At 50.9% G+C, this 71,444-nt stretch overlaps 1 protein-coding gene across 2 annotated transcripts; it reads left to right on the forward strand.

Moving 5' to 3' along the window:
- The first annotated feature begins 10,138 nt into the window (after nucleotides 1–10,138).
- Nucleotides 10,139–56,620, forward strand: LOC146076060 (phospholipid scramblase 1-like). 2 transcript variants are annotated; one of them, XM_083185878.1, is made up of 6 exons: nucleotides 10,139–10,279; nucleotides 27,603–27,649; nucleotides 28,833–29,086; nucleotides 38,008–38,050; nucleotides 52,243–52,463; nucleotides 56,196–56,620. In XM_083185878.1, exons 2-6 carry the CDS (start codon nucleotides 27,637–27,639, stop codon nucleotides 56,601–56,603), a joined length of 939 nt encoding a protein of 312 aa, XP_083042004.1. In that variant the 5' UTR covers nucleotides 10,139–10,279; nucleotides 27,603–27,636; the 3' UTR covers nucleotides 56,604–56,620. The 2 variants fall into 2 exon arrangements, with proteins under 2 accessions (XP_083042004.1, XP_083042005.1); XM_083185879.1 differs by lacking the exons at nucleotides 10,139–10,279; nucleotides 27,603–27,649 and adding an exon at nucleotides 28,076–28,171.
- The last annotated feature ends 14,824 nt before the right edge of the window (nucleotides 56,621–71,444 follow it).

The following is a 71,444-nucleotide window of genomic DNA, read 5'->3' on the forward strand; positions in this document are numbered from 1 at the left end:
GTTTTAAACTGTGGAACCACAAGTCCCAGCCTGAGGGGCATTAAAGGGCCCGCTGGGTCTTGTAGTTCCACAGTAAAGAAAATAGATCAATAAATACACACTGACACCTGAAAAATAAAAGTTTAATACATACATTACATACACACTGATACTTACCTTTCTTGATCCCGTAGGTAGGTCCCAGGGTCTTGATCCGGTGCCTTGTCCTGGTTCCGGATCCATGTCGGCATTCTTTTGCATGTCGATCTTCATGTCGGCGTCGGCGTCCGGTCCAGGGTCCGAAGAAATCCATGGTGGACCTGTGGAAGGAAATACAACTCACCCAGGTCCTCCATGGAAGTTCTTCTGGCTTGATCCGACGTAGTCCAGGGCTTCTTCCTTCTTCTTCAAGCTGCCGGCTTCCCTGGTAATGTAGGATTGCCATCACCTGTGGTGACACCTTTCTTATCAGTTATTGTGTCCTCCTGGAGAGGGGCATTTTGGGAGGTATGGATAATGTATGATTTCCAGCACCTGTGGGGAGCTAGGTAACTGATAAGAAAGGTGTCACCACAGGTGCTGGCAATCCTACATTACCAGGGAAGCCCAGGAACAGAGCATTGTGTCCTCCTGGAGAGGGGCATGCTGGGAGGTATGGATAATGTAGGATTGTCAGCACCTGTGGGGGGCTAGGTAACTGATAAGAAAGGTGTCACCACAGGTGCTGGCAATCCTACATTACCAGGGAAGCCCAGGAACAGAGCATTGTGTCCTCCTGGAGAGGGGCATTTTGGGAGGTATGGATAATGTATGATTTCCAGCACCTGTGGGGAGCTAGGTAACTGATAAGAAAGGTGTCACCACAGGTGCTGGCAATCATACATTACCAGGGAAGCCCAGGAACAGAGCATTGTGTCCTCCTGGAGAGGGGCATGCTGGGAGGTATGGATAATGTAGGATTGCCAGCACCTGTGGGGAGCTAGGTAACTGATAAGAAAGGTGTCACCACAGGTGCTGGCAATCATACATTACCAGGGAAGCCCAGGAACAGAGCATTGTGTCCTCCTGGAGAGGGGCATGCTGGGAGGTATGGATAATATATGATTGCCAGCACCTGTGGGGAGCCAGGTAACTGATAAGAAAGGTGTCACCACAGATGATGGCAATCATACATTACCAGGGAAGTCCAGGAACAGAGCATTGAGTCCTCCTGGAGAGGGGCATGCTGGGATGTATGGATAATGTATGATTGCCAGCACCTGTGGGGAGCTAGGTAACTGATAAGAAAGGTGTCACCACAGGTGCTGGCAATCATACATTACCAGGGAAGCCCAGGAGCAGAGCATTGTGTCCTCCTGGAGAGGGGCATGCTGGGAGGTATGTATAATGTAGGATTGCCAGCACCTGTGGGGAGCTGGGTAACTGATAAGAAAGGTGTCACCACAGGTGCTGACAATCATACATTACCAGGGAAGCCCAGGAGCAGAGCATTGTGTCCTCCTGGAGAGGGGCATGCTGGGAGGTATGTATAATGTAGGATTGCCAGCACCTGTGGGGAGCTAGGTAACTGATAAGAAAGGTGTCACCACAGGTGCTGGCAATCATACATTACCAGGGAAGCCCAGGAACAGAGCATTGTGTCCTCCTGGAGAGGGGCATGCTGGGAGGTATGGGTAATGTATGATTGCCAGCATCTGTGGGGAGCTAGGTAACTGATAAGAAAGGTGTCACCACAGGTGATGACAATCATACATTACCAGGGAAGCCCAGGAGCAGAGCATTGTGTCCTCCTGGAGAGGGGCATGCTGGGAGGTATGTTTAATGTAGGATTGCCAGCACCTGTGGGGAGCTGGGTAACTGATAAGAAAGGTGTCACCACAGGTGCTGGCAATCATACATTACCAGGAAAGCCCAGGAACAGAGCATTGTGTCCTCCTGGAGAGGGGCATGCTGGGAGGTATGGATAATGTAGGATTGCCAGCACCTGTGGTAACTGATAAGAAAGGTGTCACCACAGGTGCTGGCAATCATACATTTCCAGGGAAGCCCAGGAAGAGAGCATTGTGTCCTCCTGGAGAGGGGCATGCTGGGAGGTATGGATAATGTAGGATCGCCAGCACCTGTGGGGAGCCAGGTAACTGATAAGAAAGGCGTCACCACAGGTGCTGGCAATCATACATTACCAGGGAAGCCCAGGAGCAGAGCATTGTGTCCTCCTGGAGAGGGTCATGCTGGGAGGTATAAATACTGTAGGATTGCCAGCACCTGTGGGGAGCTAGGTAACTGATAAGAAAGGTGTCACCACAGGTGCTGGCAATCATACATTTCCAGGGAAGCCCAGGAAGAGAGCATTGTGTCCTCCTGGAGAGGGGCATGCTGGGAGGTATGGATAATGTAGGATTGCCATCACCTGTGGGGAGCTAGGTAACTGATAAGAAAGGTGTCACCACAGGTGCTGGCAATCATGCATTACCAGGGAAGCCCAGGAACAGAGCATTGTGTCCTCCTGGAGAGGGGCATGCTGGGAGGTATGGATAATGTATGATTGCCAGCACCTGTGGGGAGCTAGGTAACTGATAAGAAAGGTGTCACTACAGGTGCTGGCAATCATACATTACCAGGGAAGTCCAGTAACAGAGCATTGTGTCCTCCTGGAGAGGGGCATGCTGGGAGGTATGGATAATGTAGGATTGCCATCACCTTTGGGGAGCTAGGTAACTGATAAGAAAGGTGTCACCACAGGTGCTGGCAATCATGCATTACCAGGGAAGCCCAGGAACAGAGCATTGTGTCCTCCTGGAGAGGGGCATGGTGGGAGGTATGGATAATGTATGATTGCCAGCACCTGTGGGGAGCTAGGTAACTGATAAGAAAGGTGTCACCACAGGTGCTGGCAATCCTACATTACCAGGGAAGCCCAGGAACAGAGCATTGTGTCCTCCTGGAGAGGGGCATGCTGGGAGGTATGGATAATGTATGATTGCCAGCACCTTTGGGGAGCTAGGTAACTGATAAGAAAGGTGTCACCACAGGTGCTGGCAATCATACATTACCAGGGAAGACCAGGATCAGAGCATTGTGTCCTCCTGGAGAGGGGCATGCTGGGAGGTATGGATAATGTATGATTGCCAGCACCTGTGGGGAGCTAGGTAACTGATAAGAAAGGTGTCACCACAGGTGATGGCAATCATACATTACCAGGGAAGCCCAGGAACAGAGCATTGTGTCCTCCTGGAGAGTGGCATGCTGGGAGGTATGGATAATGTATGATTGCCAGCACCTGTGGGGAGCTAGGTAACTAATAAGAAAGGTGTCACCACAGGTGCTGGCAATCATACATTACCAGGGAAGCCCAGGAGCAGAGCATTGTGTCCTCCTGGAGAGGGTCATGCTGGGAGGTATGGATAATGTAGGATTGCCAGCACCTGTGGGGAGCCAGGTAACTGATAAGAAAGGTGTCACCACAGGTGCTGGCAATCCTACATTACCAGAAAGCCCAGGAACAGAGCACTGTGTCCTCCTGGAGAGGGGCATGCTGGGAGGTATGGATAATGTATGATTGCCAGCACCTGTGGGGAGCTAGGTAACTGGTAAGAAAGGTGTCACCACAGGTGCTAGCAATCATACATTACCAGGGAAGCCCAGGAACAGAGCATTGTGTCCTCCTGGAGAGGGGCATGCTGGGAGGTATGGATAATGTAGGATTGCCAGCACCTGTGGGGAGCTAGGTAACTGATAAGAGAGGTGTCACCATAGGTGCTGGCAATCATACATTACCAGGGAAGCCCAGGAACAGAGCATTGTGTCCCTCCTGGAGAGGGGCATGCTGGGAGGTATGGATAATGTAGGATTGCCAGCACCTGTGGGGAGCTAGGTAACTGATAAGAAAGGTGTCACCACAGGAGCTGGCAATCCTACATTACCAGGGAAGCCCAGGAACAGAGCACTGTGTCCTCCTGGAGAGGGGCATGCTGGGAGGTATGTATGTATGTATGATTGCCAGCACCTGTGGGGGGCTAGGTAACTGATAAGAAAGGTGTCACCACAGGTGCTGGCAATCCTACATTACCAGGGAAGCCCAGGAACAGAGCACTGTGTCCTCCTGGAGAGGGGCATGCTGGGAGGTATGGATAATGTATGATTGCCAGCACCTGTGGGGAGCTAGGTAACTGATAAGAAAGGTGTCACCACAGGTGCTGGCAATCATACATTACCAGGGAAGCCCAGGAACAGAGCACTGTGTCCTCCTGGAGAGGGGCATGCTGGGAGGTATGGATAATGTATGATTACCAGCACCTGTGGGGAGCAAGGTAACTGATAAGAAAGGTGTCACCACAGGTGCTGGCAATCATACATTACCAGGGAAGCCCAGGAACAGAGCACTGTGTCCTCCTGGAGAGGGGCATGCTGGGAGGTATGGATAATGTATGATTGCCAGTACCTGTGGGGAGCTAGGTAACTGATGAGAGAGGTGTCACCATAGGTGCTGGCAATCATACATTACCAGGGAAGCCCAGGAACAGAGCATTGTGTCCCTCCTGGAGAGGGGCATGCTGGGAGGTATGGATAATGTAGGATTGCCAGCACCTGTGGGGAGCTAGGTAACTGATAAGAAAGGTGTCACCACAGGTGCTGGCAATCCTACATTACCAGGGAAGCCCAGGAACAGAGCATTGTGTCCTCCTGGAGAGGGGCATGCTGGGAGGTATGGATAATGTAGGATTGCCAGCACCTGTGGGGAGCTAGGTAACTGATAAGAAAGGTGTCACCACAGGTGCTGGCAATCATACATTACCAGGGAAGCCCAGGAACAGAGCATTGTGTTCTCCTGGAGAGGGGCATGCTGGGAGGTATGTATAATGTATGATTGCCAGCATCTGTGGGGAGCTAGGTAACTGATAAGAAAGGTGTCACCACAGGTGCTGGCAATCCTACATTACCAGGGAAGCCCAGGAACAGAGCACTGTGTCCTCCTGGAGAGGGGCATGCTGGGAGGTATGTATGTATGTATGATTGCCAGCACCTGTGGGGAGCTAGGTAACTGATAAGAAAGGTGTCACCACAGGTGCTGGCAATCATACATTACCAGGGAAGCCCAGGAACAGAGCACTGTGTCCTCCTGGAGAGGGGCATGCTGGGAGGTATGGATAATGGGTACTTGTGAGTTATCCGGGCGTCCGATTTTGTACTTACGATTTGCATGCGATATCGCATACGATATCGCATACGATATCGGATACGATTTGCGATTTACATACGATTTACATGCGATTTAGCATGCGATTTGCATAAGATTTGCTATTCATTTCATTACCCCACTATCCCCAAAGTGTGTCTATCAACGTGAACCCGAAGCGTGGCGAGCGCAGCGAGCCCGCGAGGGGCGGCGGTACGCGTCCTCCGACCTTTTCATGCCCTACTATCCACTAGGGCGTGGAGTGAGAATAGAATAGTGTGGCGAGCGCAGCGAGCCCCGCGAGGGGACGCGGACACCTGTGAAGCCCGCAAGGGCACGCGGATACCTGTGAAGGTGTCCGCGTCCCCTCGCCACGCTTCGGGCTCGGTGGCTCGCTGCGCTCGCCACACTATTCTATTCTCACTCCACGCCCTAGTGGATAGTAGGGCATGAAAAGGTCGGAGGACGCGTACCGCCGCCCCTCGCGGGCTCGCTGCGCTCGCCACGCTTCGGGTTCACGTTGATAGACACACTTTGGGGATAGTGGGGTAATGAAATGAATAGCAAATCTTATGGAAATCGCATGCTAAATCGCATGCAAATCGCAAATCGCATGCGATATCGCATGCGATATCGCATGCGATCTACTAACAAAATCGGACGCCCAGATAACTCACAAGTACCGGATAATGTATGATTACCAGCACCTGTGGGGAGCTAGGTAACTGATAAGAGAGGTGTCACCATAGGTGCTGGCAATCATACATTACCAGGGAAGCCCAGGAACAGAGCACTGTGTCCTCCTGGAGAGGGGCATGCTGGGAGGTATGGATAATGTATGATTACCAGCACCTGTGGGGAGCTAGGTAACTGATAAGAAAGGTGTCACCACAGGTGCTGGCAATCATACATTACCAGGGAAGCCCAGGAACAGAGCATTGTGTCCTCCTGGAGAGGGGCATTTTGGGAGGTATGTATAATGTATGATTGTCAGCACCTGTGGGGAGCTAGGTAACTGATAAGAGAGGTGTCACCATAGGTGCTGGCAATCATACATTACCAGGGAAGCCCAGGAACAGAGCATTGTGTCCCTCCTGGAGAGGGGCATGCTGGGAGGTATGGATAATGTAGGATTGCCAGCACCTGTGGGGAGCCAGGTAACTGATAAGAAAGGTGTCACCACAGGTGCTGGCAATCCTACATTACCAGGAAGCCCAGGAACAGAGCACTGTGTCCTCCTGGAGAGGGGCAGGCTGGGAGGTATGGATAATGTATGATTGCCAGCACCTGTGGGGAGCTAGGTAACTGGTAAGAAAGGTGTCACCACAGGTGCTAGCAATCATACATTACCAGGGAAGCCCAGGAACAGAGCATTGTGTCCTCCTGGAGAGGGGCATTTTGGGAGGTATGTATAATGTATGATTGTCAGCACCTGTGGGGAGCTAGGTAACTGATAAGAGAGTTGTCACCATAGGTGCTGGCAATCATACATTACCAGGGAAGCCCAGGAACAGAGCATTGTGTCCCTCCTGGAGAGAGGCATGCTGGGAGGTATGGATAATGTAGGATTGCCAGCACCTGTGGGGAGCTAGGTAACTGATAAGAAAGGTGTCACCACAGGTGCTGGCAATCATACATTACCAGGGAAGCCCAGGAGCAGAGCATTGTGTCCTCCTGGAGAGGGGCATGCTGGGAGGTATGGATAATGTAGGATTGCCAGCACCTGTGGGGAGCTAGGTAACTGGTAAGAAAGGTGTCACCACAGGTGCTGGCAATCATACATTACCAGGGAAGCCCAGGAACAGAGCATTGTGTCCTCCTGGAGAGTGGCATGCTGGGAGGTATGGATAATGTATGATTGCCAGCACCTGTGGGGAGCTAGGTAACTGATAAGAAAGGTGTCACCACAGGTGCTGGCAATCATACATTACCAGGGAAGCCCAGGAGCAGAGCATTGTGTCCTCCTGGAGAGGGGCATGCTGGGAGGTATGGATAATGTAGGATTGCCAGCACCTGTGGGGAGCTAGGTAACTGATAAGAAAGGTGTCACCACAGGAGCTGGCAATCATACATTACCAGGGAAGCCCAGGAACAGAGCACTGTGTCCTCCTGGAGAGGGGCATGCTGGGAGTTATGGATAATGTATGATTGCCAGCACCTGTGGGGAGCTAGGTAACTGGTAAGAAAGGTGTCACCACAGGTGCTAGCAATCATACATTACCAGGGAAGCCCAGGAACAGAGCATTGTGTCCTCCTGGAGAGGGGCATTTTGGGAGGTATGTATAATGTATGATTGTCAGCACCTGTGGGGAGCTAGGTAACTGATAAGAGAGGTGTCACCATAGGTGCTGGCAATCATACATTACCAGGGAAGTCCAGGAGCAGAGCACTGTGTCCTCCTGGAGAGGGGCATGCTGGGAGGTATGGATAATGTAGGATTGCCAGCACCTGTGGGGAGCTAGGTAACTGATAAGAAAGGTGTCACCACAGGTGATGGCAATCATACATTACCAGGGAAGCCCAGGAACAGAGCATTGTGTCCCTCCTGGAGAGGGGCATGCTGGGAGGTATGGATAATGTAGGATTGCCAGCACCTGTGGGGAGCTAGGTAACTGATAAGAAAGGTGTCACCACAGGTGCTGGCAATCATACATTACCAGGGAAGCCCAGGAGCAGAGCATTGTGTCCTCCTGGAGAGGGGCATGCTGGGAGGTATGGATAATGTAGGATTGCCAGAACCTGTGGGGAGCTAGGTAACTGGTAAGAAAGGTGTCACCACAGGTGCTGGCAATCATATATTACCAGGGAAGCCCAGGAACAGAGCATTGTGTCCTCCTGGAGAGTGGCATGCTGGGAGGTATGGATAATGTATGATTGCCAGCACCTGTGGGGAGCTAGGTAACTGATAAGAAAGGTGTCACCACAGGTGCTGGCAATCATACATTACCAGGGAAGCCCAGGAGCAGAGCATTGTGTCCTCCTGGAGAGGGGCATGCTGGGAGGTATGGATAATGTAGGATTGCCAGCACCTGTGGGGAGCTAGGTAACTGATAAGAAAGGTGTCACCACAGGAGCTGGCAATCATACATTACCAGGGAAGCCCAGGAACAGAGCACTGTGTCCTCCTGGAGAGGGGCATGCTGGGAGTTATGGATAATGTATGATTGCCAGCACCTGTGGGGAGCTAGGTAAGTGGTAAGAAAGGTGTCACCACAGGTGCTGGCAATCATACATTACCAGGGAAGCCCAGGAACAGAGCATTGTGTCCTCCTGGAGAGGGGCATTTTGGGAGGTATGTATAATGTATGATTGTCAGCACCTGTGGGGAGCTAGGTAACTGATAAGAAAGGTGTCACCACAGGAGCTGGCAATCATACATTACCAGGGAAGTCCAGGAGCAGAGCACTGTGTCCTCCTGGAGAGGGGCATGCTGGGAGGTATGGATAATGTAGGATTGCCAGCACCTGTGGGGAGCTAGGTAACTGATAAGAAAGGTGTCACCACAGGTGCTGGCAATCATACATTACCAGGGAAGCCCAGGAACAGAGCACTGTGTCCTCCTGGAGAGGGGCATGCTGGGAGGTATGGATAATGTAGGATTGCCAGCACCTGTGGGGAGCCAAGTAACTGATAAGAAAGGTGTCACCACAGGTGATGGCAATCATACATTACCAGGGAAGTCCAGGAACAGAGCATTGTGTCCTCCTGGAGAGGGGCATGATGGGAGGTATGGATAGTGTATGATTGCCAGCACCTGTGGGGAGCTAGGTAACTGATAAGAAAGGTGTCACCACAGGTGCTGGCAATCATACATTACCAGGGAAGCCCAGGAGCAGAGCATTGTGTCCTCCTGGAGAGGGGCATGCTGGGAGGTATGGATAATGTATGATTGCCAGCACCTGTGGGGAGCTAGGTAACTGATAAGAAAGGTGTCACCACAGGTGCTGGCAATCATACATTACCAGGGAAGCCCAGGAACAGAGCATTGTGTCCTCCTGGAGAGGGGCATGCTGGGAGGTATGGATAATATAGGATTGCCAGCACCTGTGGGGAGCTAGGTAACTGATAAGAAAGGTGTCACCACAGGTGCTGGCAATCATACATTACCAGGGAAGCCCAGGAGCAGAGCATTGTGTCCTCCTGGAGAGGGTCATGCTGGGAGGTATGGATAATGTATGATTGCCAGCACCTGTGGGGAGCTAGGTAACTGATAAGAAAGGTGTCACCACAGGTGCTGGCAATCATACATTACCAGGGAAGCCCAGGAACAGAGCATTGTGTCCTCCTGGAGAGGGTCATGCTGGGAGGTATGGATAATGTATGATTGCCAGCACCTGTGGGGAGCTAGGTAACTGATAAGAAAGGTGTCACCACAGGTGCTGGCAATCATACATTAAGAGGGACATGCAGGAGCAGAGCATTGTGTTCTCCAGGAGAGGGGCATGCTGGGAGGTATGCTGGTATTATACCATAACCCAGGGGTTCCCAAAGTTTTTGAATGACGGCACCCCAATGCATCAGAAATGTTTTCGCGGCACCCTTAGGCTAAAAGTTTCTCATTTAGAAAGTCAGAAACAAATATTAGTTAAATAAATTGTGTTAATATCTCATCCTTAGGATCAGTTATGTGGTAATGGACAGGATTCCCTTGTGTTTTTCCACAATTTGACTATTATAACGGACATAAAAAAACTTGAGTTGGTCCTGGACCACCAATCCAGGGCACCCCTGCAAGTCTCCCAAGGCACACAGTTTGGGAACCACTGCCATAACCCTTCTGAGTGCCACAGACAGACAGACAGCACTGACTGAGAAGAGGAAGGAAATGGTGATGCCGCTCTGTGACCAGCAGAGGGCGCTCTGGTATAAGGAACCAGCAGCACTCACCTCCCCCATGTCTCTCTGAGTCAGCTGTCTCTCTCACCATACCTTGCAGTCTCTCCCCCAGGAGAGCCCCCGCCCTGCACTCTCTCCTCCTCCCCCTTCTCTCTGTCACCTCCTCCTAACAAGGGAAAAAATAGTCTGAGCCCAAGACAAGGAGTGAGAGAGAGAGAGAGAGAGAGAGAGAGAGACTGCCAGAGGGGGGGATCCCCAACTACTGCACTCTGGGGGGAGGGCAACAAGGTAGGAACTTGCCCCAGGGTGCACCCCCTGCTCTTTCCGCAGTATGGTCGCATATTGTGACCCCCAGCTTGTCACCCCCTAACTTTCCCTGCACCCCTTCTCTGTACTTTACACCCTAACTTGTTCTTTACCCCTCACTCCTGACGTACCTCTCCCCTGTCCCATAACTTACCCCACTGTACTGCCCCATTCCTGAAATATACACCTCTGCCCCCCACTGTCACCCAAATCACTATATATACCCAGGGCTAAAAGTGGTCATGCAGAGGTGGGGGGACTTATTTCTCTATGCCACCTAATTACCCCCCCCCCCCCCACATTAGGCAGACACTGGGCCAGTGGTAGGTTTTTGGAATCCCCCTGTAATCTAGAACGCTTTTCTGTGAGAATTACTGTGCAAGACGGAGGTTATAATGTTCCACCTCACCATCAGAGGTGGTGGAAGTCAGTCCCACCCCGTTCCCCCCCACTTTAACCCCTGTATCTCTATCTATCTATCTATCTATCTATCTATCTATCTAACCCAGCTCAGTCCTCCAAATCTGCTTCTTCCTGCTCCAAACACTCGCTCACCAGTTCACCCCAGTACCTCCCTCACCCCCCCTTACTTCCCACTCACCCCCCTCCTTACTACCCCCCCTCCTTCCTGTTCTCAGTTCTTCACTTTTGTTTCCACTTTTCAGACTTTTTCCACTCTCCCCATATTGTAATAATGTATCACAGAAAGTGTCCCCTTTGTTTCTCCGTCAGTCTGTGGATGTCTCATAGAGTGTCAGTGTGTCACATAGATTGTCAGTGTGTCTCATTACTTCTCATAGAGTGTCAGTGTGTCTCATAGAGTGTCAGTGTGTCTCATTACTGCTCAGAGTATAAGTGTGTCTCATAGAGTGTCAGTGTGTCTCATAGAGTGTCAGTATGTCTCATAGAGTGTCAGGGTGTCTCATTACTGCTCAGAGTATAAGTGTGTCTCATAGAGTGTCATTATGTCTCGTAGAGTGTCAGTGTGTCACATAGAGTGTCAGTGTGTCTCATAGAGTGTCAGTGTGTCTCATAGAGTTTCAGTGTGTCTCATAGAGTGTCAGTATGTCTCGTAGAGTGTCAGTATGTCTCGTAGAGTGTCAGTGTGTCTCTTTAGTGCTCATAGTATGTTAGTGTGTCTCTACTTCTCATAGTGTCACTCATTTTTCTCTGATTCCTGGTGGTGCCTCAGCATGTCTCTTTATTCCTGGTGGTGCCTCAGCATGTCTCTTTATTCCTGGTGGTGCCTCAGCATGTCTCTTTATTCCTAGTGGTGCCTCAGTATGTCTCTTTATTCCTGGTGGTGCATCAGCATGTCTCTTTATTCCTAGTGGTGCCTCAGCATGTCTCTTTATTCCTAGTGGTGCCTCAGCATGTCTCTTTATTCCTAGTGGTGCCTCAGCATGTCTCTTTGTTCCTGGTGGTGCCTCAGCATGTCTCTTTGTTGCTGGTGGTGCCTCAGCATGTCTATTTGTTGCTGGTGGTGCCTCAGCATGTCTCTTTGTTCCTGGTGGTGCCTCAGCATGTCTCTTTGTTGCTGGTAGTGCCTCAGCATGTCTCTTTGTTGCTGGTAGTGCCTCAGCATGTCTCTTTGTTGCTGGTAGTGCCTCAGCATGTCTCTCTGTTGCTGGTGGTGCCTCAGCATGTCTATTTGTTGCTGGTGGTGCCTCAGCATGTCTCTTTGTTCCTGGTGGTGCCTCAGCATGTCTCTTTGTTGCTGGTAGTGCCTCAGCATGTCTCTTTATTCCTGGTGGTGCCTCAGCATGTCTCTTTATTCCTGGTGGTGCCTCAGCATGTCTCTCTGTTGCTGGTGGTGCCTCAGCATGTCTCTCTGTTGCTGGTGGTGCCTCAGCATGTCTCTCTGTTGCTGGTGGTGCCTCAGCATGTCTCTCTGTTCCTGGTGGTGCCTCAGCATGTCTCTCTGTTCCTGGTGGTGCCTCAGCATGTCTCTTTGTTCCTGGTGGTGCCTCAGCATGTCTCTTTGTTCCTGGTGGTGCCTCAACATGTCTCTTTGTTCCTGGTGGTGCCTCAGCATGTCTCTCTGTTCCTGGTGGTGCCTCAGCATGTCTCTCTGTTCCTGGTGGTGCCTCAGCATGTCTCTCTGTTCATGGTGGTGCCTCAGAAATGTCTTTCTTCCTGATATATTAGTCAGACTTCTCATTGTTTCCATATCGCTTTTATTCTGCACCTCTCCTGAGTCCTGACCACCTCCGGGTCTCTCTCTCTGTATATGATGAATCAGACCTCAAATTCCTCAGATGGTTTTAAACAATAAGCTTTATGTAATATACAGACCACACCCGATCAGCGTCTCCACCAGCCCAACCCAGCATCCTCGCCTCCTCAGTCTTTCCATCTGTCCTGGTATCAGCACAGCCATTCATCCCCTGGGGTGGTCAGTAAGCTAGATCCAACCTACCTTCCCAGCATCCTCTCCTCCACAGTCTCTGTCCTGATATCACCATTCATCCCCTGGGGTGGTCAGTCAGCTAGACCCAACCTACCAACCCTGCATCCTCTCCTCCACAGTCTCTGTCCTGATATAACCATACATCCATTGGGGTGGTCAGTCAGCTAGATCCAACCTACCCTCCCAGCATCCTCTCCTCCACAGTCTCTGTCCTGATATCACTATCCATCCACCTGGGTGGTCAGTCAGCTAGACCCCACCTACCAACCCGGCATCCTCTCCTCCACAGTCTCTGTCCTGATATCACCATCCATCCACCTGGGTGATTAGTCAGCTAGACCCAACCTACCAACCCAGCATCCTCTCCTCCACAGTCTCTGTCCTGAGATCACCATCCATCCACCTGGGTGGTCAGTCAGCTAGACCCCACCTACCAACCCAGCATCCTCTCCTCCACAGTCTTTCCATCTGTCCTGGTATCAGCACAGCCATTCATCCCCTGGGGTGGTCAGTCAGCTAGACCCCACCTACCCTCCCAGCATCCTCTCCTCCACAGTCTCTGTCCTGATATCACCATTCATCCCCTGGGGTGGTCAGTCAGCTAGACCCCACCTACCTTCCCAGCATCCTCTCCTCCACAGCCTCTGTCCTGATATCACCATCCATCCACTGGGGTGGTCAGTCAGCTAGACCCAACCTACCCTCCCAGCATCCTCTCCTCCACAGTCTCTGTCCTGATATCACCATCCATCCACTGGGGTGGTCAGTCAGCTAGACCCAACCTACCCACCAAGCATCATCTCTTCCACAGTCTCTGTCCTGATATCACCATCCATCCACCTGGGGTGGTCAGTCAGCTAGACCCAACCTACCAACCCAGCATCCTCTCCTCCACAGTCTCTGTCCTGATATCACCATCCATCCCCTGGGGTGGTCAGTCAGCTAGACCCCACCTACCTTCCCAGCATCCTCTCCTCCACAGTCTCTGTCCTGATATCACCATCCTTCCACCTGGGTGGTTAGTCAGCTAGACCCAACCTACCAACCCAGCATCCTCTCCTCCACAGTCTCTGTCCTGATATCACCATCCATCCACCTGGGTGGTCTGTCAGCTAGACCCAACCTACCCTCCCAGCATCCTCTCCTCCACAGTCTCTGTCCTGATATCACCATCCATACACCTGGGTGGTCTGTCAGCTAGACCCAACCTACCAACCCAGCATCCTCTCCTCCACAGTCTCTGTCCTGATATCACCATCCATCCACTGCGGTGGTCAGTAAGCTAGACCCCACCTACCCTCCCAGCATCCTCTCCTCCACAGTCTCTGTCCTGATATCACCATCCATCCACTGCGATGGTCAGTCAGCTAGACCCCACCTACCCTCCCAGCATCCTCTCCTCCACAGTCTCTGTCCTGATATCACTATCCTTCCACTGGGGTGGTCAGTGAGCTAGACCCAACCTACCAACCCAGCATCCTCTCCTCCACAGCCTCTTCCTCTGTCCTGATATCACCATCCATCCACTGGGGTGGTCAGTCAGCTAGACCCAACCTACCAACCCAGCATCCTCTCCTCCACAGTCTCTGTCCTGATATCACCATCCATCCACCTGGGTGGTCAGTCAGCTAGACCCCACCTACCAACCCAGCATCCTCTCCTCCACAGTCTCTGTCCTGATATCACCATCCATCCACCTGGGTCGTCAGTCAGCTAGACCCCACCTACCAACCCAGCATCCTCTCCTCCACAGTCTCTGTCCTGATATCACTATCCATCCACTGGGGTGGTCAGTCAGCTAGACCCAACCTACCCTCCCAGCATCCTCTCCTCCACAGTCTCTGTCCTGATATCACCATCCTTCCCCTGGGGTGGTCAGTCAGCTAGACCCAACCTACCAACCCTGCATCCTCTCCTCCACAGTCTCTGTCCTGATATCACTATCCATCCACTGGGGTGGTCAGTCAGCTAGATCCAACCTACCAACCCAGCATCCTCTCCTCCACAGTCTCTGTCCTGATATCACCATCCATCCACCTGGGTGGTCAGTCAGCTAGACCCAACCTACCCTCCCAGCATCCTCTCCTCCACAGTCTCTGTCCTGATATCACCATTCATCCCCTGGGGTGGTCAGTCAGCTAGATCCAACCTACCAACCCAGCATCCTCTCCTCCACAGTCTCTGTCCTGATATCACTATCCATCCACTGGGGTGGTCAGTCAGCTAGACCCAACCTACCCTCCCAGCATCCTCTCCTCCACAATCTCTGTCCTGATATCACCATTCATCCCCTGGGGTGGTCAGTCAGCTAGACCCCACCTACCCTCCCAGCATCCTCTCCTCCACAGTCTCTGTCCTGATATCACTATCCATCCACTGGGGTGGTCAGTCAGCTAGACCCAACCTACCCTCCCAGCATCCTCTCCTCCACAGTCTCTGTCCTGATATCACCATCCATTCACCTGGGTGGTCAGTCAGCTAGACCCAACCTACCCTCCCAGCATCCTCTCCTCCACAGTCTTTCCCTCTGTCCTGGTATCAGCACAGCCACAAGTCATTCATCCACTGGGGTGGTCAGTCAGCTAGACCCCACCTACCAACCCAGCATCCTCTCCTCCACAGTCTCTGTCCTGATATCACCATCCACTGCGCTGGTCAGTCAGCTAGACCCAACCTACCCTCCCAACATCCTCTCCTCCACAGTCTCTGTCCTGATATCACTATCCATCCACCTGGGTGGTTAGTCAGCTAGACCCAACCTACCCTCCCAGCATCCTCTCCTCCACAGTCTCTGTCCTGATATCACCATCCTTCCACTGGGGTGGTCAGTCAGCTAGATCCAACCTACCCTCCCAGCATCCTCTCCTCCACAGTCTCTGTCCTGATATCACTATCCATCCACTGGGGTGGTCAGTCAGCTAGACCCCACCTACCCTCCCAGCATCCTCTCCTCCACAGTCTTTCCATCTGTCCTGGTATCAGCACAGCCATTCATCCCCTGGGGTGGTCAGTCAGCTAGACCACCCAACCTACCCTCCCAGCATTCTCTCCTCCACAGTCTTTCCCTCTGTCCTGGTATCAGCACAGCCACAAGTCATTCATCCACTGGGGTGGTCAGTCAGCTAGACCCAACCTACCCTCCCAGCATCCTCTCCTCCACAGTCTCTGTCCTGATATAACCATCCATCCATTGGGGTGGTCAGGCAGCTAGACCCAACCTACCAACCCAGCATCCTCTCCTCCACAGTCTCTGTCCTGATATCACCATCCATCCACTGGGGTGGTCAGTCATTTAGACCCCACCTCCCAACCCAGCATCCTCTCCTCCACAGCCTCTTCCTCTGTCCTGATATCACCATCCATCCACTGCGGTGGCAGCTAGACCCTACCTACCAACCCAGCATCCTCTCCTCCACAGTCTCTGTCCTGATATCACCATCCATCCACTAGGGTGGTCAGTCAGCTAGACCCAACCTACCCTCCCAGCATCCTCTCCTCCACAGTCTCTGTCCTGATATCACTATCCATCCACTGCGCTGGTCAGTCAGCTAGTCCCAACCTACCAACCCAGCATCCTCGCCTCCTCAGTCTTTCCATCTGTCCTGGTATCAGCACAGCCATTCATCCCCTTGGGTGGTCAGTCAGCTAGACCCCACCTACCTTCCCAGCATCCTCTCCTCCACAGTCTCTGTCCTGATATCACCATCCTTCCACTGGGGTGGTCAGTCAGCTAGATCCAACCTACCCTCCCAGCATCCTCTCCTCCACAATCTCTGTCCTGATATCACCATTCATCCCCTGGGGTGGTCAGTCAGCTAGACCCCACCTACCTTCCCAGCATCCTCTCCTCCACAGTCTCTGTCCTGATATCACCATCCTTCCACTGGGGTGGTCAGTCAGCTAGATCCAACCTACTCTCCCAGCATTCTCTCCTCCACAGTCTTTCCCTCTGTCCTGGTATCAGCACAGCCACAAGTCATTCATCCACTGGGGTGGTCAGTCAGCTAGACCACCCAACCTACCCTCCCAGCATCCTCTCCTCCACAGTCTCTGTCCTGATATCACCATCCATCCACCTGGGTGGTCAGTCAGCTAGACCCCACCTACCTTCCCAGCATCCTCTCCTCCACAGTCTCTGTCCTGATATCACCATCCATCCACTGGGGTGGTCAGTCAGCTAGACCCAACCTACCCTCCCAGCATCCTCTCCTCCACAGTCTCTGTCCTGATATCACTATCCATCCACTGGGGTGGTCAGTCAGCTAGACCCCACCTACCTTCCCAGCATCCTCTCCTCCACAGTCTCTGTCCTGATATCACCATCCATCCACTGGGGTGGTCAGTCAGCTAGACCCAACCTACCCTCCCAGCATCCTCTCCTCCACAGTCTCTGTCCTGATATCACTATCCATCCACTGGGGTGGTCAGTCAGCTAGACCCCACCTACCTTCCCAGCATCCTCTCCTCCACAGTCTCTGTCCTGATATCACCATCCTTCCACTGGGGTGGTCAGTCAGCTAGATCCAACCTACCAACCCAGCATCCTCTCCTCCACAGTCTCTGTCCTGATATCACCATCCATCCACCTGGGTGGTTAGTCAGCTAGACCCAACCTACCAACCCAGCATCCTCTCCTCCACAGTCTCTGTCCTGATATCACCATCCATCCACTGCGGTGGTCAGTCAGCTAGATCCAACCTACCCTCCCAGCATCCTCTCCTTCACAGTCTCTGTCCTGATATCACTATCCATCCACTGCGATGGTCAGTCAGCTAGACCCAACCTACCAACCCAGTATCCTCTCTTCCACAGTCTCTGTCCTGATATCACCATCCTTCCACTGGGGTGGTCAGTCAGCTAGATCCAACCTACCCTCCCAGCATTCTCTCCTCCACAGTCTTTCCCTCTGTCCTGGTATCAGCACAGCCACAAGTCATTCATCCACTGGGGTGGTCAGTCAGCTAGACCACCCAACCTACCCTCCCAGCATCCTCTCCTCCACAGTCTCTGTCCTGATATCACCATCCATCCACCTGGGTGGTCAGTCAGCTAGACCCCACCTACCAACCCAGCATCCTCTCCTCCACAGTCTCTGTCCTGATATCACCATCCATCCACTGCGGTGGTCAGTAAGCTAGACCCCACCTACCAACCCAGCATCCTCTCCTCCACAGTCTCTGTCCTGATATCACCATCCATCCACTGCGGTGATTAGTCAGCTAGACCCAACCTACCAACCCAGCATCCTCTCCTCCTCAGTCTTTCCATCTGTCCTGGTATCAGCACAGCCATTCATCCCCTGGGGTGGTCAGTCAGCTAGACCCCACCTACCTTCCCAGCATCCTCTCCTCCACAGTCTCTGTCCTGATATCACTATCCATCCACTGCGATGGTCAGTCAGCTAGACCCAACCTACCAACCCAGCATCCTCTCCTCCACAGTCTTTGTCCTGATATCACCATCCATCCACCTGGGGTGGTCAGTCAGCTAGACCCAACCTACCGTCCCAGCATCCTCTCCTCCACAGTCTCTGTCCTGATATCACCATCCATCCACCTGGGGTGGTCAGTCAGCTAGACCCAACCTACCGTCCCAGCATCCTCTCCTCCACAGCCTCTGTCCTGATATCACCATCCATCCACTGGGGTTGTCAGTCAGCTAGACCCAACCTACCAACCCAGCATCCTCTCCTCCACAGTCTATGTTCTGATATCACCATCCATCCACTGGGGTTGTCAGTCAGCTAGACCCAACCTACCAACCCAGCATCCTCTCCTCCACAGTCTCTGTCCTGATATCACCATCCATCCACCTGGGTGGTCAGTCAGCTAGACCCCACCTACCAACCCAGCATCCTCTCCTCCACAGTCTCTGTCCTGATATCACCATCTATCCACCTGGGTCGTCAGTCAGCTAGACCCAACCTACCAACCCAGCATCCTCGCCTCCTCAGTCTTTCCATCTGTCCTGGTATCAGCACAGCCACAAGTATTTCATCCACTGGGGTGGTCAGTAAGCTAGACCCCACCTACCAACCCAGCATCCTCTCCTCCACAGTCTCTGTCCTGATATCACCATCCATCCACTGGGGTGGTCAGTCAGCTAGACCCCACCTACCTTCCCAGCATCCTCTCCTCCACAGTCTCTGTCCTGATATCACCATCCTTCCACTGGGGTGGTCAGGCAGCTAGACCCAACCTACCCTCCCAGCATCCTCTCCTCCACAGTCTCTGTCCTGATATCACTATCCATCCACTGGGGTGGTCAGTCAGCTAGACCCAACCTACCCTCCCAGCATCCTCTCCTCCACAGTCTCTGTCCTGATATCACCATCCATTCACCTGGGTGGTCAGTCAGCTAGACCCTACCTACCCTCCCAGCATCCTCTCCTCCACAGTCTCTGTCCTGATATCACCATCCATCCACCTGGGTGGTCAGTCAGCTAGACCCTACCTACCCTCCCAGCATCCTCTCCTCCACAGTCTCTGTCCTGATATCACCATCCACTGCGCTGGTCAGTCAGCTAGACCCAACCTACCCTCCCAACATCCTCTCCTCCACAGTCTCTGTCCTGATATCACTATCCATCCACCTGGGTGGTTAGTCAGCTAGACCCAACCTACCCTCCCAGCATCCTCTCCTCCACAGTCTCTGTCCTGATATCACCATCCATCCACCTGGGTGATTAGTCAGCTAGACCCCACCTACCCTCCCAGCATCCTCTCCTCCACAGTCTCTGTCCTGATATCACTATCCATCCCCTGGGGTGGTCAGTCAGCTAGACCCCACCTACCTTCCCAGCATCCTCTCCTCCACAGTCTCTGTCCTGATATCACCATCCTTCCACTGGGGTGGTCAGTCAGCTAGATCCAACCTACCCTCCCAGCATTCTCTCCTCCACAGTCTTTCCCTCTGTCCTGGTATCAGCACAGCCACAAGTCATTCATCCACTGGGGTGGTCAGTCAGCTAGACCACCCAACCTACCCTCCCAGCATCCTCTCCTCCACAGTCTCTGTCCTGATATAACCATCCATCCATTGGGGTGGTCAGGCAGCTAGACCCAACCTACCAACCCAGCATCCTCTCCTCCACAGTCTCTGTCATGATATCACCATCCATCCACTGGGGTGGTCAGTCAGCTAGACCCCACCTACCCTCCCAGCATCCTCTCCTCCACAGTCTCTGTCCTGATATCACCATCCATCCACTGGGGTGGTCAGTCATCTAGACCCCACCTCCCAACCCAGCATCCTCTCCTCCACAGCCTCTTCCTCTGTCCTGATATCACCATCCATCCACTGCGGTGGCAGCTAGACCCTACCTACCAACCCAGCATCCTCTCCTCCACAGTCTCTGTCCTGATATCACCATCCATCCACTAGGGTGGTCAGTCAGCTAGACCCAACCTACCCTCCCAGCATCCTCTCCTCCACAGTCTCTGTCCTGATATCACTATCCATCCACTGCGCTGGTCAGTCAGCTAGTCCCAACCTACCAACCCAGCATCCTCGCCTCCTCAGTCTTTCCATCTGTCCTGGTATCAGCACAGCCATTCATCCCCTTGGGTGGTCAGTCAGCTAGACCCCACCTACCTTCCCAGCATCCTCTCCTCCACAGTCTCTGTCCTGATATCACCATCCATCCACTGGGGTTGTCAGTCAGCTAGATCCAACCTACCCTCCCAGCATCCTCTCCTCCACAATCTCTGTCCTGATATCACCATTCATCCCCTGGGGTGGTCAGTCAGCTAGACCCCACCTACCTTCCCAGCATCCTCTCCTCCACAGTCTCTGTCCTGATATCACCATCCTTCCACTGGGGTGGTCAGTCAGCTAGATCCAACCTACTCTCCCAGCATTCTCTCCTCCACAGTCTTTCCCTCTGTCCTGGTATCAGCACAGCCACAAGTCATTCATCCACTGGGGTGGTCAGTCAGCTAGACCACCCAACCTACCCTCCCAGCATCCTCTCCTCCACAGTCTCTGTCCTGATATCACCATCCATCCACCTGGGTGGTCAGTCAGCTAGACCCCACCTACCTTCCCAGCATCCTCTCCTCCACAGTCTCTGTCCTGATATCACCATCCATCCACTGGGGTGGTCAGTCAGCTAGACCCAACCTACCCTCCCAGCATCCTCTCCTCCACAGTCTCTGTCCTGATATCACTATCCATCCACTGGGGTGGTCAGTCAGCTAGACCCCACCTACCTTCCCAGCATCCTCTCCTCCACAGTCTCTGTCCTGATATCACCATCCATCCACTGGGGTGGTCAGTCAGCTAGACCCAACCTACCCTCCCAGCATCCTCTCCTCCACAGTCTCTGTCCTGATATCACTATCCATCCACTGGGGTGGTCAGTCAGCTAGACCCCACCTACCTTCCCAGCATCCTCTCCTCCACAGTCTCTGTCCTGATATCACCATCCATCCACTGGGGTGGTCAGTCAGCTAGACCCAACCTACCCTCCCAGCATCCTCTCCTCCACAATCTCTGTCCTGATATCACCATTCATCCCCTGGGGTGGTCAGTCAGCTAGACCCAACCTACCAACCCTGCATCCTCTCCTCCACAGTCTCTGTCCTGATATAACCATCCATCCACCTGGGTGGTCAGTCAGCTAGACCCAACCTACCAACCCAGCATCCTCTCCTCCACAGTCTCTGTCCTGATATCACCATCCATCCACCTGTGTGGTCAGTCAGCTAGACCCAACCTACCAACCCAGCATCCTCTCCTCCACAGTCTCTGTCCTGATATCACCATCCATCCACTGCGGTGGTCAGTCAGCTAGACCCAACCTACCAACCCAGTATCCTCTCTTCCACAGTCTCTGTCCTGATATCACCATCCATCCACTGGGGTGGTCAGTCAGCTAGACCCAACCTACCAACCCTGCATCCTCTCCTCCACAGTCTCTGTCCTGATATCACCATCCATCCACCTGGGTGGTCAGTCAGCTAGACCCAACCTACCCACCAAGCATCATCTCTTCCACAGTCTCTGTCCTGATATCACTATCCATCCACTGGGGTGGTCAGTCAGCTAGACCCAACCTACCCTCCCAGCATCCTATCCTCCACAGTCTCTGTCCTGATATCACTATCCATCCACTGGGGTGGTCAGGCAGCTAGACCCAACCTACCCTCCCAGCATCCTCTCCTCCACAATCTCTGTCCTGATATTACCATTCATCCCCTGGGGTGGTCAGTCAGCTACACCCAACCTACCAACCCTGCATCCTCTCCTCCACAGTCTCTGTCCTGATATCACTATCCATCCACTGGGGTGGTCAGTCAGCTAGACCCAACCTACCCTCCCAGCATCCTCTCCTCCACATTCTCTGTCCTGATATAACCATCCATCCATTGGGGTGGTCAGGCAGCTAGACCCAACCTACCAACCCAGCATCCTCTCCTCCACAGTCTCTGTCCTGATATCACCATTCATCCACTGGCGTGGTCAGTCAGCTAGACCCCACCTACCAACCCAGCATCCTCTCCTCCACTGCCTCTGTCCTGATATCACCATCCATCCACTGGGGTGGTCAGTCACCTAGACCCAACCTACCAACCCAGCATCCTCTCCTCCACAGTCTCTGTACTGATATCACCATCCATCCACCTGGGTGGTCTGTCAGCTAGACCCAACCTACCCTCCCAGCATCCTCTCCTCCACAGTCTCTGTCCTGATATCACCATCCATACACCTGGGTGGTCAGTCAGCTAGACCCAACCTACCAACCCAGCATCCTCTCCTCCACAGCCTCTTCTTCTGTCCTGATATCACCATCCATCCACTGGGGTGGTCAGTCAGCTAGATCCAACCTACCAACCCAGCATCCTCTCCTCCACAGTCTCTGTCCTGATATAACCATCCATCCATTGGGGTGGTCAGGCAGCTAGACCCAACCTATCCTCCCAGCATCCTCTCCTCCACAGTCTCTGTCCTGATATAACCATCCATCCATTGGGGTGGTCAGTCAGCTAGACCCAAGTTACCAACCCAGCATCCTCTCCTCAACAGTCTCTGTCCTGATATCACCATTCATCCACTGGGGTGGTCAGTCAGCTAGACCCAACCTACCAACCCAGCATCCTCTCTTCCACAGTCTCTGTCCTGATATCACTATCCATCCACTGGGGTGGTCAGTCAGCTAGACCCAACCGACCAACCCAGCATCCTTTCCTCCACAGTCTCTGTACTGATATCACCATCCATCCACTGGGGTGGTCAGTCAGCTAGACCCAACCTACCAACCCAGCATCCTCTCCTCCACACCTTCTTCATCTTCATTGATACGTGCATATATACACTGGGATGTGCAGTTAGTTAGACCCATCCTACCAACCAAGATTCCCTAGACCTCTATCTATCTCAATCAAAAGTATTTCAGAGCAATGGAGGGCAAACGTGCTGCAAGTCACCTACCCAGTCATAAAACTACTACTGAGCATAGCCATTCCTAGCAGTCCCAGTGTCTGACCACTTTCAGTAGTTGCCATCATGTCAGCCATTGACCATGCAACAGTGGCTTCTGGGACGTGGGAAATGAATGAGCCACTTCAGTCACAACATATACGGCATAGAATAGTCGTGTTGAATAAAAGTGCCCAATTCTGCATTGATGGGTCCGAGTAAGGATGGAACTTGTTTTAGGTTGTATTCCGTCCCAGTACCACTTTGTGGGTTAAGAAGATAAATTACCCTTTACATTGTAACCCTACAAAACACTAAGTTCATCATTATATTTCTTAACCAATAAAAGTAATCTGGCATCTATATCTAATTATTGTCCATTGTCTTACCCAACATCATGTCCATCATCTACCATTCTCCACCATCACAATGGCCCAACCACCAGCGGCCCATTGTCTCTTACCCCACACCATGTCCATCATTTACCATTCTCCACTATCACAATGGCCCAACCACCAGCGGCCCATTAACTCTTACCCACACCATGTCCATCATCTACCATTCTCCACTATCACAATGGCCCAACCACCAGCGGTCCTTTGTCTCTTACCCAACATCATGTCCATCATCTATCATTCTCCACTATCACAATGGCCCAACCACCAGCGGTCCATTGTCTCTTACCCCACACCGTGTCCATCATCTACCATTCTCCACTATCACAATGGCCCAACCACCAGCGGCCCATTGTCTCTTACCCAACATCGTGTCCATCATCTACCATTCTCCACTATCACAATGGCCCAACCACCAGCGGCCCATTGTCTCTTACCCAACATCATGTCCATCATCTACCATTCTCCACTATCACAATGGCCCAACCACCAGCGGCCCATTGTCTCTTACCCCACACCATGTCCATCATCTACCATTCTCCACCATCACAATGGCCCAACCACCAGCGGCCCATTATCTCTTACCCCACACCATGTCCATCATCTATCATTCTCCATTATCACAATGGCCCAACCACCAGCGGCCCATTGTCTCTTACCCACACCATGTCCATCATCTACTATTCTCCACTATCACAATGGCCCAACCACCAGCGGCCCATTGTCTCTTACCCAACATCATGTCCATCATCTACCATTCTCCACTATCACAATGGCCCAACCACCAGCGGTCCATTGACTCTTACCCCATACCATGTCCATCATCTACCATTCTCCACTATCACAATGGCCCAACCACCAGCGGCCCATTGTCTCTTACCCCACACCATGTCCATCATGTACCATTCTCCGCTATCACAATGGCCCAACCACCAGCGGTCCATTGTCTCTTACCCCACACCATGTCCATCATCTATCATTCTCAACTATCACAATGGCCCAACCCCCAGCGGCCCATTGTCTCTTACCCCATATCATGTCCATCATCTACCATTCTCCGCTATCACAATGGCCCAACCACCAGCGGCCCATTGTCTCTTACCCGACACCATGTCCATAATCTACATTCTCCACTATCACAATGGCCCAACCACCAGCGGTCCATTGTCTCTTACCCCGTACCATGTCCATCATCTTTCATTCTCCACTATCACAATGGCCCAACCACCAGTGGTCCATTGTCTCTTACCCCACACCATGTCCATCATCTATCATTCTCCACTATCACAATGGCCCAACCACCAGCGGTCCATTGACTCTTACCCCATACCATGTCCATCATCTACCATTCTCCACTATCACAATGGCCCAACCACCAGCGGCCCATTGTCTCTTACCCCACACCATGTCCATCATCTACCATTCTCCACTATCACAATGGATCAACCACCAGCGGTCCTTTGTCTCTTACCCCATACCATGTCCATCATCTATCATTCTCCGCTATCACAATGGCCCAACCACCAGCGGCCCATTGTCTCTTACCCCATACCATGTCCATCATCTACCATTCTCCGCTATCACAATGGCCCAACCACCAGCGGTCCATTGTCTCTTACCCCATACCACGTCCATCATCTACCATTCTCCGCTATCACAATGGCCCAACCACCAGTGGTCCATTGTCTCTTACCCCACACCATGTCCATCATCTACCATTCTCCACTATCACAATGGCCCAACCACCAGCGGCTCATTGTCTCTTACCCCACACCATGTCCATCATCTACCATTCTCCACTGTCACAATGGCCCAACCACCAGCGGTCCTTTGTCTCTTACCCCATACCATGTCCATCATGTACCATTCTCCGCTATCACAATGGCCCAACCACCAGCGGTCCATTGTCTCTTACCCCACACCATGTCCATCATCTATCATTCTCAACTATCACAATGACCCAACCCCCAGCAGCCCATTGTCTCTTACCCCATACCATGTCCATCATCTACCATTCTCCACTATCACAGTGGCCCAATCCCCAGCGGCCCAAACTTTTACAGGTCCTTCCCAGGGGGTATGTATTAAACCTTGGATAGATAAAGAACCAACCAATCAGTCCCTAAAATGACTGAAGCGATTGGTTAATCCTTCCTATCAGTCCTCTTTATTTATCTCCAACGTCTGATCCAAACCCCACCTGTTTTTTTTAACGCCATCAACTACCCCGTCTCCGGCCTCTTATTCATCGTCTATTACCCCGGCCTCTTATACATCGTCTGTTACCCCGGCCTCTTATACATCATCTATTACCCCGGGCCCTTATTCATCGTGTTACCTCGGCCTCTTATTCATCATCTGTTACCCCGGTCTCTTATTCATCATCTGTTACCCCGGCCTCTTATTCATCATCTATTACCCCGGCCTCTTATACATCATCTGTTACCCCGGGCCCTTATTCATCGTGTTACCTCGGCCTCTTATTCATCATCTGTTACCCCGGCCTCTTATACATCGTCTGTTACCCCGGGCCCTTATTCATCGTGTTACCTCGGCCTCTTATTCATCATCTATTACCCCGGCCTCTTATTCAACATCTGTTTCCCCGGCCTCTTATTCATCATCTATTACCCCAGCCTCTTATTCATTGTCTATTACCCCGGCCTCTTATTCATCATCTGTTACCCGGCCTCTCGTGTGTTACCCCGGCCTCTTATTCATCATCTATTACCCCGGCCTCTTATTCATCATCTGTTACCCGGCCTCTCGTGTGTTACCCCGGCCTCTCATCTGTTACCCCGGCCTCTTATTCATCATCTATTACCCCGGCCTCTTATTCATCGTCTGTTACCCCGGCCTCTTATTCATCATCTGTTACCCCGGCCTCTTATTCATCGTCTGTTACCCCGGCCTCTTATTCATCATCTGTTACCCCGGCCTCTTATTCATCATCTGTTACCCCGGCCTCTTATTCATCATCTGTTACCCCGGCCTCTTATTCATCATCTATTACCCCGGCCTCTTATTCATCATCTGTTACCCCGGCCTCATCATCTATTACCCCTGCCTCTTATTCATCATCTATTACCCCGGCCTCTTATTCATCATCTATTACCCCGGCCTCTCGTGTGTTACCTCGGCCTCTCGTCTGTTACCCCGACCTCTCGTGTGTTACCCCGACCTCTCGTGTGTTACCCCGGCCTCTCGTGTGTTACCCCGGCCTCTCGTGTGTTACCCCGGCCTCTCGTGTGTTACCTCGGCCTCTCGTGTGTTACCCCGGCCTCTCGTCTGTTACCCCGGCCTCTTATTCATCGTCTGTTACCCCGGCCTCTTATTCATCATCTGTTACCCCGGCCTCTCGTCTGTTACCCCGGCCTCTTATTCATCGTCTGTTACCCCGAGCCTCTTATTCATCGTCTGTTACCCCGGCCTCTTATTCATCGTCTGTTACCCCGGCCTCTTATTCATCGTCTGTTACCCCGGCCTCTTATTCATCGTCTGTTACCCCGGCCTCTGGTCTGTTACCCCGGCCTCTGGTCTGTTACCCCGGCCTCTGGTCTGTTACCCCGGCCTCTGGTCTGTTACCCCGGCCTCTGGTCTGTTACCCCGGCCTCTCGTCTGTTACCCCGGCCGCCATATTGCCCCCGGTAGCTGCAGTGTAACCCATGCTCCTTACCCTACATACGTCGCCCAACTGGTTTATCAGGGATTCCCACTGAGCATAACCAGCTGGACCAGTCACACGCGGACTGGGAGACGGACACCTCGCCGCTCCTGCAGGATGGGTCACGCCCATTCCCAATACTGAGGCTTTCCCTGCTGCATGGGGGGCCACAGATACCTTCCCATACGCTTTTGGGGTGTCGTTCTCTCGTTCATCCTGTACAATGATGGCGACAACGGGATTCATTAGCGGAAATTATGGTGCCGTATAAATACCCTCCGGCGTTTTCCACGCATATTCTGTCCCTCGGTCCCGTCCCCCCTGGTCCCCCCCCTCCCCCACACCTGTGCCCCCCCTCCCCCACACCTGTGCCCCCACCCGCCATGTCCCCTAACATTCTCCCCTTGTGTGTTCCAGGGCCGCAGATGTGTCACACAGAACAGCACTGAACATGGCAGCTCCAGGTAATCTCACAGCACACACTCTATGGGGGTAATTCAGGCCTGAACATGGCAGCTCCGGGTAATCTCACAGTGCACACTCTATGGGGGTAATTCAGGCCTGAACATGGCAGCTCCAGGTAATCTCACAGTACACACTCTATGGGGGTAATTCAGGCCTGAACATGGCAGCTCCAGGTAATCTCACAGTGCACACTCTATGGGGGTAATTCAGGCCTGAACATGGCAGCTCCAGGTAATCTCACAGTACACACTCTATGGGGGTAATTCAGGCCTGAACATGGCAGCTCCAGGTAATGTCACAGTACACGCTCTATGGGGGTAATTCAGGACTGAACATGGCAGCTCCAGGTAATCTCACAGTGCACGCTCTATGGGGGGAATTCAGGCCTGAACATGGCAGCTCCAGGTAATCTCACAGCGCACGCTCTATGGGGGTAATTCAGGCCTGAACATGGCAGCTCCAGGCAATCTCACAGTACACACTCTATGGGGGTAATTCAGGCCTGAACATGGCAGCTCCAGGTAATCTCACAGTACACACTCTATGGGGGGTAATTCAGGCCTGCGCGCTATGCTGCGTTTATTCAGAATCTAGCAAGCAGGTTGTTGGTTGCTCACCATCTGCACGCAGCCAATAGGAAGCACAGGATTACTTTTCGGCTGCACGTTGTTCTATGATGCCATGTGATGTCACCCACCCGCCCGGGGCAGCGTTTGTATGGGCGCACCCACCGGTGTCCACCCCGGAACATCAATCAGGCAGAGAGCAGCAGGGTCTGCACCCCCCCCACCATCAACAGGCGGGCTGAATCAGCCCCTATGGTATTACCCTGTAAATGATGCGACCGCTCGCCAGGCCGCACCCTCTTACATAATAAGCCCCTATAACCCCATCAGAGGTAACGAGAAACCGCTCTGCTCCAACTGTACAGCTGTGACCAATCTCGGGGAGACGATGACCTCGGTCACAGCAATGCGAGAGTTAATGTAGGATAACCCCATTCCCGGTATGACGGCGCCCGTCTATTGAGTGGTGCATGCTGGGAGCAGATGACCCAGGCCTTTGGTACTGGGGGCCAGAGTAATGGTAGTGGCTGATGGACACAGCATCCGTATGTGTGATATATGATTATATATATACACACCAGACCCTGATGGAATATTTCTTCTTCTCGTCTCCCAGGTTACCCCTCACCTGCTGCCGGATACCAAAGCCCACCTTACCCTTCCCCACCATATCCCGCTGGTCCTTCTGCTCCACCTGCGCCACCATCTCCAGGTTTCCATGACTACCCCGGGCCTGGCTGCAGCATCCCCCCACATCCCCATTTACAGCCGGCCTTACTCCCTCAGCCGGATCATCCACCGGGGGGCGCACCATACATGCCAGTGAGCAGCAGCAGCACCACCCCCAGCGCACTGGAGTACCTCAGCCAGGTATCTGTCTACTTACACCTGTGTGCTGTGTCTGACGGAGGCATGAAGGGTCCATGTTAAGGGGTGTGGCCAGTCTCCAGATGGGGTGTGGCTAGACAATTCATTGGTTTGCTTAGCCATGAGAGAGAGAGAGAGAGAGAGAGAGAGAGAGAGAGAGAGAGAGAGCGAGCATGGTCTGGGCCCCTTGTTACAATATAATAATGTTATTTATATAGGGCTCTTTCTCCAATAAGACTCGAGGCGCTGAACAGATAGAATGAATGTAATACAGAACAGGAACAATGACGTACAGAAAAGCTTTTCACAAACAATACTTAAGGGAATGAAGGAAATTCTTTAGTAAACAGGAAAGTCTTGAGTCTGTTTGAAGTATTTTAGAGGATTTATATGGTAAACATTGCTAATGCGTACACATACCTCCCAACTTTTGCAGTTGGGAGGTCGGGACATTCGCGCGGCAAAGGAGGCGCAGTCTCGAGAAAAGGGGGCGTAGCCACGCGGGATGACGCGAACTCTGGCCACGCCCCGTTTTCGCCGCTCGCCAGCGCTGAATAGACGCTGTGCGCATGCGCACAGCGTCTATTCATGGCAGGCTGGGGGGCTCCCAACTGTCCCCCCCCCCACTGCGGGACAATGGTGACCCCGGGCGGGACGCGGGAACGTCCCCGAATATCGGGAGGTTCCCGCGGTAAGCGGGACAGTTGGGAGGTATGCGTACATGATAATGTACCAGATTAATACAACATAGTATTAGCAGTGTAATGCTGCTTTCCCACTGCTGAAACGGGTCATTACCGTTACCGAGCCATAAAGACCCTTTCCCACTGCAGCTTTTAAACGGAAAGGGAGATCAGGTGACATATGTGTAACCCAACAATCTGGAATCTGATACCGAGAAAAGAAGAAGGTGGGTCTCACTGGGAGTTTCCCCTGTACCCCGGGGGGTCAGTCCACCCCTGCCTGTCTGTACTCCCAGCCTAGGCCGTATCAGTATGCTATAGGAAAATACAGAGCTTACAGATCAGGCAAGGGGAAACTTCGTCCCCCCAGCTGTTGCTGAACTACACATCCCAGCATGCCCTGCAACAGTTATAGCTTGGCCAAACTGCAAAATTGTAGCAGGGCATGCTGGGATGTGTAGTTCAGCAACAGCTGGAGGGGCGAAGGTTCCCCATGCCTGCCTTAGATGGATAACGCCTGCAGGGATTCACATCACCTCCTCTAGCTAAGCCTTAGGGGGGGATTTACGCAACAGCGGCCTTGTTGGCAGCGCGTTGGAGGGTGAGCAGCAGATTGCGAACGCCGGAACGTCATGTGGTACTGCACTCGTCGCTACTGGATAAAACCGCAGCGCGATACATTGCTTGATTTATATTCTGTATGTACAGTATATGGCGATTTCATTCCTGGCGGTGGGAGGAACGGCCGGATAGAACGCGACCGGTTCCCTTCCCGCCTTAGTGAGAACCGGCCCCTGTGGACGGCTGTGACTGGCATCGCAGCTGTGCGAAGAGGGGGATTCCCCATCTAAAAGAATTACCCCACCTCCCAGGTGCAGCGCTGTGTACGCTAAGAATTACATGGCGCTGCGATGGCCGCGGGGAGATTGGGATTGCTGGTGACATTGGCACCCCTCCCTCTCAGCGGCCGGGCCCCCAGAAATCCTTGGCGTGCCGCTGTCAATCAGCCAGCGTACTGACTACGATTACAGACCGTTACAGGCTGTGGCATGCGCACGGTGCGTAAGCTCGGTCCTCAGATAATCGCCAGGGCTGGATCGGCCCCCTTGTACAGTAGCTGGGAGAGTCCGCAGGGTTTCCGCATATGCCCTCCGTGTGCGGATATCAGATGTCACAACAGAGATGTTGCCAAGGTTTTGTAGACGAGACATCCTTTGTTTTCCTCCACGCTGGCACGGCAGACACAACCCTCAGCTTCCGATGTCCTAGACAGGTGTCTAATAGAAGCGCCAACCCCGGAGGGGAACCAGCTATGTCCTTCCAGTCTGGGAAATCCTGCACACGATGTAGTGATGTCATCACAGGCATGACATCACACCTCTTTTGAGACTTTTTAGGAATCGGGTACTGATTAATCCTCTAGGGTGCGGACAAGGCTGCTTAACTCCCATCCAAGTAACATCTACTCCTCACGGACAGAACCTCACATATCCGTGCGGCTATGGGAAATATAACAACCCAGAATGTTCGCTTGCCACTTGGAGACTTACAAGCTCCTTAAAGGCACAGGAACTATATAGTCATTCACTGATTGGTTGCAGATAATTTGGTGGCTTCAGAACCTTTCACTTCAAAGGAGATTGTGTGATTCCATTATATGATGAAGTGATGGATTGTGACTGTACTGCGTATGATTATACATTGTTTTATTAAAAATCAATAGACCAACACCGTGCGCTCGCTTTTATTCTTGTTCAGTCTGATTTTTGGTTGAATTGATCACCGCTGGGAGCAGCACATTTGGCTTTCTCTAGCTGTCATCATCTATATTGAATTCATTATTTTTTGCGCCCGATATACATTGTGTGTGTGTATATTGGTGAAGTGTATGTGCGGTGTGTGTGTGTGTGACTCTGTATGTGTGGTGTGTGTGTGTATGACTCTGTATGTGTGGTGTGTGTGTGTATGACTCTGTATGTGTGGTGTGTGTGTGTATGACTCTGTATGTGTGGTGTGTGTGTATGACTCTGTATGTGTGGTGTGTGTGTGTGTGACTCTGTATGTGCGGTGTGTGTATGACTCTGTATGTGTGGTGTGTGTGTGACTCTGTATGTGCGGTGTGTGTGTGTATTACTCTGTATGTGCGGTGTGTGTGACTCTGTATGTGCGGTGTGTGTGTGTATGACTCTGTATGTGTGGTGTGTGTGTGTATGACTCTGTATGTGCGGTGTGTGTGTGTATGACTCTGTATGTGTGGTGTGTGTGTATGACTCTGTATGTGTGGTGTGTGTGTGTGTGACTCTGTATGTGCGGTGTGTGTGTGTATGACTCTGTATGTGTGGTGTGTGTGTGTATGACTCTGTATGTGTGGTGTGTGTGTGTATGACTCTGTATGTGTGGTGTGTGTGTATGTTGGGGAAGTGTATGTACTGATGTCTCCCTGTGTGTCTCTTTATACTTGTGTGTGTATTACTCTGTATGTCTGGTGTGTGTGTGTGTGTATGACTCTGTATGTGCGGTGTGTGTGTGTGTATGACTCTGTATGTGTGGTGTGTGTGTATGACTCTGTATGTGTGGTGTGTGTGTGTGTGACTCTGTATGTGCGGTGTGTGTGTGTATGACTCTGTATGTGTGGTGTGTGTGTGACTCTGTATGTGCGGTGTGTGTGTGTATTACTCTGTATGTGCGGTGTGTGTGACTCTGTATGTGCGGTGTGTGTGTGTATGACTCTGTATGTGTGGTGTGTGTGTGTGACTCTGTATGTGCGGTGTGTGTGTGTATGACTCTGTATGTGGTGTGTGTGTGTATGACTCTGTATGTGCGGTGTGTGTGTGTATGACTCTGTATGTGGTGTGTGTGTGTATGACTCTGTATGTGCAGTGCGTGTGTGTATGACTCTGTATGTGCGGTGTGTGTGTATGACTCTGTATGTGCGGTGTGTGTGTGTGTATGACTCTGTATGTGCGGTGTGTGTGTGTGTGTGTATTACTCTGTATGTGCGGTGTGTGTATGACTCTGTATGTGCAGTGTGTGTGTGTGTGTGACTCTGTATGTGCAGTGTGTGTGTGTGTGTATTACTCTGTATGTGCAGTGTGTGTGTGTGTGACTCTATGTGCGGTGTGTGTGTGTATGACTCTGTATGTGTGGTGTGTGTGTGTTTGACTCTGTATGTGCAGTGTGTGTGTGTATGACTCTGTATGTGCGGTGTGTGTATGACTCTGTATGTGCGGTGTGTGTGTGTGTGTGACTCTGTATGTGCAGTGTGTGTGTGTATGACTCTGTATGTGCGGTGTGTGTGTGTGACTCTGTATGTGCAGTGTGTGTGTGTGTGTGTGTGTGTGTATGACTCTGTATGTGCAGTGTGTGTGTGTGTGTGTGTGTGTGTGTGTGACTCTGTATGTGCGGTGTGTGTGTGTGTATTACTCTGTATGTGCAGTGTGTGTGTGTGTGTGTGACTCTATGTGCGGTGTGTGTGTGTATGACTCTGTATGTGTGGTGTGTGTGTGTTTGACTCTGTATGTGCAGTGTGTGTGTGTATGACTCTGTATGTGCGGTGTGTGTATGACTCTGTATGTGCGGTGTGTGTGTGACTCTGTATGTGCAGTGTGTGTGTGTATGACTCTGTATGTGCGGTGTGTGTATGACTCTGTATGTGCGGTGTGTGTGTGTGTATGACTCTGTATGTGCAGTGTGTGTGTGTGTGTATGACTCTGTATGTGCGGTGTGTGTGTTTGACTCTGTATGTGCGGTATGTGTGTGTGTATGACTCTGTGTGCAGTGTGTGTGTGTATGACTCTGTATGTGCGGTGTGTATGACTCTGTATGTGCAGTGTGTGTGTATGACTCTGTATGTGCGGTGTGTGTGTGTATGACTCTGTATGTGCAGTGTGTGTGTGTGTGTGACTCTGTATGTGCAGTGTGTGTGTGTATGACTCTGTATGTGCGGTGTGTGTGTGAGACTCTGTATGTGCAGTGTGTGAGACTCTGTATGTGCAGTGTGTGTGTATTACTCTGTATGTGTGGTGTGTGTGTGTTTGACTCTGTATGTGCAGTGTGTGTTTGTATGACTCTGTATGTGCGGTGTGTGTGTGTATGACTCTGTATGTGCGGTGTGTGTATGACTCTGTATGTGCGGTGTGTGTATGACTCTGTATGTGCGGTGTGTGTGTGTGTATGACTCTGTATGTGCAGTGCGTGTGTGTATGACTCTGTATGTGCGGTCTGTGTGTGTATGACTCTGTATGTGCAGTGTGTGTGTGTGTATGACTCTGTATGTTCAGTGTGTGTGTGTGTGTATGACTCTGTATGTGCAGTGTGTGTGTGTATGACTCTGTATGTGCGGTGTGTGTGTGTCTCCCTGGGCCAGATGTACTAAGCTTGAAAAGTGATAAAATGGAGAGTGATAAACAGCCAGCCAATCAGCTCCTACCTGACATTATCAATTTTCAAGGATTAGTACATCTCGCCCGCTGTGTGTACATGTGCATATATTAGCAGACATTGGTACTCCCTGCTTGCAGTCAGGTGTAAGGGTGGGGGTAATTCCAGACACAGGACTAAGAAGTGTAATAGAAGTGAGTGGGCAGTTATTATTTATGCTCACACTGTGAGAATGCCCCCCTCCCCCCCCGGGCACCCAGGGTGGTAATCTGTATCAGATGGTACATGGTATGTGTACAGTACGTGGGCGCAGGTCAGCCTCACCTTCAGTGCGTCCCACCACCTGGAACCGGATCATGTTCCACATGAGGAATCCCAGCACCTGGTACCTGCTGATTGTGTGGGCGACTACACAAAGGCCTTGTTCTACCCATTAACTCCTTCCCACTCTCTATATAACACCGCACATCTGCTCACTGAGCCACTGGTGCACATGCGTGTACATAGATATGTGACTTATATGTGTATATCTTATATACTACTCATGGTACCGTATTACCCACATCTTATACACTACTCATGGTACCATATTACCTACATCTTATACACTACTCATGGTACCACATTACCTACATCTTATACACTACTCATGGTACCGTATCACCTACATCTTATACACTACTCATGGTACCATATTACCTACATCTTATACACTACTCATGGTACAATTATACCTACATCTTATACACTACTCATGGTACCATATCACCTACATCTTATACACTACTCATGGTACCGTATTACCCACATCTTATACACTACTCATGGTACCATATCACCTACATCTTATACGCTACTCATGGTACCATATTACCTACATCTTATACACTACTCATGGTACCATATTACCTACATCTTATACACTGCTCATGGTACCATATCACCTACATCTTATACCCTACTCATGGTACCATATCACCTGCATCTTATACACTACTCATGGTACCATATCACCTACATCTTATACACTACTCATGGTACCATATTACCTACATCTTATACACTACTCATGGTACCATATCACCTACATCTTATACACTACTCATGGTTCCATATCACCTACATCTTATACACTACTCATGGTACCATATCACCTGCATCTTATACACTACTCATGGTACCATATTACCTACATCTTATACACTACTCATGGTACCATATTATCTACATCTTATACACTACTCATGGTACCATATCACCTACATCTTATACACTACTCATGGTACCATATCACCTGCATCTTATACACTACTCATGGTACCATATTACCTACATCTTATACACTACTCATGGTACCATATTATCTACATCTTATACACTACTCATGGTACCATATCACCTACATCTTATACACTACTCATGGTACCATATCACCTACATCTTATACACTACTCATGGTACCATATTACCTACATCTTATACACTACTCATGGTACCATATTACCTACATCTTATACACTGCTCATGGTACCGTATTACCTACATCTTATACACTACTCATGGTACCATATTACCCACATCTTATACACTACTCATGGTACCATATTACCCGCATCTTATACACTACTCCTGGTAACATATTACCTACATCTTATACACTACTCATGGTACCATATCACCTACATCTTATACACTACTCATGGTACCATATTACCTACATCTTATACACTACTCATGGTACCATATTACCTACATCTTATACACTACTCACGGTACCATATTACCTACATCTTATAAACTACTCATGGTACCATATTACCTACATCTTATATACTACTCATGGTACCATATCACCTACATCTTATACACTACTCATGGTACCATATTACCTACATCTTATACACTACTCATGGTACCATATCACCTACATCTTATACACTACTCATGGTACCATATTACCTACATCTTATACACTACTCATGGTACCATATTACCTACATCTTATATCCTACTCATGGTACCATATCACCTACATCTTATACACTACTCATGGTACCATATTACCTACATCTTATACACTACTCATGGTACCATATCACCTACATCTTATACACTACTCATGGTACCGTATTACCTACATCTTATACACTGCTCATGGTACCATATTACCTACATCTTATACACTACTCATGGTACCATATCACCTACATCTTATACACTACTCATGGTACCATATCACCTACATCTTATACACTACTCATGGTATCATATAACCTACATCTTATACACTACTCATGGTACCATATCACCTACATCTTATACACTACTCATGGTACCATATTACCTACATCTTATACACTACTCATGGTACCATATCACCTACATCTTATACACTACTCATGGTACCATATCACCTACATCTTATACACTACTCATGGAACCGTATTACCTACATCTTATACACTACTCATGGTACCATATTACCTACATCTTATACACTACTCATGGTACCATATTACCTACATCTTATACACTACTCATGGTACCATATTACCTACATCTTATACACTACTCATGGTACCATATCACCTACATCTTATACACTACTCATGGAACCGTATTACCTACATCTTATACACTACTCGTGGTAACATATTACCTACATCTTATACACTACTCATGGTACCGTATTACCTACATCTTATACACTACTCGTGGTACCATATTACCTACATCTTATACACTACTCGTGGTACCATATTACCTACATCTTATACACTACTCATGGTACCATATCACCTACATCTTATACACTACTCATGGTACCGTATTACCTACATCTTATACACTACTCATGGTACCATATTACCTACATCTTATACACTACTCGTGGTACCATATTACCTACATCTTATACACTACTCATGGTACCATATTACCTACATCTTATATACTACTCATGGTACAATGTTACCTACATCTTATACACTACTCATGGTACCATATTACCTGCATCTTATACACTACTCATGGTACCATATTACCAGCATCTTATACACTACTCATGGTACCATATAACCTACATCTTATACACTACTCATGGTACCATATCACCTGCATCTTATACACTACTCATGGTACCGTATCACCTGCATCTTATACACTACTCATGGTACCATATTACCTACATCTTATACACTACTCGTGGTACCATATTACCTACATCTTATACACTACTCGTGGTACCATATCACCTACATCTTATACACTACTCATGGTACCGTATCACCTACATCTTATACACTACTCATGGTACCATATTACCTACATCTTATACACTACTCATGGTACCATATTACCTACATCTTATATACTACTCATGGTACCATATTACCTAAATCTTATACACTACTCATGGTACCATATCACCTACATCTTATACACTACTCATGGTACCATATCACCTACATCTTATACACTACTCATGGTACCATATTACCTACATCTTATACACTACTCATGGTACCATATCACCTGCATCTTATACACTACTCATGGTACCATATCACCTGCATCTTATACACTACTCATGGTACCATATTACCTGCATCTTATACACTACTCATGTTACCATATCACCTGCATCTTATACACTACTCATGGTACCATATTACCTACATCTTATACACTACTCATGGTACCATATTACCTACATCTTATACACTACTCATGGTACCATATTACCTGCATCTTATACACTACTCATGGTACCATATTACCTGCATCTTATACACTACTCATGGTACCATATTACCTACATCTTATATACTACTCATGGTACCAATATTATCTGTTTTTCAGATAGACCAAATATTAATTCATCAAAAAACAGAACTTTTAGAAGGTAAGTGATTGTATCTCCCTCTACCCTCTGTCCATCATCCAGTATTCTCCATCATCCATCACACCCATTATCCATCCAATGTTCTCCATATCTTACCTGTAACCATCATCTCTCAGACTTACCCCACACCTATCATCCATCCAATGTTCCTCATATCTTACCTGTAACCTTCATCTCTCAGACTTACCCAACACCCATCATCCATCCAATGTTCTCCATATTTTACCTGTAACCATCATCTCTCAGACTTACCCCACACCCATCATCCATCCAATGTTCCCCATATCTTACCTGTAACCATCATCTCTCAGACTTACCCCACACCCATCATCCATCCAATGTTCCCCATATCTTACCTGTAACCATCATCTCTCAGACTTACCCCACACCCATCATCCATCCAATGTTCCCCATATCTTACCTGTAACCATCATCTCTCAGACTTACCCCACACCCATCATCCATCTAATGTTCCCTATATCTTACCTGTAACCATCATCTATCAGACTTACCCCACACCTATCATCCATCCAATGTTCCCCATATCTTACCTGTAACCATCATCTCTCAGACTTACCCCACACCCATCATCCATCCAATGTTCCTCATATCTTACCTGTAACCTTCATCTCTCAGACTTACCCCACACCCATCATCCATCCAATGTTCCCTATATCTTACATGGAACCATCATCTCTCAGACTTACCCCACACCTATCGTCCATCCAATGTTCCTCATATCTTACCTGTAACCGTCATCTCTCAGACTTACCCCACACCCATCATCCATCCAATGTTCTCCATATCTTACCTGTAACCATCATCTCTCAGACTTACCCCACACCCATCATCCATCCAATGTTCTCCATATCTTACCTGTAACCATCATCTCTCAGACTTACCCCACACCCATCATCCATCCAATGTTCTCCATATCTTACCTGTAACCATCATCTCTCAGACTTACCCCACACCCATCGTCCATCCAATGTTCCACATATCTTACCTGTAACCATCATCTCTCAGACTTACCCCACACCCATCATCCATCCAATGTTCTCTATATCTTACCTGTAACCATTATCTCTCAGACTTACCCCACACCCATCATCCATCCAATGTTCCCCATATCTTACCTGTAACCATCATCTCTCAGACTTACCCCACACCCATCATCCATCCAATGTTCCCTATATCTTACCTGTAACCTTCATCTCTCAGACTTACCCCACACCTATCGTCCATCCAATGTTCCCCATATCTTACCTGTAACCGTCATCTCTCAGACTTACCCCACACCTATCATCCATCCAATGTTCCCCATATCTTACCTGTAACCATCATCTCTCAGACTTACCCCACACCCATCATCCATCCAATGTTCTCCATATCTTACCTGTAACCATCATCTCTCAGACTTACCCCACACCCATCATCCATCCAATGTTCCTCATATCTTACCTGTAACCTTCATCTCTCAGACTTACCCCACACCCATCATCCATCCAATGTTCCCTATATCTTACCTGTAACCATCATCTCTCAGACTTACCCCACACCCATCATCCATCCAATGTTCCCCATATCTTACATGTAACCGTCATCTCTCAGACTTACCCCACACCCATCATCCATCCAATGTTCCTCATATCTTACCTGTAACCGTCATCTCTCAGACTTACCCCACACCCATCATCCATCCAATGTTCTCCATATCTTACCTGTAACCATCATCTCTCAGACTTACCCCACACCCATCATCCATCCAATGTTCCTCATATCTTACCTGTAACCTTCATCTCTCAGACTTACCCCACACCCATCATCCATCCAATGTTCCCTATATCTTACCTGTAACCATCATCTCTCAGACTTACCCCACACCCATCATCCATCCAATGTTCTCCATATCTTACATGTAACCGTCATCTCTCAGACTTACCCCACACCCATCATCCATCCAATGTTCCCCATATCTTACATGTAACCGTCATCTCTCAGACTTACCCCACACCCATCATCCATCCAATGTTCTCCATATCTTACCTGTAACCATCATCTCTCAGACTTACCCCACACCCATCATCCATCCAATGTTCTCCATATCTTACCTGTAACCATCATCTCTCAGACTTACCCCACACCTATCGTCCATCCAATGTTCCCCATATCTTACCTGTAATCATCATCTCTCAGACTTACCCCACACCCATCGTCCATCCAATGTTCTCCATATCTTACCTGTAATCATCATCTCTCAGACTTACCCCACACCCATCATCCATCCAATGTTCTCCATATCTTACCTGTAACCATCATCTCTCAGACTTACCCCACACCTATCGTCCATCCAATGTTCCCCATATCTTACCTGTAATCATCATCTCTCAGACTTACCCCACACCCATCGTCCATCCAATGTTCCCCATATCTTACCTGTAATCATCATCTCTCAGACTTACCCCACACCCATCATCCATCCAATGTTCCCCATATCTTACCTGTAACCATCATCTCTCAGACTTACCCCACACCCATCGTCCATCCAATGTTCCCCATATCTTACCTGTAACCGTCATCTCTCAGACTTACCCCACACCTATCATCCATCCAATGTTCCCCATATCTTACCTGTAACCATCATCTCTCAGACTTACCCCACACCCATCATCCATCCAATGTTCTCCATATCTTACATGTAACCGTCATCTCTCAGACTTACCCCACACCCATCATCCATCCAATGTTCCCCATATCTTACATGTAACCGTCATCTCTCAGACTTACCCCACACCCATCATCCATCCAATGTTCTCCATATCTTACCTGTAACCATCATCTCTCAGACTTACCCCACACCCATCATCCATCCAATGTTCTCCATATCTTACCTGTAACCATCATCTCTCAGACTTACCCCACACCCATCATCCATCCAATGTTCTCCATATCTTACCTGTAACCATCATCTCTCAGACTTACCCCACACCCATCGTCCATCCAATGTTCCACATATCTTACCTGTAACCATCATCTCTCAGACTTACCCCACACCCATCATCCATCCAATGTTCTCTATATCTTACCTGTAACCATTATCTCTCAGACTTACCCCACACCCATCATCCATCCAATGTTCCCCATATCTTACCTGTAACCATCATCTCTCAGACTTACCCCACACCCATCATCCATCCAATGTTCCCTATATCTTACCTGTAACCTTCATCTCTCAGACTTACCCCACACCTATCGTCCATCCAATGTTCCCCATATCTTACCTGTAACCGTCATCTCTCAGACTTACCCCACACCTATCATCCATCCAATGTTCCCCATATCTTACCTGTAACCATCATCTCTCAGACTTACCCCACACCCATCATCCATCCAATGTTCTCCATATCTTACCTGTAACCATCATCTCTCAGACTTACCCCACACCCATCATCCATCCAATGTTCCTCATATCTTACCTGTAACCTTCATCTCTCAGACTTACCCCACACCCATCATCCATCCAATGTTCCCTATATCTTACCTGTAACCATCATCTCTCAGACTTACCCCACACCCATCATCCATCCAATGTTCTCCATATCTTACATGTAACCGTCATCTCTCAGACTTACCCCACACCCATCATCCATCCAATGTTCCCCATATCTTACATGTAACCGTCATCTCTCAGACTTACTCCACACCCATCATCCATCCAATGTTCTCCATATCTTACCTGTAACCATCATCTCTCAGACTTACCCCACACTCATCATCCATCCAATGTTCTCCATATCTTACCTGTAACCATCATCTCTCAGACTTACCCCACACCTATCGTCCATCCAATGTTCTCCATATCTTACCTGTAACCATCATCATCATCACACCCATCATCCATCCAATGTTCCCCATATCTTACCTGTAACCATCATCTCTCAGACTTACCCCACACCCATCATCCATCCAATGTTCCCCATATCTTACCTGTAACCGTCATCTATCAGACTTACCCCACACCCATCATCCATCCAATGTTCTCCATATCTTACCTGTAACCGTCATCTCTCAGACTTACCCCACACCCATCATCCATCCAATGTTCTCCATATCTTACCTGTAACCATCATCTCTCAGACTTACCCCACACCCATCATCCATCCAATGTTCCTCATATCTTACCTGTAACCATCATCTCTCAGACTTACCCCACACCCATCATCCATCCAATGTTCTACATATCTTACCTGTAACCATCATCTCTCAGACTTACCCCACACCCATCATCCATCCAATGTTCTACATATCTTACCTGTAACCGTCATCTCTCAGACTTACCCCACACCCATCATCCATCCAATGTTCCACATATCTTACCTGTAACCATCATCTATCAGACTTACCCCACACCCATCATCCATCCAATGTTCCCCATATCTTACCTGTAACCATCATCTCTCAGACTTACCCCACACCCATCATCCATCCAATGTTCCCCATATCTTACCTGTAACCATCATCGCTCAGACTTACCCCACACCCATCATCCATCCAATGTTCCCCATATCTTACCTGTAACCATCATCTCTCAGACTTACCCCACACCCATCATCCATCCAATGTTCCCCATATCTTACCTGTAACCATCATCTCTCAGACTTACCCCACACCCATCATCCATCCAATGTTCCCCATATCTTACCTGTAACCATCATCTCTCAGACTTACCCACACCCATCATCCATCCAATGTTCTCCATATCTTACCTGTAACCATCATCTCTCAGACTTACCCCACACCCATCATCCATCCAATATTCCCCATATCTTACCTGTAACCATCATCTCTCAGACTTACCCCACACCCATCGTCCATCCAATGTTCCCCATATCTTACCTGTAACCGTCATCTCTCAGACTTACCCCACACCCATCGTCCTTCCAATGTTCCCCATACCTTACCTGTAACCATCATCTCTCAGACTTACCCCACACCCATCGTCCATCCAATGTTCCCCATATCTTACCTGTAACCATCATCTCTCAGACTTACCCCACACCCATCATCCATCCACTGTTCCCCATATCTTACCTGTAACCATCATCTCTCAGACTTACCCCACACCCATCGTCCATCCAATGTTCCCCATATCTTACCTGTAACCGTCATCTCTCAGACTTACCCCACACCCATCATCCATCCAATGTTCCCCATATCTTACCTGTAACCATCATCTCTCAGACTTAGCCCACACCCATCATCCATCCACTGTTCCCCATATCTTTCCTGTAACCATCATCTCTCAGACTTACCCCACACCCATCGTCCATCCAATGTTCCCCATATCTTTCCTGTAACCATCATCTCTCAGACTTACCCCACACCCATCGTCCATCCAATGTTCCCCATATCTTACCTGTAACCATCATCTCTCAGACTTACCCCACACCCATCGTCCATCCAATGTTCCCCATATCTTACCTGTAACCATCATCTCTCAGACTTACCCCACACCCATCGTCCATCCAATGTTCCCCATATCTTACCTGTAACCATCATCTCTCAGACTTACCCCACACCCATCGTCCATCCAATGTTCCCCATATCTTACCTGTAACCATCATCTCTCAGACTTACCCCACACTCATTATCCATCCAATGTTCCTCATATCTTACCTGTAACCATCATCTCTCAGACTTACCCCACACCCATCATCCATCCAATGTTCCTCATATCTTACCTGTAACCGTCATCTCTCAGACTTACCCCACACCCATCATCCATCCAATGTTCCCCATATCTTACATGTAACCGTCATCTCTCAGACTTACCCCACACCCATCATCCATCCAATGTTCCCCATATCTTACCTGTAACCGTCATCTCTCAGACTTACCCCACACCCATCATCCATCCAATGTTCCCCATATCTTACCTGTAACCATCATCTCTCAGACTTACCCCACACCCATCATCCATCCAATGTTCCCCATATCTTACATGTAACCATCATCTCTCAGACTTACCCCACACCCATCATCCATCCAATGTTCCCCATATCTTACATGTAACCGTCATCTCTCAGACTTACCCCACACCCATCATCCATCCAATGTTCCACATATCTTACATGTAACCGTCATCTCTCAGACTTACCCCACACCCATCATCCATCCAATGTTCCCCATATCTTACCTGTAACCGTCATCTCTCAGACTTACCCCACACCTATCGTCTATCCAATGTTCCCCATATCTTACCTGTAACCATCATCTATCAGACTTACCCCACACCCATCATCCATCCAATGTTCCCCATATCTTACCTGTAACCATCATCTCTCAGACTTACCCCACACCCATCATCCATCCAATGTTCCCCATATCTTACCTGTAACCATCATCTATCAGACTTACCCCACACCCATCATCCATCCAATGTTCCCCATATCTTACCTGTAACCATCATCTATCAGACTTACCCCACACCTATCATCCATCCAATGTTCCTCATATCTTACCTGTAACCGTCATCTCTCAGACTTACCCCACACCTATCGTCCATCCAATGTTCCTCATATCTTACCTGTAACCATCATCTCTCAGACTTACCCCACACCTATCATCCATCCAATGTTCCCCATATCTTACCTGTAACCATCATCTCTCAGACTTACCCCACACCCATCATCCATCCAATGTTCCCCATATCTTACCTGTAACCATCATCTCTCAGACTTACCCCACACCCATCATCCATCCAATGTTCCCCATATCTTACCTGTAACCATCATCTCTCAGACTTACCCCACACCCATCATCCATCCAATGTTCCTCATATCTTACCTGTAACCATCATCTCTCAGACTTACCCCACACCCATCATCCATCCAATGTTCTCCATATCTTACCTGTAACCTTCATCTCTCAGACTTACCCCACACCCATCATCCATCCAATTTTCCCCATATCTTACCTGTAACCATCATCTCTCAGACTTACCCCACACCCATCATCCATCCAATGTTCCTCATATCTTACCTGTAACCATCATCTCTCAGACTTACCCCACACCCATCATCCATCCAATGTTCCCCATATCTTACATGTAACCATCATCTCTCAGACTTACCCCACACCCATCATCCATCCAATGTTCTCCATATCTTACCTGTAACCTTCATCTCTCAGACTTACCCCACACCCATCATCCATCCAATGTTCCCCATATCTTACCTGTAACCATCATCTCTCAGACTTACCCCACACCCATCATCCATCCAATGTTCCTCATATCTTACATGTAACCATCATCTCTCAGACTTACCCCACACCCATCATCCATCCAATGTTCCCCATATCTTACCTGTAACCATCATCTCTCAGACTTACCCCACACCCATCATCCATCCAATGTTCCCCATATCTTACCTGTAACCATCATCTCTCAGACTTACCCCACACCCATCATCCATCCAATGTTCTACATATCTTACATGTAATCATTCTCTCAGACTTACCCCACACCCATCATCCATCCAATGTCCCCCATATCTTACATGTAACCATCATCTCTCAGACTTACCCCACACCTATCATCCATCCAATGTTCTCCATATCTTTCCTGTAACCATCATCTCTCAGACTTACCCCACACCCATCATCCATCCAATGTTCTCCATATCTTACCTGTAATCATCATCTCTCAGACTTACCCCACACCCATCATCCATCCAATGTTCCCTATATCTTACCTGTAACCTTCATCTCTCAGACTTACCCCACACCTATCGTCCATCCAATGTTCTCCATATCTTACCTGTAACCATCATCTCTCAGACTTACCCCACACCCATCATCCATCCAATGTTCCCCATATCTTACCTGTAACCATCATCTCTCAGACTTACCCCACACCCATCATCCATCCAATGTTCCCCATATCTTACCTGTAACCATCATCTCTCAGACTTACCCCACACCCATCATCCATCCAATGTTCCCCATATCTTACCTGTAACCGTCATCTATCAGACTTACCCCACACCCATCATCCATCCAATGTTCTCCATATCTTACCTGTAACCGTCATCTCTCAGACTTACCCCACACCCATCATCCATCCAATGTTCTCCATATCTTACCTGTAACCGTCATCTCTCAGACTTACCGCACACCCATCATCCATCCAATGTTCCTCATATCTTACCTGTAACCATCATCTCTCAGACTTACCCCACACCCATCATCCATCCAATGTTCTACATATCTTACCTGTAACCATCATCTCTCAGACTTACCCCACACCCATCATCCATCCAATGTTCTACATATCTTACCTGTAACCGTCATCTCTCAGACTTACCCCACACCCATCATCCATCCAATGTTCCACATATCTTACCTGTAACCGTCATCTATCAGACTTACCCCACACCCATCATCCATCCAATGTTCCCCATATCTTACCTGTAACCGTCATCTCTCAGACTTACCCCACACCCATCGTCCTTCCAATGTTCCCCATACCTTACCTGTAACCGTCATCTCTCAGACTTACCCCACACCCATCGTCCTTCCAATGTTCCCCATACCTTACCTGTAACCATCATCTCTCAGACTTACCCCACACCCATCGTCCATCCAATGTTCCCCATATCTTACCTGTAACCATCATCTCTCAGACTTACCCCACACCCATCATCCATCCACTGTTCCCCATATCTTACCTGTAACCATCATCTCTCAGACTTACCCCACACCCATCGTCCATCCAATGTTCCCCATATCTTACCTGTAACCGTCATCTCTCAGACTTACCCCACACCCATCGTCCATCCAATGTTCCCCATATCTTACCTGTAACCGTCATCTCTCAGACTTAGCCCACACCCATCATCCATCCACTGTTCCCCATATCTTTCCTGTAACCATCATCTCTCAGACTTACCCCACACCCATCGTCCTTCCAATGTTCCCCATATCTTACCTGTAACCATCATCTCTCAGACTTACCCCACACCCATCGTCCATCCAATGTTCCCCATATCTTACCTGTAACCATCATCTCTCAGACTTACCCCACACCCATCGTCCATCCAATGTTCCCCATATCTTACCTGTAACCATCATCTCTCAGACTTACCCCACACCCATCGTCCATCCAATGTTCCCCATATCTTACCTGTAACCATCATCTCTCAGACTTACCCCACACTCATTATCCATCCAATGTTCCTCATATCTTACCTGTAACCATCATCTCTCAGACTTACCCCACACCCATCATCCATCCAATGTTCCTCATATCTTACCTGTAACCGTCATCTCTCAGACTTACCCCACACCCATCATCCATCCAATGTTCCCCATATCTTACATGTAACCGTCATCTCTCAGACTTACCCCACACCCATCATCCATCCAATGTTCCCCATATCTTACCTGTAACCGTCATCTCTCAGACTTACCCCACACCCATCATCCATCCAATGTTCCCCATATCTTACCTGTAACCGTCATCTCTCAGACTTACCCCACACCCATCATCCATCCAATGTTCCCCATATCTTACATGTAACCATCATCTCTCAGACTTACCCCACACCCATCATCCATCCAATGTTCCCCATATCTTACATGTAACCGTCATCTCTCAGACTTACCCCACACCCATCATCCATCCAATGTTCCACATATCTTACATGTAACCGTCATCTCTCAGACTTACCCCACACCCATCATCCATCCAATGTTCCCCATATCATACCTGTAACCGTCATCTCTCAGACTTACCCCACACCCATCATCCATCCAATGTTCCCCATATCTTACCTGTAACCATCATCTATCAGACTTACCCCACACCTATCGTCTATCCAATGTTCCTCATATCTTACCTGTAACCGTCATCTCTCAGACTTACCCCACACCTATCATCCATCCAATGTTCCCCATATCTTACCTGTAACCATCATCTCTCAGACTTACCCCACACCCATCATCCATCCAATGTTCCCCATATCTTACCTGTAACCATCATCTCTCAGACTTACCCCACACCCATCATCCATCCAATGTTCCCCATATCTTACCTGTAACCATCATCTCTCAGACTTACCCCACACCCATCATCCATCCAATGTTCCTCATATCTTACCTGTAACCATCATCTCTCAGACTTACCCCACACCCATCATCCATCCAATGTTCTCCATATCTTACCTGTAACCTTCATCTCTCAGACTTACCCCACACCCATCATCCATCCAATGTTCCCCATATCTTACCTGTAACCATCATCTCTCAGACTTACCCCACACCCATCATCCATCCAATGTTCCTCATATCTTACCTGTAACCATCATCTCTCAGACTTACCCCACACCCATCATCCATCCAATGTTCCCCATATCTTACATGTAACCATCATCTCTCAGACTTACCCCACACCCATCATCCATCCAATGTTCTCCATATCTTACCTGTAACCTTCATCTCTCAGACTTACCCCACACCCATCATCCATCCAATGTTCCCCATATCTTACCTGTAACCATCATCTCTCAGACTTACCCCACACCCATCATCCATCCAATGTTCTCCATATCTTACCTGTAACCGTCATCTCTCAGACTTACCCCACACCCATCATCCATACAATGTTCCCCATATCTTACCTGTAACCGTCATCTATCAGACTTACCCCACACCCATCATCCATCCAATGTTCCTCATATCTTACCTGTAACCATCATCTCTCAGACTTACCCCACACCCATCATCCATCCAATGTTCCCCATATCTTACCTGTAACCATCATCTCTCAGACTTACCCCACACCCATCATCCATCCAATGTTCCCCATATCTTACCTGTAACCATCATCTCTCAGACGTACCCCACACCCATCATCCATCCAATGTTCCCCATATCTTACCTGTAACCATCATCTCTCAGACTTACCCCACACCCATCATCCATCCAATGTTCCCCATATCTTACCTGTAACCATCATCTCTCAGACTTACCCCACACCCATCATCCATCCAATGTTCCCCATATCTTACCTGTAACCATCATCTCTCAGACTTACCCCACACCCATCATCCATCCAATGTTCCACATATCTTACCTGTAACCATCATCTCTCAGACTTACCCCACACCCATCATCCATCCAATGTTCCCCATATCTTACCTGTAACCATCATCTCTCAGACTTACCCCACACCCATCATCCATCCAATGTTCCCCATATCTTACCTGTAACCATCATCTCTCAGACTTACCCCACACCCATCATCCATACAATGTTCCCCATATCTTACCTGTAACCATCATCTATCAGACTTACCCCACACCCATCCTCCATCCAATGTTCCTCATATCTTACCTGTAACCATCATCTCTCAGACTTACCCCACACCCATCATCCATCCAATGTTCCCCATATCTTACATGTAACCATCCTCTCTCAGACTTACCCCACACCCATCATCCATCCAATGTTCCTCATATCTTACCTGTAACCATCATCTCTCAGACTTACCCCACACCCATCATCCATCCAATGTTCCCCATATCTTACACATAACTGTCATCGCTCAGGATGTGGTATGATAGGTTGTTATTTAGAATGTGAAAAAAAACAGATTATTGAGGTTCTATTAATGCTGTACCTCTAAATGTGGACATTTCCTTTTCTTACTCTAACATGCTGTGTCAGCTTTGGGACTGGATTCCATCTCTCTTACTTTTTATTATAACTTATTTTTATCCTGTTTTCCTCTCCATTCAATGTTTGTCTTATTTGTATCCGGTGTGTCCCTACCAGATGTTTTTCATCTCTGAGATTTTTCCCGCATCTCCGATCAACAATGAGATTATTTTATTCAAAGCTGATTTTTCTTCCATGTAGCCACCATATCTCTGTAATTCACGTCTATCATTAATCCATGATATTTATCCTACATTTCCATCCACCCTGTGTCCATCACCTCTCACTTTAATACATGGTCTCAAATCCACCCTGTCTCCCTCACCTCTCACATTAATACATGGTCTCCCATCCACCATGTGTTCCTCACCTCTCACTGTAATACATGGTCTCACAGCCACCCTGTGTCCCTCACCTCTCACAGTAATACATGGTCTCCCATCCACCCTGTGGTCCTCACCTCTCACATTAATACATGGTCTCTCATCCACCCTGTGTCCCTCACCTCTCACATTAATACATGGTCTCCCATCCACCATGTGTCCCTCACCTCTCACAGTAATACATGGTCTCTCATCCACCCTGTGTCCCTCACCTCTCACAGTAATACATGGTCTCAAATCCACCCTGTCTCCCTCACCTCTCACATTAATACATGGTCTCCCATCCACCATGTGTTCCTCACCTCTCACTGTAATACATGGTCTCACAGCCACCCTGTGTCCCTCACCTCTCACAGTAATACATGGTCTCCCATCCACCCTGTGGTCCTCACCTCTCACATTAATACATGGTCTCTCATCCACCCTGTGTCCCTCACCTCTCACATTAATACATGGTCTCCTAACCACCCTGTGTCCCTCACCTCTCACAGTAATACATGGTCTCCCATACACCCTATGCTCCTCACCTCTCACAGTAATACATGGTCTCCAATCCATCCTATGTTCCTTACCTCTCACAGCAATACATGGTATCCCAACCACCCTATGTTCCTCACCTCTCACAGCAATGCATGCTATCCCATCTCACAGCAATACATGGTCTCCCATCCACCCTGTTCCCGGTGGGAATATATGTTCTTTTAGGTTTCAAGGAATTAATATAAGGACAGCAAAGAAACACAACAGTTTGATCAACACAATATGGATTTATTATACTCAGCTTAGGGAGGTTATTTCAGTGAAGACGAACACAATGATAACACATCCAGGGGAGGCCTCGGCTGTCATTCCAACACCTGTGTGCTTAGCTCATTATGTCCGTTCCTTCAGTTCATCGTCTGTGCTTCTGTTCCAGGGTGAGGCCTCTCCGAGTAACCCCTCGCCATATGATTATATACACTTCAAGGCTCTGCAAAATACTAATGTCCTCTGTGCCCTAAAAGGTCACAGATGCCCATTATCTAAATATATGCATAGGCAAGTGTCTATTCAGGGCTTCTAGGAGTACAGCAAACCTCAGCAAACCTTTGTAGAAATCAACTTATTAACCCTATGGTTACACACCCTATGTCCCTCACCTCTCACAGCAATACATGGTCTCCCATCTCACAGCAATACATGGTCTCCCATCTCACAGTAATACATGGTCTCACAGTAATACATGGTCTCCCATCCACCCTATGTCCCTCACCTTTCACAGCAATACATGGTCTCCCATCTCACAATAATACATGGTCTCCCATCTCACAGTAATACATGGTCTCTGATCCACCCTATGTCCCTCACCTCTCACAGCAATACATGGTCTCCCATCTCACAGCAATACATGGTTTCTTGTCCAACCCATGTTCCTCACCTCTCACAGTAATACAAGGTCTCCCATCCACCCCATGTCCCTCACCTCTCACAGCAATACATGGTCTCCCATCCACCCTATGTCCCTCACCTCTCACAGCAATACATGGTCTCCCATCCACCCTATGTCCCTCACCTCTCACAGTAATACATGGTCTCCCATCTCACAGCAATACATGGTTTCTTGTCCACCCCATGTTCCTCACCTCTCACAGCAATACATGGTCTCCCATCCACCCTATGTCCCTCACCTCTCACAGTAATACATGGTCTCCCATCTCACAGCAATACATGGTTTCTTGTCCAACCCATGTTCCTCACCTCTCACAGTAATACATGGTCTCCCATCTCACAGTAATACATGGTCTCCCATCCACCCTATGTCCCTCACCTCTCACAGTAATACATGGTCTCCCATCTCACAGTAATATATGGTCTCCCATCTCACAGTAATACAAGGTCTCCCATCTCACAGTAATACAAGGTCTCCCATCTCACAGTAATACAAGGTCTCCCATCTCACAGTAATACAAGGTCTCCTATCTCACAGCAATACAAGGTCTCCCATCTCACAGCAATACAAGGTCTCCCATCTCACAGTAATACACATTTGCTGGAGATGGAGCTATTGCATATGAGTAACCAAGGTCTCCTCTGTCTCTTTCCCCATTCTAGCTGTCACAGGCTTTGAGACGTGCAATCAGTATGAGTTACGGAATATAATGGGTCAGCGGATCTTCACAGTGCAGGAGAGGAGTACGGTGTGTGCACGTTGCTGCTGTGGTTCTCTCCGTCCTCTCACCCTCCATGTGTGCGATTACACCGGAAGGGAGGTCATCCACTTCATCCGGCCCCTCAAGTGCAACAGCTGCTGCTTCCCCTGCTGCATGCAAGAGGTGAGGCCTTACGTCTGTTCTGGGGGCAGTGGTCATTCCCTGATACTCTGCTATTCCTGCGCAAACCCCTCATTGTCAGAAACTCTGCTATTCCTGTACTGACCCCCTTATACCCAGATACCCCGCTATTCCTGTACTGTCCCCCTTATACCCAGAGACTCTGCTATTCCTGTACTGACCCCCTTATACCCAGATACTCCGCTATTCCTGTACTGTCCCCCTTATACCCAGATACTTTGCTATTCCTGCGCAAACCCTTCATTGTCAGAAACTCTGCTATTCCTGTACTGACCCCCAGATACCCCGCTATTCCTGTACTGTCCCCCTTATACCCAGATACTCTGCTATTCCTGTACTGACCCTCATACCCAGATAGTCTGCTATTCCTGTACTGTCCCCCTTATACCCAGATACTCTGCTATTCCTGTACTGTCCCCCTTATACCCAGATACTCTGCTATTCCTGTACTGACCCTCATACCCAGATACCCTGCTATTCCTGCACAAACCCTTCATTGTCAGAGACTCTGCTATTCCTGTACTGTCCCCCTTATACCCAGATACTCTGCTATTCCTGTACTGTCCCCCTAATACCCAGATACTCTGCTATTCCTGTACTGTCCCCCTTATACCTAGATACTCTGCTATTCCTGTACTGACCCTCATACCCAGATACCCTACTATTCCTGTACTGTCCCCCTTATACCTAGATACTCTGCTATTCCTGTACTGACCCTCATACCCAGATACTCTGCTATTCCTGCGCAAACCCTTCATTGTCAGAAACTCTGCTATTTCTGTACTGACCCGCTTATACCCAGATACCCCGCTATTCCTGTACTGTCCCCCTTATACCCAGATACTCTGCTATTCCTGTACTGTTCCCCTTATACCCAGATACTCTGCTATTCCTGTACTGACCCTCATACCAGATACCCTTCTATTCCTGCGCAAACCCCTCATTGTCAGAAACCCTGCTATTCCTGTACTGACCCTCATACCCAGATACCCTGCTATTCCTGTTCTGACCCTCATACCCAGCTATTCCTGTACTGTCCCCCTCATACCCAGATACTCTGCTATTCCTGTACAATCCCCCTTATACCCAGATACTCTGCTATTCCTGTACTGACCCTCATACCCAGATACTCTGCTATTCCTGCGCAAACCCTTCATTGTCAGAAACTCTGCTATTCCTGTACTGACCCCCTTATACCCAGATACCCCGCTATTCCTGTACTGTCCCCCTTATACCCAGATACTCTAATATTCCTGTACAGTCCCCCTAATACCCAGATACCCTGCTATTCCTGCGCAAACCCTTCATTGTCAGAAACTCTACTATTCCTGTATTGTTCCCCTTATACCCAGATACTCTGCTATTCCTGTACTGTCCCCCTAATACCCAGATACTCTGCTATTCCTGTACTGTCCCCCTTATACCTAGATACTCTGCTATTCCTGTACTGACCCTCATACCCAGATACCCTACTATTCCTGTACAAACCCTTCATTGTCAGAGACTCTGCTATTCCTGTACTGTCCCCCTTATACCCAGATACTCTGCTATTCCTGTTACTGTCCCCCTAATACCCAGATACTCTGCTATTCCTGTACTGTCCCCCTTATACCTAGATACTCTGCTATTCCTGTACTGACCCTCATACCCAGATACTCTGCTATTCCTGCGCAAACCCTTCATTGTCAGAAACTCTGCTATTTCTGTACTGACCCGCTTATACCCAGATACCCCGCTATTCCTGTACTGTCCCCCTTATACCCAGATACTCTGCTATTCCTGTACTGTTCCCCTTATACCCAGATACTCTGCTATTCCTGTACTGACCCTCATACCAGATACCCTTCTATTCCTGCGCAAACCCCTCATTGTCAGAAACTCTGCTATTCCTGTACTGTCCCCCTTATACCCAGATACCCTGCTATTCCTGTACTGACCCTCATACCCAGATACCCTGCTATTCCTGTTCTGACCCTCATACCCAGCTATTCCTGTACTGTCCCCCTCATACCCAGATACTCTGCTATTCCTGTACAATCCCCCTTATACCCAGATACTCTGCTATTCCTGTACTGACCCTCATACCCAGATACTCTGCTATTCCTGCGCAAACCCTTCATTGTCAGAAACTCTGCTATTCCTGTACTGACCCCCTTATACCCAGATACCCCGCTATTCCTGTACTGTCCCCCTTATACCCAGATACTCTGCTATTCCTGTACTGTCCCCCTAATACCCAGATACCCTAATATTCCTGCGCAAACCCTTCATTGTCAGAAACTTTGCTATTCCTGTACTGTCCCCCTTTTACCCAGATACTCTGCTATTCCTGTACTGACCCTCATACCCAGATACTCTACTATTCCTGCGCAAACCCCTCATTGTCAGAAACACTGCTATTCCTGTACTGTCCCCCTTATACCCAGATACCCAGCTATTCCTGTACAGACCTCATACCCAGATACCCTGCTATTCCTGTACTGTCCCCCTTATACCCAGATACTCTGCTATTCCTGTACTGACCCCCTTATACCCAAATACCCCGCTATTCCTGTACTGTCCGCCTTATACCGAGATACTCTGCTATTCCTGTACAGTCCCCCTTATACCCAGATACTCTGCTATTCCTGTACTGACCCTCATACTCAGATACTCTACTATTCCTGCGCAAACCCTTCATTGTCAGAAACACTGCTATTCCTGTACTGACCCCCTTATACCCAGATACCCCGCTATTCCTGTACTGTCCCCCTTATACCCAGATACTCTGCTATTCCTGTACTGTCCCCCTAATACCCAGATACTCTGCTATTCCTGTACTGACCCTCATACTTAGATACCCTGCTATTCCTGCACAAACCCTTCATTGTCAGAAACTCTGCTATTCCTGTACTGTCCCCCTTTTACCCAGATACTCTGCTATTCCTGTACTGACCCTCATACCCAGATACTCTACTATTCCTGCGCAAACCCCTCATTGTCAGAAACACTGCTATTCCTGTACTGTCCCCCTTATACCCAGATACCCCGCTATTTCTGTACTGACCTCATACCCAGATACCCTGCTATTCCTGTACTGTCCCCCTTATACCCAGATACTCTGCTATTCCTGTACTGACCCTCATACCCAGAAACTCTGCTATTCCTGCGCAAACCCTTCATTGTCAGAAACACTGCTATATCTGTACTGACCCCCTTATACCCAGATACCCCGCTATTCCTGTACTGTCCCCCTTATACCCAGATACTCTGCTATTCCTGTACTGTCCCCCTTATACCCAGATACTTTGCTATTCCTGTACTGTCCCCCTTATACCCAGATACCCTGCTATTCCTGTACTGTCCCCCCCCCATAGACAGATACCCTGCTATTCCTGTACTGACCCTCATACCCAGATACTCTATTTATTATTTATTACCAGTTATTATATAGCGCACACATATTCCACAGCGCTGTACAGAATTCAGTCCCTGCCCCAGTGGAGCTTACAATCTATAATCCCTACCACAAGTAAATATAAAAGGACAATACATTTTATGCAATAGTTTTGTCTTGCTAATAAAATCATCACCCTCCATAAGCCTGGTCAGAAGTGCGGAGATTCCACCCGATACAAAGTGAATAAGCCCCTTCGTCTGCAGGCTCGTGGTCAGGGTCATGTTATATCTTGATAAAGCATAAGAATACCCCAATGTCCTTACTGTTTCCTGCAGCTGGAGGTGCAGAGTCCCCCAGGACACACCATTGGGTATGTGGTACAGACGTGGCATCCATTTGTTCCCAAATACTCTTTACTGACGGAGAGCCGGGAGCCTGTGCTGAAGGTGGTTGGACCCTGTCTAATGTCCAGCTGCTGTGGAGATGTGAACTTCCAGGTGAGGACATTGGCCACCTTGTTCTCTTTCCTCTCAGTGCCTCTACTTCCTCTTCTCTCTCGCTTCACTTGTGACGTCTCCTCTCCCATGCCACCATTAGTGTCCTCTCCTTACTGTTGTATCGCCCTCCTCCCTCACTGCCACATGAGTGCCTCAGAGAGTCCTCCCGCCACCCCTGTGATGTCCCCTCTCTCCCACCACCCCATGTGTCCTCACTATCAGGGAGTCCTCCCGTCATCCCTGTGATGTCCCCTCTCTCCCACCACCCCATGTGTCCTCACTATCAGTGTCCTCCCGTCACCCCTGTGATGTCCCCTCTCTCCCACCACCCTATGTGTCCTCACTATCAGAGAGTCCTCCCGTCACACCTGTGATGTCCCCTCTCTCCCACCACCCTATGTGTCCTCACTATCAGTGTCCTCCCGTCATCCCTGTGATGTCCCCTCTCTCCCACCACCCTATGTGTCCTCACTATCAGAGAGTCCTCCCGTCATCGCTGTGATTTCCCCTCTCTCCCACCACCCCATGTGTCCTCACTATCAGAGAGTCCTCCCGTCATCCCTGTGATGTCCCCTCTCTCCCACCACCCCATGTGTCCTCACTATCAGAGAGTCCTCCCGTCATCCCTGTGATGTCCCCTCTCTCCCACCACCCCATGTGTCCTCACTATCAGTGTCCTCCCGTCATCCCTGTGATGTCCCCTCTCTCCCACCACCCTATGTGTCCTCACTATCAGAGAGTCCTCCCGTCATCGCTGTGATGTCCCCTCTCTCCCACCACCCTATGTGTCCTCACTATCAGTGTCCTCCCGTCATCCCTGTGATGTCCCCTCTCTCCCACCACCCCATGTGTCCTCACTATCAGTGTCCTCCCGTCATCCCTGTGATGTCCCCTCTCTCCCACCACCCTATGTGTCCTCACTATCAGAGAGTCCTCCCGTCATCGCTGTGATGTCCCCTCTCTCCCACCACCCTATGTGTGCTCACTATCAGTGTCCTCCCGTCATCCCTGTGATGTCCCCTCTCTCCCACCACCCCATGTGTCTTCACTATCAGTGTCCTCCCGTCACCCCTGTGATGTCCCCTCTCTCCCACCACCCCATGTGTCCTCACTATCAGTGTCCTCCCATCATCCCTGTGATGTCCCCTCTCTCCCACCACCCCTTGTGTCCTCACTATCAGTGTCCTCCCGTCATCCCTGTGATGTCCCCTCTCTCCCACCACCCCATGTGTCCTCACTATCAGTGTCCTCCCATCATCCCTGTGATGTCCCCTCTCTCCCACCACCCCATGTGTCCTCACTATCAGTGTCCTCCCGTCATTCCTGTTATGTCCCCTCTCTCCCACCACCCCATGTGTCCTCACTATCAGTGTCCTCCCGTCACACCTGTGATGTCCCCTCTCTCCCACCACCCCATGTGTCCTCACTATCAGTGTCCTCCCGTCATCCCTGTGATGTCCCCTCACTTCCACCACCCCATGTGTCCTCACTATCAGAGAGTCCTCCCGTCACACCTGTGATGTCCCCTCTCTCCCACCACCCCATGTGTCCTCACTATCAGAGTGTCCTACCGTCATCGCTGTGATGTCCCCTCTCTCCCACCACCCCATGTGTCCTCACTATCAGTGTCCTCCCGTCACACCTGTGATGTCCCCTCTCTCCCACCACCCCATGTGTCCTCACTATCAGAGGGTCCTCCCATCACACCTGTGATGTCTCCTCTCTCCCACCACCCCATGTGTCCTCACTATCAGTGTCCTCCCGTCATCCCTGTGATGTCCCCTCTCTCCCACCACCCCATGTGTCCTCACTATTAGTGTCCTCCTAACAGTCCCCTCTCTCCCACCACCCCTTGTGTCCTCACTATCAGTGTCCTCCCGTCATTCCTGTTATGTCCCCTCTCTCCCACCACCCCATGTGTCCTCACTATCAGTGTCCTCCCGTCACACTTGTGATGTCCCCTCTCTCCCACCACCCCATGTGTCCTCACAATCACAGTGTCCTCCCGTCATCCCTGTGATGTCCCCTCTCTCCCACCACCCCATGTGTCCTCACTATCAGTGTCCTCCTAACAGTCCCCTCTCTCCCACCACCCCATGTGTCCTCACTATCAGTGTCCTCCCGTCATTCCTGTTATGTCCCCTCTCTCCCACCACCCCATGTGTCCTCACTATCAGTGTCCTCCCGTCACACCTGTGATGTCCCCTCTCTCCCACCACCCTATGTGTCCTCACTATCAGTGTCCTCCTGTCATCCCTGTGATGTCCCCTCTCTCCCACCACCCCATGTGTCCTCACTATCAGTGTCCTCCCGTCACACCTGTGATGTCCCCTCTCTCCCACCACCCCATGTGTCCTCACTATCAGTGTCCTCCCGTCATCCCTGTGATGTCCCCTCTCTCCCACCACCCCATGTGTCCTCACTATCAGTGTCCTCCCGTCACACCTGTGATGTCCCCTCTCTCCCACCACCCCATGTGTCCTCACTATCAGTGTCCTCCCGTCATCCCTGTGATGTCCCCTATCTCCCACCACCCTATGTGTCCTCACTATCAGTGTCCTCCCGTCATCCCTGTGATGTCCCCTCTCTCCCACCACCCTATGTGTCCTCACTATCAGAGAGTCCTCCCGTCATCCCTGTGATGTCCCCTCTCTCCCACCACCCCATGTGTCCTCACTATCAGTGTCCTCCCGTCATCCCTGTGATGTCCCCTCTCTCCCACCACCCCATGTGTCCTCACTATCAGTGTCCTCCCGTCACACCTGTGATGTCCCCTCTCTCCCACCACCCCATGTGTCCTCACTATCAGAGTGTCCTACCGTCATTGCTGTGATGTCCCCTCTCTCCCACCACCCCATGTGTCCTCACTATCAGTGTCCTCCCGTCACCCCTGTGATGTCCCCTCTCTCCTACCACCCTATGTGTCCTCACTATCAGTGTCCTCCTGTCATCCCTGTGATGTCCCCTCTCTCCCACCACCCCTTGTGTCCTCACTATCAGTGTCCTCCCGTCATCCTTGTGATGTCCCCTCTCTCCCACCACCCCATGTGTCCTCACTATCAGTGTCCTCCTAACAGTCCCCTCTCTCCCACCACCCCATGTGTCCTCACTATCAGAGAGTCCTCCCGTCATCCCTGTGATGTCCCCTCTCTCCCACCACCCCATGTGTCCTCACTATCAGTGTCCTCCTGTCATCCCTGTGATGTCCCCTCTCTCCCACCACCCCATGTGTCCTCACTATCAGTGTCCTCCCGTCATCCCTGTGATGTCCCCTCTCTCCCACCACCCCATGTGTCCTCACTATCAGTGTCCTCCCATCATCCCTGTGATGTCCCCTCTCTCCCACCACCCCATGTGTCCTCACTATCAGTGTCCTCCCGTCATTCCTGTTATGTCCCCTCTCTCCCACCACCCCATGTGTCCTCACTATCAGTGTCCTCCCGTCACACCTGTGATGTCCCCTCTCTCCCACCACCCCATGTGTCCTCACTATCAGTGTCCTCCCGTCATCCCTGTGATGTCCCCTCACTTCCACCACCCCATGTGTCCTCACTATCAGAGAGTCCTCCCGTCACACCTGTGATGTCCCCTCTCTCCCACCACCCCATGTGTCCTCACTATCAGAGTGTCCTACCGTCATCGCTGTGATGTCCCCTCTCTCCCACCACCCCATGTGTCCTCACTATCAGTGTCCTCCCGTCACACCTGTGATGTCCCCTCTCTCCCACCACCCCATGTGTCCTCACTATCAGAGGGTCCTCCCATCACACCTGTGATGTCTCCTCTCTCCCACCACCCCATGTGTCCTCACTATCAGTGTCCTCCCGTCATCCCTGTGATGTCCCCTCTCTCCCACCACCCCATGTGTCCTCACTATTAGTGTCCTCCTAACAGTCCCCTCTCTCCCACCACCCCTTGTGTCCTCACTATCAGTGTCCTCCCGTCATTCCTGTTATGTCCCCTCTCTCCCACCACCCCATGTGTCCTCACTATCAGTGTCCTCCCGTCACACTTGTGATGTCCCCTCTCTCCCACCACCCCATGTGTCCTCACAATCACAGTGTCCTCCCGTCATCCCTGTGATGTCCCCTCTCTCCCACCACCCCATGTGTCCTCACTATCAGTGTCCTCCTAACAGTCCCCTCTCTCCCACCACCCCATGTGTCCTCACTATCAGTGTCCTCCCGTCATTCCTGTTATGTCCCCTCTCTCCCACCACCCCATGTGTCCTCACTATCAGTGTCCTCCCGTCACGACTGTGATGTCCCCTCTCTCCCACCACCCCATGTGTCCTCACTATCAGTGTCCTCCCGTCATCCCTGTGATGTCCCCTCACTTCCACCACCCCATGTGTCCTCACTATCAGAGAGTCCTCCCGTCACACCTGTGATGTCCCCTCTCTCCCACCACCCCATGTGTCCTCACTATCAGTGTCCTCCTAACAGTCCCCTCTCTCCCACCACCCCATGTGTCCTCACTATCAGTGTCCTCCCGTCATTCCTGTTATGTCCCCTCTCTCCCACCACCCCATGTGTCCTCACTATCAGTGTCCTCCCGTCACACCTGTGATGTCCCCTCTCTCCCACCACCCCATGTGTCCTCACTATCAGTGTCCTCCCGTCATCCCTGTGATGTCCCCTCACTTCCACCACCCCATGTGTCCTCACTATCAGAGAGTCCTCCCGTAACACCTGTGATGTCCCCTCTCTCCCACCACCCTATGTGTCCTCACTATCAGTGTCCTCCCGTCATCCCTGAGATGTCCCCTCTCTCCCACCACCCCATGTGTCCTCACTATCAGTGTCCTCCCGTCACCCCTGTGATGTCCCCTCTCTCCCACCACCCTATGTGTCCTCACTATCAGTGTCCTCCCTTCGTCCCTGTGATGTCCCCTCTCTCCCACCACCCTATGTGTCCTCACTATCAGTGTCCTCCCGTCATCCCTGTGATGTCCCCTCTCTCCCACCACCCCATGTGTCCTCACTATCAGTGTCCTCCCGTCATCCCTGTGATGTCCCCTCTCTCCCACCACCCCATGTGTCCTCACAATCACAGTGTCCTCCCGTCATCCCTGTGATGTCCCCTCTCTCCCACCACCCCATGTGTCCTCACTATCAGAGAGTCCTCCCGTCATCCCTGTGATGTCCCCTCTCTCCCACCACCCCATGTGTCCTCACTATCAGTGTCCTCCCGTCATCCCTGTGATGTCCCCTCTCTCCCACCACCCCATGTGTCCTCACTATCAGTGTCCTCCTGTCATCCCTGTGATGTCCCCTCTCTCCCACCACCCCATGTGTCCTCACTATCAGTGTCCTCCCGTCATCCCTGTGATGTCCCCTCTCTCCCACCACCCCATGTGTCCTCACTATCAGTGTCCTCCCGTCACACCTGTGATGTCCCCTCTCTCCCACCACCCCATGTGTCCTCACTATCAGTGTCCTCCCGTCACCCCTGTGATGTCCCCTCTCTCCCACCACCCTATGTGTCCTCACTATCAGTGTCCTCCTGTCATCCCTGTGATGTCCCCTCTCTCCCACCACCCCATGTGTCCTCCCTATCAGTGTCCTCCCGTCATCCTTGTGATGTCCCCTCTCTCCCACCACCCCATGTGTCCTCACTATCAGAGAGTCCTCCCGTCATCCCTGTGATGTCCCCTCTCTCCCACCACCCCATGTGTCCTCACTATCAGTGTCCTCCTGTCATCCCTGTGATGTCCCCTCTCTCCCACCACCCCATGTGTCCTCACTATCAGTGTCCTCCCGTCATCCCTGTGATGTCCCCTCTCTCCCACCACCCCATGTGTCCTCACTATTAGTGTCCTCCTAACAGTCCCCTCTCTCCCACCACCCCATGTGTCCTCACTATCAGTGTCCTCCCGTCATTCCTGTTATGTCCCCTCTCTCCCACCACCCCATGTGTCCTCACTATCAGTGTCCTCCCGTCACACTTGTGATGTCCCCTCTCTCCCACCACCCCATGTGTCCTCACTATCAGAGTGTCCTACCGTCATCGCTGTGATGTCCCCTCTCTCCCACTACCCCATGTGTCCTCACAATCACAGTGTCCTCCCGTCATCCCTGTGATGTCCCCTCTCTCCCACCACCCCATGTGTCCTCCCGTCATCCCTGTGATGTCCCCTCTCTCCCACCACCCTATGTGTCCTCACTATCAGTGTCCTCCCGTCATCCCTGTGATGTCCCCTCTCTCCCACCACCCTATGTGTCCTCACTATCAGTGTCCTCCCGTCATCCCTGTGATGTCCCCTCTCTCCCACCACCCTATGTGTCCTCACTATCAGAGAGTCCTCCCGTCATCCCTGTGATGTCCCCTCTCTCCCACCACCCCTTGTGTCCTCACTATCAGTGTCCTCCCGTCATTCCTGTTATGTCCCCTCTCTCCCACCACCCCATGTGTCCTCACTATCAGTGTCCTCCCGTCACCCCTGTGATGTCCCCTCTCTCCCACCACCCCATGTGTCCTCACTATCAGTGTCCTCCCGTCATCCCTGTGATGTCCCCTCTCTCCCACTACCCCATGTGTCCTCACAATCACAGTGTCCTCCCGTCATCCCTGTGATGTCCCCTCTCTCCCACCACCCCATGTGTCCTCACTATCAGTGTCCTCCTAAAATTCCCCTCTCTCCCACCACCCCATGTGTCCTCACTATCAGTGTCCTCCCGTCATTCCTGTTATGTCCCCTCTCTCCCACCACCCCATGTGTCCTCACTATCAGTGTCCTCCCGTCATCCCTGTGATGTCCCCTCTCTCCCACCACCCCATGTGTCCTCACTATCAGTGTCCTCCCGTCATCCCTGTGATGCCCCCTCTCTCCCACCACCCCATGTGTCCTCACTATCAGTGTCCTCCCGTCACACCTGTGATGTCCCCTCTCTCCCACCACCCCATGTGTCCTCACTATCAGTGTCCTCCCGTCATCCCTGTGATGTCCCCTCTCTCCCACCACCCCATGTGTCCTCACTATCAGAGAGTCCTCCCGTCATCCCTGTGATGTCCCCTCTCTCCCACCACCCCATGTGTTCTCACTATCAGTGTCCTCCTGTCATCCCTGTGATGTCCCCTCTCTCCCACCACCCCATGTGTCCTCACTATCAGTGTCCTCCCGTCATCCCTGTGATGTCCCCACTCTCCCACCACCCCATGTGTCCTCACTATCAGAGAGTCCTCTCGTCATCCCTGTGATGTCCCCTCTCTCCCACCACCCCATGTGTCCTCACTATCAGTGTCCTCCCGTCATCCCTGTGATGTCCCCTCTCTCCCACCACCCCATGTGTCCTCACTATCAGAGAGTCCTCTCATCATCCCTGTGATGTCCCCTCTCTCCCACCACCCCATGTGTCCTCACTATCAGAGAGTCCTCTCGTCATCCCTGTGATGTCCCCTCTCTCCCACCACCCTATGTGTCCTAACTATCAGTGTACTCCCGTCACCCCTGTGATGTCCCCTCTCTCCCACCACCCCATGTGTCCTCACTATCAGAGAGTCCTCCCGTCATCCCTGTGATGTCCCCTCTCTCCCACCACCCCATGTGTCCTCACTATCAGTGTCCTCCCGTCATCCCTGTGATGTCCCCACTCTCCCACCACCCCATGTGTCCTCACTATCAGAGAGTCCTCTCGTCATCCCTGTGATGTCCCCTCTCTCCCACCACCCTATGTGTCCTCACTATCAGTGTCCTCCCGTCACACCTGTGATGTCCCCACTCTCCCACCACCCCATGTGTCCTCACTATCAGAGAGTCCTCCCGTCATCCCTGTGATGTCCCCTCTCTCCCACCACCCCATGTGTCCTCACTATCAGTGTCCTCCCGTCATCCCTGTGATGTCCCCTCTCTCCCACCACCCTCTGTGTCCTCACTATCAGTGTCCTCCCGTCATCCCTGTGATGTCCCCACTCTCCCACCACCCCATGTGTCCTCACTATCAGTGTCCTCCCGTCATCCCTGTGATGTCCCCTCTCTCCCACCACCCCATGTGTCCTCACTATCAGTGTCCTCCCGTCATCCCTGTGATGTCCCCACTCTCCCACCACCCCATGTTCCTCACTATCAGAGAGTCCTATCGTCATCCCTGTGATGTCCCCTCTCTCCCACCACCCTATGTGTCCTCACTATCAGTGTACTCCCGTCATCCCTGTGATGTCCCCTCTCTCCCACCACCCCATGTGTCCTCACTATCAGTGTCCTCCCGTCATCCCTGTGATGTCCCCACTCTCCCACCACCCCATGTGTCCTCACTATCAGTGTCCTCCCATCATCCCTGTGATGTCCCCTCTCTCCCACCACCCTATGTGTCCTCACTATCAGTGTCCTCCCGTCATCCCTGTGATGTCCCCTCTCTCCCACCACCCCATGTGTCCTCACTATCAGGTCTCCTGTCATCCCTGTGATGTCCCCTCTCTCCCACCACCCTATGTGTCCTCACTATCAGTGTCCTCTCGTCATCCCTGTGATGTCCCCTTCTCCCACCACCCTATGTGTCCTCACTATCAGTGTACTCCCGTCATCCCTGTGATGTCCCCACTCTCCCACCACCCCATGTGTCCTCACTATCAGTGTCCTCCCGTCATCCCTGTGATGTCCCCTCTCTCCCACCACCCCATGTGTCCTCACTATCAGAGGTCCTCTCGTCATCCCTGTGATGTCCCCTCTCTCCCACCACCCTATGTGTCCTCACTATCAGTGTACTCCCGTCACCCCTGTGATGTCCCCTCTCTCCCACCACCCCATGTGTCCTCACTATCAGAGAGTCCTCCCGTCATCCCTGTGATGTCCCCTCTCTCCCACCACCCCATGTGTCCTCACTATCAGTGTCCTCCCGTCACTCCCTGTGATGTCCCCTCTCTCCCACCACCCCATGTGTCCTCACTATCAGAAGTCCTCTCGTCATCCCTGTGATGTCCCCATCTCTCCCACCACCCTATGTGTGCTCACTATCAGTGTCCTCCCGTCATCCCTGTGATGTCCCCTCTCTCCCACCACCCCATGTGTCCTCACTATCAGTGTCCTCCCGTCACCCCTGTGATGTCCCCTATCTCCCACCCACCCCATGTGTCCTCACTATCAGTGTCCTCCCGTCACACCTGTGATGTCCCCTCTCTCCCACCACCCCATGTGTCCTCACTATCAGTGTCCTCCCGTCAACCCTGTGAAGTCCCCTCTCTCTCCCACCACCCTATGTCTCCTCACTATCAGAGAGTCCTCCCGTCATCCCTGTGATGTCCCCTCTCTCCCACCACCCCATGTGTCCTCACTATCAGTGTCCTCCCGTCATCCCTGTGATGTCCCCTCTCTCCCACCACCCCATGTGTCCTCACTATCAGTGTCCTCCCGTCATCCCTGTGATGTCCCCTCTCTCCCACCACCCTATGTGTCCTCACTATCAGAGAGTCCTCCCGTCATCCCTGTGATGTCCCCTCTCTCCCACCACCCCATGTGTCCTCACTATCAGTGTCCTCCCGTCATCCCTGTGATGTCCCCTCTCTCCCACCACCCTCTGTGTCCTCACTATCAGTGTCCTCCCGTCATCCCTGTGATGTCCCCACTCTCCCACCACCCCATGTGTCCTCACTATCAGTGTCCTCCCGTCATCCCTGTGATGTCCCCTCTCTCCCACCACCCCATGTGTCCTCACTATCAGTGTCCTCCCGTCATCCCTGTGATGTCCCCACTCTCCCACCACCCCATGTGTCCTCACTATCAGAGAGTCCTATCGTCATCCCTGTGATGTCCCCTCTCTCCCACCACCCTATGTGTCCTCACTATCAGTGTACTCCCGTCATCCCTGTGATGTCCCCTCTCTCCCACCACCCCATGTGTCCTCACTATCAGTGTCCTCCCGTCATCCCTGTGATGTCCCCCACTCTCCCACCACCCCATGTGTCCTCACTATCAGTGTCCTCCCATCATCCCTGTGATGTCCCCTCTCTCCCACCACCCTATGTGTCCTCACTATCAGTGTCCTCCCGTCATCCCTGTGATGTCCCCTCTCTCCCACCACCCCATGTGTCCTCACTATCAGTGTCATCCCTGTGATGTCCCCTCTCTCCCACCACCCTATGTGTCCTCACTATCAGTGTCCTCTCGTCATCCCTGTGATGTCCCCTCTCTCCCACACCCTATGTGTCCTCACTATCAGTGTACTCCCGTCATCCCTGTGATGTCCCCACTCTCCCACCACCCCATGTGTCCTCACTATCAGTGTCCTCCCGTCATCCCTGTGATGTCCCCTCTCTCCCACCACCCCATGTGTCCTCACTATCAGAGAGTCCTCTCGTCATCCCTGTGATGTCCCCTCTCTCCCACCACCCTATGTGTCCTCACTATCAGTGTACTCCCGTCACCCCTGTGATGTCCCCTCTCTCCCACCACCCCATGTGTCCTCACTATCAGAGAGTCCTCCCGTCATCCCCTGTGATGTCCCCTCTCTCCCACCACCCCATGTGTCCTCACTATCAGTGTCCTCCCGTCATCCCTGTGATGTCCCCACTCTCCCACCACCCCATGTGTCCTCACTATCAGAGAGTCCTCTCGTCATCCCTGTGATGTCCCCTCTCTCCCACCACCCTATGTGTGCTCACTATCAGTGTCCTCCCGTCATCCCTGTGATGTCCCCTCTCTCCCACCACCCCATGTGTCCTCACTATCAGAGAGTCCTCTCATCATCCCTGTGATGTCCCCTCTCTCCCACCACCCCATGTGTCCTCACTATCAGAGAGTCCTCTCGTCATCCCTGTGATGTCCCCTCTCTCCCACCACCCTATGTGTCCTCACTATCAGTGTACTCCCGTCACCCCTGTGATGTCCCCTCTCTCCCACCACCCCATGTGTCCTCACTATCAGAGAGTCTCTCGTCATCCCTGTGATGTCCCCTCTCTCCCACCACCCTATGTGTGCTCACTATCAGTGTCTCCCGTCATCCCTGTGGATGTCCCCTCTCTCCCACCACCCCATGTGTCCTCACTATCAGAGAGTCCTCTCATCATCCCTGTGATGTCCCCTCTCTCCACCACCCCATGTGTCCTTACTATCAGAGAGTCCTCCCGTCATCCCTGTGATGTCCCCTCTCTCCCACCACCCCATGTGTCCTCACTATCAGTGTCCTCCCGTCATCCCTGTGATGTCCCCACTCTCCCACCACCCATGTGTCCTCACTATCAGAGAGTCCTCTCGTCATCCCTGTGATGTCCCCTCTCTCCCACCACCCTATGTGTCCTCACTATCAGTGTCCTCCCGTCACACCTGTGATGTCCCCACTCTCCCACCACCCCATGTGTCCTCACTATCAGTGTCCTCCCGTCATCCCTGTGATGTCCCCACTCTCCCACCACCCTATGTGTCCTCACTATCAGAGAGTCCTCTCGTCATCCCTGTGATGTCCCCTCTCTCCCACCACCCTATGTGTCCTCACTATCAGTGTCCTCCCGTCACACCTGTGATGTCCCCTCTCTCCCACCACCCTATGTGTCCTCACTATCAGTGTCCTCCCGTCATCCCTGTGATGTCCCCTCTCTCCCACCACCCCATGTGTCCTCACTATCAGAGTGTCCTACCGTCATCCCTGTGATGTCCCCTCTCTCCCACCACCCCATGTGTCCTCACTATCAGTGTCCTCCCGTCATCCCTGTGATGTCCCCTCTCTCCCACCACCCCATGTGTCCTCACTATCAGAGAGTCCTCTCATCATCCCTGTGATGTCCCCTCTCTCCCACCACCCTATGTGTCCTCACTATCAGTGTCCTCCCGTCACACCTGTGATGTCCCCACTCTCCCACCACCCCATGTGTCCTCACTATCAGAGAGTCCTCTCGTCATCCCTGTGATGTCCCCTCTCTCCCACCACCCTATGTGTCCTCACTATCAGTGTCCTCCCGTCACACCTGTGATGTCCCCACTCTCCCACCCACCCCATGTGTCCTCCTATCAGAGAGTCCTCTCGTCATCCCTGTGATGTCCCCACTCTCCCACCACCCCATGTGTCCTCACTATCAGAGAGTCCTCTCGTCATCCCTGTGATGTCCCTCTCTCCCACCACCCTATGTGTCCTCACTATCAGTGTCCTCCCGTCACACCTGTGATGTCCCCACTCTCCCACCACCCCATGTGTCCTCACTATCAGAGAGTCCTCTCGTCATCCCTGTGATGTCCCCTCTCTCCCACCACCCTATGTGTCCTCACTATCAGTGTCCTCCCGTCACACCTGTGATGTCCCCACTCTCCCCACCACCCATGTGTCCTCACTATCAGAGAGTCCTCTCATCATCCCTGTGATGTCCCCTCTCTCCCACCACCCCATGTGTCCTCACTATCAGAGAGTCCTCTCGTCATCCCTGTGATGTCCCCTCTCTCCCACCACCCTATGTGTCCTCACTATCAGTGTACTCCCGTCATCCCTGTGATGTCCCCTCTCTCCCACCACCCCATGTGTCCTCACTATCAGAGAGTCCTCCCGTCATCCCTGTGATGTCCCCTCTCTCCCACCACCCCATGTGTCCTCACTATCAGTGTCTCCCGTCATCCCTGTGATGTCCCCACTCTCCCACCACCCCATGTGTCCTCACTATCAGAGAGTCCTCTCGTCATCCCTGTGATGTCCCCTCTCTCCCACCACCCTATGTGTTCCTCACTATCAGTGTCCTCCCGTCACACCTGTGATGTCCCCACTCTCCCACCACCCCATGTGTCCTCACTATCAGAGAGTCCTCTCGTCATCCCTGTGATGTCCCCTCTTCCCACCACCCTATGTGTCCTCACTATCAGTGTCCTCCCGTCACACCTGTGATGTCCCCTCTCTCCCACCACCCTATGTGTCCTCACTATCAGTGTCCTCCCGTCATCCCTGTGATGTCCCCTCTCTCCCACCACCCCATGTGTCCTCACTATCAGTGTCCTCCCATCATCCCTGTGATGTCCCCTCTCTCCCACCACCCCTTGTGTCCTCACTATCAGTGTCCTCCCGTCATCCCTGTGATGTCCCCTCTCTCCCACCACCCCATGTGTCCTCACTATCAGTGTCCTCCCGTCATCCCTGTGATGTCCCCTCTCTCCCACCACCCCATGTGTCCTCACTATCAGTGTCCTCCCGTCACACCTGTGATGTCTCCTCTCTCCCACCACCCTATGTGTCCTCACTATCAGTGTCCTCCCGTCACCCCTGTGATGTCCCCTCTCTCCCACCACCCCATGTGTCCTCACTATCAGTGTCCTCCCGTCATCCCTGTGATGTCCCCTCTCTCCCACCACCCCATGTGTCCTCACTATCAGTGTCCTCCCGCCACCCCTGTGATGTCCCCTCTCTCCCACCACCCCATGTGTCCTCACTATCAGTGTCCTCCCGTCATCCCTGTGATGTCCCCTCTCACCCACCACCCCATGTGTCCTCACTATCAGTGTCCTCCCGTCATCCCTGTGATGTCCCCTCTCTCCCACCACCCCATGTGTCCTCACTATCAGTGTCCTCCCGTCATCCCTGTGATGTCCCCTCTCTCCCACCACCCCATGTGTCCTCACTATCAGTGTCCTCCCGTCATCCCTGTGATGTCCCCTCTCTCCCACCACCCCATGTGTCCTCACTATCAGTGTCCTCCTGTCATCCCTGTGGATGTCCCCTCTCTCCCACCACCCCATGTGTCCTCACTATCAGAGAGTCCTCCCGTCATCCCTGTGATGTCCCCTCTCTCCCACCACCCCATGTGTCCTCACTATCAGTGTCCTCCCGTCACACCTGTGATGTCCCCTCTCTCCCACCACCCCATGTGTCCTCACTATCAGTGTCCTCCCGTCATCCCTGTGATGTCCCCTCTCTCCCACCACCCCATGTGTCCTCACTATCAGTGTCCTCCCGTCATCCCTGTGATGTCCCCTCTCTCCCACCACCCCATGTGTCCTCACTATCAGTGTCCTCCCGTCATCCCTGTGATGTCCCCTCTCTCCCACCACCCTCTGTGTCCTCACTATCAGTGTCCTCCCGTCATCCCTGTGATGTCCCCTCTCTCCCACCACCCCATGTGTCCTCACTATCAGTGTCCTCCCGTCATCCCTGTGATGTCCCCTCTCTCCCACCACCCCTTGTGTCCTCACTATCAGTGTCCTCCCGTCACCCCTGTGATGTCCCCTATCTCCCACCACCCCATGTGTCCTCACTATCAGTGTCCTCCCCGTCACACCTGTGATGTCCCCTCTCTCCCACCACCCCATGTGTCCTCACTATCAGTGTCCTCCCGTCACCCTGTGATGTCCCCTATCTCCCACCACCCCATGTGTCCTCACTATCAGTGTCCTCCCGTCACACCTGTGATGTCCCCTCTCTCCCACCACCCCATGTGTCCTCACTATCACAGTGTCCTCCCGTCATCCCTGTGATGTCCCCTCTCTCCCACCACCCCATGTGTCCTCACTATCAGTGTCCTCCCGTCACACCTGTGATGTACCCTCTCTCACCACCCCATGTGTCCTCACTATCAGTGTCCTCCCGTCATCCCTGTGATGTCCCCTCTCTCCCACCACCCCATGTGTCCTCACTATCAGTGTCCTCCCGTCATCCCTGTGATGTCCCCTCTCTCCCACCACCCCATGTGTCCTCACTATCAGTGTCCTCCCGTCATCCCTGTGATGTCCCCTATCTCCCACCACCCTATGTGTCCTCACTATCAGTGTCCTCCCGTCATCCCTGTGATGTCCCCTCTCTCCCACCACCCTATGTGTCCTCACTATCAGTGTCCTCCCATCATCCCTGTGATGTCCCCTCTCTCCCACCACCCCATGTGTCCTCACTATCAGTGTCCTCCCGTCACACCTGTGATGTACCCTCTCTCACACCACCCCATGTGTCCTCACTATCAGTGTCCTCCCGTCACCCCCTGTGATGTCCCCTCTCTCCCCACCACCCCATGTGTCCTCACTATCAGTGTTCTCCAGTCATCCCTGTGATGTCCCCTCTCTCCCACCACCCCATGTGTCCTCACTATCAGTGTCCTCCTGTCATCCCTGTGATGTCCCCTCTCTCCCACCACCCCCATGTGTCCTCACTATCAGTGTCCTCCCGTCATCCCTGTGATGTCCCCTCTCTCCCA

This window comes from Crinia signifera, chromosome 4, assembly GCF_055691185.1.
Source record: "Crinia signifera chromosome 4, ASM5569118v1, whole genome shotgun sequence".
Lineage (NCBI taxonomy): Eukaryota > Metazoa > Chordata > Amphibia > Anura > Myobatrachidae > Crinia > Crinia signifera.

Coding starts and splice junctions, on each gene's coding strand:
- LOC146076060 (XM_083185878.1), top strand. Junction 29,087..38,007: donor CACTGGAGTACCTCAGCCAG/GTATCTGTCTAC, acceptor TCTGTTTTTCAG/ATAGACCAAATATTAATTCA. Junction 52,464..56,195: donor TCCCCTGCTGCATGCAAGAG/GTGAGGCCTTAC, acceptor TGTTTCCTGCAG/CTGGAGGTGCAGAGTCCCCC.